We start from the raw sequence: 60948 nt of genomic DNA on the forward strand, positions 1-60948 counted from the left end.
TCGGGGGATTAGAGCCCCGAGAGCGGACCACGCTGGAGGGGAGCGTGGGGTGTGGGAGGGGCTGGCAAGTGCAGGGTAAGGGGTCAAGACTCTGACCGAGGGGGTGGGGACGCAGCCACCACTGACCTTGATGAGAGGGATTTCAGGGATGGAAGCTGGGAAGGTGTGAGAAGCGGGTGGAGTAGAGGTGAGAGAAAGAGGTGGGGACGGCCAGTGTAGACGACTCTTTCAAGGAGTTATGCGCGGTAGTGTGAGGGGCCCCGCCCCGCAGAGTCAGAGGAGTCAGAGGCACTGTGGGACCCGGCGCTGTTTCTGGAATCCCATCCTTGAGTGGCGCCTGGTGACCCCGATGCCGCGTCCATCCCGCCTCTGCAGTCCTGTCTGCAAAATGGGCAGGAGAGTAGCGCCTCTGCCCGGGCGCCGGTCCCAGCACTGGCCGGCCCGGCCACGTGCCCCTGTCCCCAAAGTGCAACCGGGAGGTGAGGGCCCCTGCTTTGGCTGGGGGGGGAGGGGGGTACAGCTCCCCCACCCCCACCCCTGGGGGAAGCAGCAGCCTGTCCCGAGGAAAAGGAAAAACGCGGTGAGATACCCGGTGAGAAAGGGTCCCACAAGTCAAAGTGCTTTTTCAAAAATAAATCGCCTGATTAGCATAAGGTATGCAAATGTATGCTAATGTGACAACTATTAAAAGATTCCAAATGTCATCGAGGGAAAAACACACCGGTCTGGGGCGGGGAGGGCGGGGGGGGGGGGGGGGGGGGGGACGGGAGGAGGGGACGCAGCCGGGACTCAGGAGAAAGGTCGAGGCTCCGGGCCCTAGTTATCAGATGGGTTATTCCAAGTCCCATCCCGGCCAGACCCCTCCCCCCCCAGCTCTCTAAGTGCGTCCCCAGGTACGCGGTGCCCAGCAGGTAGACACTTTGTCCAGGGCGCGAAGCCAACCTACCGTCCGGGAGCGGAAAACCAGCACAGGTGACAAGCCACACCAGCTTTCCCGAGAAGACTTTAAAAACAGAGTATCCCCCACAACCAAAGACACCCCCAAGTCTCCCAAGGGCCTGGACGTGTATGTGAGACTCTTCTGCTATCCACCCATACCCTCTTTCACTTAGGAGAAAATGTCCTTCCCCCGCTTTTATTCTGAGGCGGGCAGACAACACTATCCCCTGACATGAGGACTGAAAGCATTTTCAGGTGAGAAAACAGCATCAGAGAGGTGCAGCGATTGTCTCCAGGCCACACAGCCACTGTGAGACTATCCAAGCCTCCGATCACCCCACCTTTCTGCCACCTCTGCTAAGGTTTCCCGCATATTTTCTCTCAAATGGACCCGCTTCTCCAAATCTGGAATCTAGGTAAAAAGAAATGGTTTATCATGACTGTAAATGAAAAACCAGCATCGATGGCCGTAAGTAGAAGCTAACTCAATAAAAACAAAATCATATTATTAGCTTCTGACGGAGAGATGGCTGTCTCTGAGGTTCCGAGCTGGGCTTTGCGCTCTCTTTGTCCAAAAAGGGAGAGAACCAGGTGTCGGAGAGGTGTTAAAGACTGATTAGCACCCAATGAGGACATTCTTCTTCCCCGTGGGAGTCAGGGCATTTAAAGTGGTTTTACTGTCACCTAAAACCATCTCACGGTCACCAGGCTGGTGTCCACCTCCAAGACAGACAATGGTCCTGATACCTGAGAATTCTAGAATAATGGCCAGGATCCTATTTGGAGGTTCACACTATTAGCATGCACATCCCCGCACTCATCCATTTTTCTTTTTCTTTCTTTAATTTTTTTAATGCTTATTTGTTCTCGAGAGAGAGAGCAAGGAGAGGAGAGGCAGAGAACGAGGGAAAACACAGAATCGCAAGCAGGCTCCAGGCTCCCAGCTGTCAGCACAGAGCCCGACGTGGGGCTCAAACCCACAAACCGTGAAAATGATGACCTGGGCTGAAGTCCAACGCTCAACCGCCTGAGCCACCCAGGAGCCCCCACTCATCCATTTTTCCATCCACCCACCCATCCACCTTCCACCCACCCATCCACCTTCCACCCACCCATCCACCTTCCACCCACCCACCCATTCGGTACCCATTCGCCCTCTATCCACCCATTTATCTACCCATCCTCCCGCTCGGCCCCTCGGGAAGTATTTATCCAGCACCTACTGCATACCAGGCACTGTTCTAGGCTATGGAGCCACAATCGTGACCAAGACAAATCACATTCTTACCCAACAGGCGCTTCTCAACTCGTGACGACGTTTTCTACCCCTTGAGTAACTCCAGGAGGTGGGTTAGGGCATTTCGCTAGACAGTCCCGTGGCCAGGGTCATCCCGGTGGCCATATGTGGCCCTTCCCCACCTGCCGCCTTCTCCCCACGTTCAGGGAGGCAGCAGCGCCTCGGTTTTGCTGCCGCCTGGGGGCGCCACCCCGTGTTACGGGCCGCGAGAGCCTCTGCCGAACCCGCGGGCAGCCAAGAGCGCCTTCCCAGCACCCCTTGCAGTTGGGGCAGACACGTGACTGAGCTGAGCCAATGGGACGCGGCGGGGGGGCGGGGAGTGAGGAGTCAGCCACTTCCGGTCCCGGGGTGGGGGTGGGGGGGACAGCTTGCTAAGCAGGAACACCTGTTTGCGCCTCACGTGCGCAGCACACGTCTGCGGGGTCACGTGGCTGGGGTCCGCCGCCTTGTCCTAGTGTCACAGCCGGGAGTCTTACCGCAGCCAAGCGGCGTCTTTCCCGCTCTCCAAGCCTGGGGTCTCGTGGGCCCCACCCCCAGCTAGAGGTGGGGCTTCCGTGACTTCGGCCAATCACCGACTCCTGTTCCTACTGGCCTCGTCATTGGGTGAGCCGTGGTCACGTGGCCGAAGGCGCGCTTGGATGGTTTCCAGGGAGCCCCACGTTGGGGCTCGCGGGCTGCTGGGGTCAGTGCGCGAAGCCAGAGAACGGGGGGCCTCCGATCTTTGCTACTGGGAAAGAAAGAACTTCATTTATTATTATTATTATTATTATTATTACTATTATTATTAATGATGGGTTACTATTTTTTAGTGCTCTGGCCTTCTTTCTGACTGGTCCAAATTGAGAAACTTGTTTCTGCAGCTCTAACCGCCCCGACGATGCCCTGCCCTCCGTCTCCGGCCAGATACGGCCACAGAGCCAGCCTTCTCTTGGGTGGGCCAGACACCTTCTCTTGGCCGTCCACCAGGTACAACCTACCCGATCGGCAATGCATCCACCCCTCTTCCTGCCCCTTCCCCTCTTCTCCTCCATAGCTCTCCATGGCTCCCCTGTGTCCTCAAGAACAAATCTGGGTCATTTTGTAAAATGCCTCCTAGCCTAGCTACTCCGCTCTTGCTTGCCCCGCCCCTCCTTCTTACTCATCTTTCAAAGTCATCCCTCCAGAAGGCGTCCCCTGACCCCCTACCAGTGCTGGGGGGCCTGCCGCAGCAGCATGAGCTTTTCCCATCCCGGGCCCTCCACTGCCTGGGTGTGTGTGTGTGTGTCCTTGAGTTCCAGGAGACAAGGGCTGTCCCGTTCACCACTGTCGCCGGGCCCCAGCACAGCCCCTGGCACCCAGTAGAGGCTTGATAAATCTTCCGGAAGGAATGACTGGCGATTGGAAAGAAAGAATGCCACCGCGCGCAGCAGATGCTGTGGGTGCGCCCACAGCACTCACACTGGGGTCCCTGCAGACGGCATCTTCCTGCGGCTACTGCCATGGAGGCTTTCTCAACCGGGGTGCCTGGCAGGCAGGGAGCATCCGCCTCAAGAGGCAGCCCCAGGCCAGTGACGGACAGGTGCTGGGGGATAAACACCCCCCGGGGGTGGGGGGACAGCTCGAGCACACGCTTCACTGTCTCCCAGGGGCACTGAGTCCCAGTTGAGCCCCGGTTATCTCCTTCCCTGCCTTCTCTGCCTGCTCGAGGCCCCTCCTGGCGCCTCCTGGGACCACCTCCCGCGTGTCCTCTCTGCCCCCAGACACTCCTCTCGGGACCTGCTTTCAGGCAGCCCAGCCTCGTGGTGCAGAGAAAACCTCTCAGCTCCAACCCACTTGCCAGCACTTGCCGGGAGAACTTTGACGTGCTTTGCGGGGGGGGGGGGGAGCACAGAACAACAAAAACACTGCTTCCTGCTCCCTGTCAGCCGTGGACTTTGCTGTCTGCACACAGACTGCGACATTTGTAGTTGTGTATTAATTGCGGGTTGTTTTTTTTTTTTTCCCCCGAGAATGAGATGCTCTCCTGCAACGTGTGTGTGTGTGTGCGCGCGCGCGTGTGCTTAATGACTTTCTCATTTTGAGATCGGGCCAGATAGCTTTTTGAAGAAAATCTGCCCAGAGCCTGGAACATATAGAAAATTCTCGCAGCTTAATAGCACTCCCACCCATCCCGCCCATCCATCACAGACGCACCGCGGAATGAAAAACAAGCACATTGATTGGATCTATTTCTAATCGACAGCCTAAGATACTGTTTGAAATCTGCTGTTAGTTGGAAGAAGTTGGAAGGGGCTGTGTCTCATTTCTCAAGGGCGTGGGGGCTGCGGGAGAAGAGAAGGAATCGTGGCAACATTCAGCGAGCATGACCTGGCACCTACTGGGTGTTGCATCCCCGGCTGGGTGCTGGGGACACAGAGGTGACCACCCCGCCCTCCTAATGGGGGAGGCGGACAGGTCACCTGTGACCCGCGATCAGAGCCATGATGGAGAGTACTGGTCAGGCAGCTCTGGAGGGCACAGAGTGGGTGCCTGATCCAGCCTGGGAGATCAGGGAGGGCTTCCTAGAGTCCAAAAAAAAAAAGAGAGAGAGAGAGAGCGCACGAAAGGCAGAGGAGGAGTTAGATGTCAAATCAAAATATGAGAAGGGACGAGGGCTTCGGGGAGGGCCAACAGCGTGTGCAAAGGCCCCGGGGCAAGTGAGGGTCATTTGGTGTGGCTGGAGGGCGGGGCAAGTAGTGAGAAATGAGGAGTGAGATATTGGCAGCCCCTTGAAGGCCATGGGAGGGCGTCTGGATTTCCCCCGGAAACAGTAGGGAGCCGTGGAAGAATCTAGAACAGGGGAGTGAGTGACATTTGTTAAAAATCATCTTGGCATAGAATTATCCTAGGACTTAGCAATTCTGCTCTTAGGCATATCCCCAAAAGAATTGAAAGCAAGGACTCGAATGAACAGAGTGTCTGTTTGGGGCGATAATTTTTTTTTGGAACTAGTGGGGATGGTTATACAACATTGTAAATGTACTTAATGCCACCGAATTGTACACTTAGAGATGGTGAAGGCGGCTGAGTTTTATGTTATGTATATATTACCACATTTTTTTTTTTTAAAAGAGCTACAATTAAAAAAGAAGAAGAAGAAGAAGCAGGGGGGGAGGCATTTTGGCTGCCGCGGGAGATCCGGGATGGGTCTGCAGGGGTTACAAGCCAGAGCAGAGTGGAGACCCGGGAGAGGGTGAGAAGTGGGCGGCTGGGGGCGTGTTCTGGTAGTTGAGGCTGACAGGAGGCCAGGAGGAGGTGCGATGCCGGCTTCCTTGTGGCCCCACCTCCAAAGGTGGCCTTTGCAGGCAGTGGGGCCCCCGGTTCCCATTCTCTGGGGGCCCAGGCACCCACCTTCCCTGCAAGTGCCCTGGCCTCTCCCCTCCAAAGTCCACCACCCTCTGTGGCCCAGCCCGGGGAGCCCCCATGCAAGGAACCCCAGACGAGGATGAACGCCACTGCTTGGGTGCCCAAACCAGAGATGCCGGGTAGAAACTCAATCTCTCTCCACCCACCTTCACTTACAAGGTACAGATGTAATACCTGCTTTTAAATTCAATTAAGTCAGATTCAGTTCTGCTCTTGGAATACATTACCCAGCTGGAGACAGCAGGGGGAAAAAAAAAGACAGGAAAACACACACACACACACACAAAACACAACACAGACCTATTTAGAGATTTCCCTCTAAATGGATTTTAATTCTCTCGATTTATCAGAGGCCAGAGTTGCTGCTGACAGGCGGCGTTCATTGTCTGCGAACCCAGTTTCAGCGGCAAGGAGGGGTGTGGAGAAGTTGGGTTAGACTCTGACGTTCGCTTCCGGTGGGGGCGGGGTGGGGCGCGGGACCTGGGGTCACCCAGACCAGGGTCCCAGTCCCAGCTTTGCCACTCGCTGGTGATGTGACCTCGAGCCAAGAGTATCACACGCTCTCCGTGCCTCGGTGTCCGCGTCTGTGAAATGGGGACAGTGGTCGTGCTGGCCTCCGAGGGCAGCGGGTGAATAATGGACCATCACAGAAGATTCAGGTCAGGCCCTGCGCGCAAAGCCTGGAACATTCTGAATGTTCAGTACGTGCAAGGGCGATGATGATGACGATGTGGCAGAAGACGGTTGTCAGTGACGTTACTTTCCGACTAGAGGCGCGGGCCTGTGCGAGGACTGTCAGGCTTGAGCCCTGATTTCAAAGGCTGGGCGGCTTTGGGTGGGGGCGGGGAAGGACAGGGAGGATGGGAGGGCGGGGGTGGGGTGGCCCGGCTTAAGCAAAGGCGTGGAAGGTCAACCAAAATCGGAAGGTACTGGGGACAGGACGCTGAACAGCTTTGGGGCCAGACAGGTCGGGGAGAAGGGTGGATACAGACAGGATCGGACAGCATTAGATGCCTTTCCAGAAGCCCCATCCCCGTCTCTATCAAGAGTCACCATCCTGTGTTCTGTGGCCAAGCACAGACACGGCCATGATGCCAGCGCGCCAATGGGAGGCAGTGCCATGACCTGTCCTCTGTCCTGGGACGCCCACCTCTGGCCTTGGGCCTCACGAGCGGAAAGAAAGCTCCTTCTGCCGCTCCCATAGTATTGCGCACCTGAGTGGGGGGCAGGGCCTTGACATCCACAGCCTGCAGGCCAGCCTGGCTAGCTCAGCCCTCAGCCTCCCATTTCACAGATGGGCAAACAGAAATCGGGGAAAAGAAAGGGCCATCCTGAGGCCTCAGAACTGACAGCTTCCCCAGGAGACCTGGGTCCTAGATAGGCTGCACTTTCTGATCTAGAGGAGGCTTCCAGGCTGGGCCTCGGGTTTTGCCATTTGTCCAGCAGGAGGAATAAGCAAAGGCCTCTCAAGGGTCCTTCAAGGTGCCCTGTGCCGAGAGGCTCATCTGGAGGTCTGGTCCGGGGGCCTGTGTCTTCATAAGAGCCTGGTGAGCAAGAATGGGGGATTGTTGGACCAGAATCGGAGAGTTTTAGGACAAAAGGTGTCCTGACTACATAGGGACCTCCGCTCTCCTGGGTCCACGTCCCTCAAGGGGGCCACGTTCGGTGGGCCGTACGTGGCTTCTCGGAAGGGTTGCTTCATCCACAGGGGGCCTCTTCGGATCCCGGGCCCATAGCCCCTTGCCTGGCCCTTCGTGGGACGGCCACCTGGGGAGGGGAGGGGGCATGCAAAGCTACTCGGTAACCAGGATCGGGGTAGGAAAAGCAAAAGGAAAAAACAAAATACAATTACCCTCAAGGGCGCCGCCTGGGAGGGGCACAAAGTGGATTCAGAAGGCTAGAATATTCCACATCTTGATCTAGTGGTGTCTACGCAAGTCTCTACCTGAGGAATGATGCCTCAGGCCGCACACTTAAGACTCCAGGTACGTTGGGCACGGATAAAAAGGAGAGAAAAGGACTCAGAGAGATCGGCTAAGACAGCGAAAGAAAGCAAACGGCTGAGAGACCCAGAGACAGACACAGCGAGACAGGTGAAGACGCTAAGAGATGGAAACAAATCGAGAGAGACAGAAAGTCTGAGGGAATTGAGAAACAGAGACAGACGGGAGAGAGACAGAACCAGGAAGTGAGAGAGACCTCCACGAAGAAAAAGGGCGGGGGGGGGGGAGAGGAGAATCAAGGTTTCAGGGCAGAAAGGTGGGAAGAAGGAGGAAGTGGGGAAGAAAACAGAGAGAGAAGGGCCAAAGCCAAGGACAAAAAGAGAAGGAAACAGGCAAAAGGCCTGAGAGAGGGGGAGGGTGGCCCGGGAAGCCAGGAGCCGTCAGACACACACACCAACATGTCCTTAATTGTAATTACACGGGAACATTCAGTTTGTAGATGCAGCAGAAATGAAAACGCGCCTAGCCCATTAATCTAATGGCTGTTAGTCAATCACTCTTCAAAAGGGGCTCCGAGGTGGCTGCAGGGGGCGGGGGGGGGGGGTGGCAGAACGGAGGAGGGAGAGCCTGAGGGGCAGGTCGGGGGAGAACCAGTTTCTTGGCTGGGGAGATTCAGAGCCTTGCAAGGAGCTCCCAGCCTGGAGGTCTGGTCGGCCTGGGCGAGCGAGCAGGAAGTCTCATCCGCGAGGCCGGGTTGGGGGAGATCCACTGTACCCCCCCCCCACCGGAGGGATTGAATTAAGTCTTTAACTTCCCCGCCCCCCCCGGGGGTGGGGAAGGCTTCCTGGAGCAGGGCTGCCTAAACTGTGCTAAAATGAGGCAGGCAAGGGAAAAAGGAAGGGAGAAGGGCCTTCCAAGTAGAGCGAACAGCTTGTGTAAAGGTTGAGAAGGAAACACACAGACAACGTTCAGCGTGAGCTGCAGAAGCCACACCACACAAGGCCTTTCCTGGCATCAAGAAAAGACCTTGTTGTTCCCACCGTGATGGGGTCAAGTGCAGGTCGATATTTTTAGATGTCTCTGCGGATGGAGGCAGATTGGGGGGGGGGTCCTAAGATCTTTGACTTACTCAAAGAGAGCGAGCTCGGGGCGCCTGAGTGGCTCAGTCGGTTAAGCGTCCGACTCTTGATTTTGGCTCGGTCACGATCTCCCGGGTTTGTTTGTGAGATTGAGCCCTGCATCGGGCTCTGCGCTGACGGCCTACGTGGGATTCTCTCTCTCTCTCTCTCTCTCTCTCTCTGCCCCTCCCCCATTCTCTCTCTCGCTGTCTCTCACAATAAATAAACTTAAAAAAAAAAAAAAAGAGTGAGCTTCTCAGTCCCAAAGGCGTGCAAGAAAAAGCCAGGTAACCCCCCAGGGGCACATGGTGGGGTTCATGGAGGCTGAAATTTGCCGCATTCGGATTCTCAGCCAGGAAGGTGGGAGGACCCTGCAGGCAGGGGTGCGATGTGTTACTCGTCTCCCTTGGGGGGGCACACCAGTGAGGAGTGGGGGGTGTGAATGAGTCAAAGACACCTGGGCGGGAGGCTTGAGTCAGTGCCCAGTGTATACCTCTCCCCGCCACTCTCAGCCAGGGGTGACTCACTCATTCATTTGGTCTGGGCTGTGGAGGCCTAGGGGAAGTGGGGGGGGGGGAGGCCACCCCATCATCCAGCCACTACTCACTGCTCCTGCTCACTGAGTACCTACTGTGGGCCGAGTCGCGTGCAGGAACCAAATTTCTGCCTCCCTGCAACCCAACAGCTCTGGAATGAAATCTCCTGGGTTCACTTGTCCCTGGGACAGGCGCAGTCCCCTCCACCCTGGTTCCAACCTGGCCCCCCTCCCAGGATGCCCTCCCCGCAGCGGCCACCAGAGGGCCGCTGTGAACACCTGGGTCAGGTCCCGCCCTCCTCTGTCCACAGCCCTCCAGGGCTCCCACCTCCCGCAAGAGAAAGTCCAAGCGCTGCCTGGGGCTCCCAAGGCCCTGAATGACCTGCGACGGTCCCCTCCCCACCATCCCCTCCTCCCCCTCTCCCCTCCGCTCGCTCTGCTCCAGCCACACGGGCCCCTTCGCTGTTCTGGCAACATGCCAGGCTCCGTCCTGCCTCAGGGCCTTTGCACATGCTGGTTCTCGTCTGCCTGGAACGCTATTCCTCCAGATCTTCCCGCAGCTTCTTTTTATTCAGCCTGAGCATCACCTCTTCAGGTGAGCCCTTCTTGACTGTTGGGCTAACGTAGCATCCCAGTCTCTCCTTCCATTTCTCCCTTGCTTTTATGTCCCTCGCAGCGCTACAGTTCTCGGAAATGAAGGCGTACCTGTTGACCTTTGTTTCCGTCACTTAAGGTCCAGGGAACTGAACTGAGGACCGCTGTGGTCTCGGCACACAGTAAGTAGCCAATACGTGTTTGGTGGCCGACTGGATGAATCTCTACAGCACCTCCCTAGGTTGTGGGGACTTTTGTCAACCCCACTTCACACAGTGGGGACCTGAGGTTCCGAGAGGGGCAGCCTGCGACCTGCGGGTGCTCCCAGGCTGCCCAGGGCTGGAGGCTACGCCGGGAATTCATGGGAACAGGGGTGGTGTCTCCGGCACAGATGAGCAAGCCGAGGTTCTGTTTGACCGGGGGTGGGGGCGCAGCGCACGCCGCCATGGGGACAATGTGGGTGCGTACGGAGGAGGGGGCTCCTAATTTAGTAGAGAGGACCCTGTCGTCCCCCCTTCCTGCTTTCTCCCTAAAAACCGGCCTTGGGATGGCCAGGCGAGGGGCGACACCGAGTAAATGGCAAAGCGCTTGTCATAAAGACGCACTCACAGCCCGGTGGATACGGCAAATTCCTCACCCCCGCGCTCCCGCCCCTCTCCTCCCCTCGCCTCTCCCCTCCTCGGTCCCTCCCCGAGGGCCCCAGCAACCTCCCGCAGGTCGCTGCGAGCTGAGCCCGGAGCCCGCCCACCGGGAGCCCGCAGCCAATGGCCGTGCTGCCTGATGAAGTAATGCGCCCCCTCCGCCTTCCCATTGGCTGGGCTGGAGGCCGAGCTCCCCGCGCCGCGTGCGGGGCGCGGGAAGGGGTCCCTGCAGCCACGCGCACCTCCCGGGGGTACCTGGGCACCTGCACCCTCTCCTGTGGGACACCTGCCTGCCCCTGCCCTTCTCAAGGCTCATGCTGGGCCTAGAGACCCCTGCGCGCCAGCTCCTGGCCACAGGGGCGCCCCAGTCCTCCCGTCTGAGCGGGAAGGCTGGGCGCACGGAAGGACCCCACCCCAGCCTCCGGCGATCAAAGGACCCCAGAAGTTTTGACCGACCTTTCTGGATAATTGCACATGAGTTCAGTGTCCACCGTATGCCAGCCCGGGGCCCCCTGGGGGATAGAGTGCTGACGAAGTCGCACCCGGGTCCCCGTCCTCCGGGGCTTCACAGAACCCTGGGGAAGAGGGACACGACACCACAGTCGCCGGTGCGGCTGCGGACCGAGGGTGGGAAGGGTAGGCAGCGGCCGCGATGTCCCCGCGGCTGGGCCGCGCGGTCCGCGGCGGCCGAGGCAGGGAGGGCGGAGGCGGGCGGAGGGGGAGGCAGGAGGGGCTCTCCTCTTAATTATCTCGTTCACTCGTTTATTCACTGGGAGCTCCGGCGCGTTGGGGGGGGGGGGCTGCGCCTTTTTGTTCCCTGCAAACATTCAACAAACATTTTTTAATCTGGCTCCCCACCCCCCACAGCACATACACACACGCACACATATACACACGCGCGCGCACACACAGCCCACTGGTTCTTTTGTATACTTTTCTTCCTCCTTTCTCCCCCTGCCTTCTGAACCCGGCTAATGGCTTTTTTTTTTTTTAATTGTAGGCGTGTAGATTTTTATTTTTTTAACCTTTATTTATTTTTTGAGAGACAGAGAGAGAGTGTGTGCGCAGGGGAGGGGCAGAGAGAGAGAGAGGGAGTCACAGAATCCGAAGCAGGCTCCAGGCTCCGAGCTGTCAGCACAGAGCCCAACTGGGGCTGGAACGCGCGCGAACTGCGAGATCTTGACCTGACCCGAAGTCGGAGGCTTAACCCACTGAGCCACCCAGCGCCCCATAGGCGGGTAGATTTTCAGGTGTAGATTTCAGCTGCCTTTTTTCTTAACTTTCTTACTGAGGTGTAACCCCTCCATGCCACAAACACACACATCGTTAAGTGTACAGATGCATGCCTTTTTATCTAAGCGGGGGACCCGAGGCCAGCGCCCGGGTGGGGGAGGTGAGTTTTGCAAGTGCCAGGTCGACCCCTGTTACTATTTGGAATTATGACATTTTGTTCATCCTGGATTTTTTTTTTGCATTAATTTTTATTTTCAAAAATATCTGCAGTCTTAAAAAAAAAAAAAGGAGGGGACGCCTGGGTAGTTCAGTTAAGCGTCTGACTTTGGCTCAGGTCATGATCTCGCGGTTTGTGAGTTCCAGCCCCGCGTCGGGCTCTGTGCTGACAGCCTGGGGCCTGGAGCCTGCTTCGGATTCTGTGTCTCCTATTCTCTCTGCCCTTACCCCGCTCACACGCTGTCTCTCTCTCTCTCCTCTAAAAATAAATAACATTAAAAAAAATTTTTAAAGATATTTGCAGTGAAATATTACTTACCTTGACTGCTGAGTTCTATGGTGCTTCCTTGAATTTGGTCACTGAGAACCGTGCCTCCCCCCACCATACCCTAGTTCTGACCCTGTATAGAACATTCCAGAAGACTTGGCGTGGGAGGTGGGGGCTACCCCACCCCACCCCCCTGCCCTGCCCCCCCACCCCACCCCCCTGCCCTGCCCACCCCCCCCCCACTCCTGCCAGGTAGCTCTGGCTTCGTCATCACAGATTATTCTGGAAATGCATCTAAACAGAATCACACAGGGCACAGTCTTTGGAACCCGGTTCCTTTCGCTCCATGTCATGCTCTGGAGGTGCCTGTAAAGTTGCCACACGTCTGAGTAGCTCATTCCCTTCCGGGGCTGTCACTGCAGTGTGTGGACAGAGCTGGTGTGTTGATCTAGCCACCGGCTCCTGGGCATTTGGGTTGTTTCCTGTGTTTGGCTGTTCCGAATAAAGCTGCTACGAACATTGTCACACACGTCTCCGTGGGGACATATGTTTTCATTTCTCTTGGGCAAACACGCAGGAGTAGGATGGCTGGGTCATATGGTAGGTGTGTGTTTAACTTTGGAAGAAACTGCCACCCGGTCTTTCCGAGCGGCTGTAGCATTTCGCCTTCCCACCGGCGGCCGGAGGGGGTGGGGGGGGGCACCTGCAAGCCTGGGTTTGGGGCATTTGTTTGTTTTTTTTTTTTTTACTTTTTCTTAACGTTTATTTATTTATTTGGAGAGAGAGAGCGGGAGAGCGGGGGGAGAGCAGACAGAAGGGAGAGAATCCCAAGCTGGCTCCCTGCTGTTGGCACAGAGCCGGATGCAGGGCTCGAACTCAGGAACCGCGAGATCGTGACCTGAGCGGGAATCAGGAGTCGCACGCTTAGCCGACTGAGCCACCCCGGCGCCCCCGGGGGGGCTTCATGCTTTTGAGCCTTTCCTGAGGGGTAATCTGACAGCTCTGTGAGTTTTGACAAATCAACACACTGTGCAACCACTCCCTCTGTGGATGGACAGCGTCTGAAGCGCCCCAGAAAGCTCCCTGAGACTTGTGTTTGTAATCTGCAAGGCGAGGGCCAGAGAAGAATAGAGACCTGGCTTCGTCTCTTGTTTTCCCACGCTTCGTGCTTCGTTTTGAAGTTCCCTCCACGTGTCTCCAAATGAACCTCTTTGCCCGGCTTTCTCAGAGAGTGGGGGGCAGGGGGGGGCCCTAGTGTGAATTCTCGTGAGTGGTCTCCGGTCTATTTAATGCTTACTTTTAAGATTTGACAAATAGTGAGTGGGTACTTCCTGTGGCCAGGTGATAGGCCGAGCACTTTATATACATTAAACATCAACGAAGTTATGCTTTATCATCCCCATTTCACAGACGGGAAGACTGAGGTACTCAAAGGCCATGTCTCCGGCCCTCGGCCAAAGTCCCAAAGCGGGCAGGGCTGGGATGTGAACCAGGCCCCGTGCTCCCCGTGCTCTGGACCTCTGCAGGCATCTCCTCCTGGCTCCCAGGCCCGTGACAGCACTCCATAGACATTGGCCACAGGCCCACGATCCCTCACCCACCATCCCAACATCGAAAAAGCTCCAGAAATAGGACTGCCTGGGTGGCTCGGTCGGTTGAGCGTCCGACTTCGGCTCAGGTCATGATCTCACGGTTTGTGAGTTCGAGCCCCGCGTTGGGCTCTGTGCTGACAGCTCAGAGCCTGGAGCCTGTTTCAGATTCTGTGTCTCCCTCTCTCTCTGCCCCTGTCCCGCTCACGCTCTGTCTCTCTCTCTCTCTCTCAAATAAATAAACATTTTTTAAAAAGTTAATAGCCTTAGCTATTAATCAGCTTTCCTTATCTCATTTATTGTGAATATTCCCATTATGTTGCCACGTGTTTCACGGGGACGGCGAGTGGACCCCCCAGGCCCAACCGGGGGTCTTAGGGTCTCACACAAGATGTCTTACGTGTCTGGTGTCACTGTCCTAAAATCTAGGACATTCTGTATTCCAAAACATATCTGGTCCCAAGGGTTTCCGATAAGCTCTATGATTAGTTACTATTAAATACTTGCATGCCGACCGTCCCAGGCAGTGGGGACACCGCAGGGACCAAAGCGGACCCCGCCCCCGCTGGGTTCACAGGCCAGTGGGGGAAGAAGGCAGACACCATATCAGGCAGTTACGACATGGGTAACTAGGTCCGCAGTGGAGGCAACACAGGCCTGGCGAGGGCTCTGGGGACTCGGGCCGAGGTATCGGGGAGGCTTCGTGGAGGAGGTGTTACCCGAGCAAAGACCTGAAGGTGAAGAAAGGGGTAGTGAACGGGCGGGAGGGGGCACCTGGGTGGTGAAGTATCCTAATTAGAATTCGGCTCAGGTCGTGATCTCACGTCCGGCGGACAGCTCGGAGCCTGCTTGGGCTTCTCTCTCTCTGCCCCTCCCCTGCTCACTCTGTCTCTCTCTCTCTCAAAATAAACATTAAAAAAGAGGCAGGGGGTGGGGGGGGGACTGGTGAGGGATGTAGTTCAGGGAATCCCAGCTATAGCCCGTATTTAAGGGCCTGAAAGCTGTCCTTTGGGGATGCAAACTATCCCGGGAAAGGCAAGAACACCGAGGCCCAGCTCTCTGGGCTCAGAGGAGGGTTTGGGGGGCTTCGCCTGGTGGCCAGACGCCTGTGGGGTCTCCTCGGGGCTCAGCTCTAAGCTGTTCGGACCTCATTATGTTCCAAGAGGTGTGGGCAGTGTTCGCCCCATCCTCGATGCCAGGGAGACCCCCCACCAGGGGAGGCTGGGGCTGGGGGCCTCACCCCATCCAACCACTCTCCCCTGGCCTTGACGTTTGACCTGAGGCTGAAGACTTTTCTTTGGGGAAAAGCCTTCGCCCTGGAAATGTAGCAACTCTGTGGATCATCTATTCATTTCTTCTGCTTCCTGGGCTGGAGATCTGAATCCCCCCTTTTTTCCTTTTCTCTTACCCTCCCCCTCCTCCACACGTCAGCCAATCCTGTTGCCTCTGCCCGCAAAATTTATCCTAAATCTGCCTTCTTATCCGCCCCCCCTGCCTCCGTCCCCACCTGGTCCAGCCTCCATCGTGACTAGTCCTGCCTCAGGGCCTTTGCACTGGTCCTTCCCGCTCCCTGCGTATCCTTCCCCCTGCTCTCATATCTCCATTTCTTTCCTTTGCTTTAAAAAATGTACGTCAAGGACGTCAGCTTCGAGACGGCAGTGACTTGGGTTTATCTCTGTGACCGTTGGGTCCCCAGCTACTAGCACAGTGCCGGGCACACAGCAAGGGCTCAGTAAAAATTCCTTCCGCGACGGAAGGCATGAATTCCCGGAAGCTCAGAACACAGCCTGGTTGTGTTCCCAAGTCCTGGATGGGAGCATTTAGCTGTGGACACAGCTAGAGATATTAGGGGGAAAAAAGGCTCCAAATTTTGGTTGCCTCCCTCTGCCTTTAATTATTTTGTCGACAAGGCTCACAATTCAGCAAGTCAAGGTGGCATTTGAGAGGGACGGTTCCCTTTAGCGTAGCTGACAGCTAATTTGTGGGAAGTTTAATTACAGGCGGCGTTAATTAACTGACAGAATGCTGGGCGAGGAAGGCAGCCATCTGTTCCTAAAAACGTCCTCCCCTCCTGGGCCCCGGCTGGGAGGCAGGGAAGAGGACAGGGCGTGGAGAAGAGGCGGGGACAGAGGAAGAGGAAGGAAGGAGGGCCAGGTGATGAATCACAGGCTTCTCACCCCTCTTCCAGATGCCGCTGGGGTGAGGTCTTGGCACTCCGCCTCCTCGCGGCCTCCACCATTTCGCAGTTGCCTCCGGGAGCCGCGGGGAGGGGGCAGTCAGTTCCTTGGAATCTGCTTCTTGCTGGTTGCATCACGAGGAGCAGAGGGTGTGGAGTAGTGGAGGTGAAACAGCACGCGGTCCTCAGCTCACACTGGAGCGGATGGGCACCCGCCAACGGAGGTGGGGAGGAGACGCTGGGCCAGAGGCCCGGGGTGCAGGATGCCCTGAGAAACCTGGCCTGGGAGAAATGGGTCAGTCTGCCCCGCCTGCCACCGTTCACTCCTTCATTTCACCCGCTCTCCGCGAGGACGGCAGAGAGGCGACGCACACGGCCTCCAAAGACGGGCTTCCGCGGTCCGAAACCAAACCCAGCTTTGTCCCTCTCTGAGCCTCAGTTTCCCCATTTGGCCACACTCCACCCCCCCGTCGCCCCGGACAACACAGATGGAACCCTGTCCGCGCGAGCAGGAGGAGGCCTCGCCTGGTGCCTACTCAGAGCAGCAGCCAAGGCGGGGCCGATGGGGCTGGCGCAGGCTGGCCTCGCTAAGCTGGCGGTCCTTGGCAGTCCTCGGCCCCCCTGAAGGCGGCTGGAGAAGGGCCCAGGCCCGGCTGTTGGGGGAAGTGAAGAGGCTCGGACGAAGCCGAGGCCGCTTCTCAGAGGAGGCAGGTTCCGATTTGGGGCAGGGGCTCCAGGTCCCCTTATTAGGCACCTGCTGGATGCCAGACCAGGCCTTTGCCCCCATTGTTCTGGCTGCCGGGGTCACTTGCCCTTCGCACGGCGCCGAGTCCTGCTTTCTGCTCTCAGTCTAGAAGACGCCACCGCCAGGAAGCCCCCCGCGTTCTCTGGGTCGGGCCGAGCACCTCCCTTTGGGCTAACACAGCGCCCGAGTTTCCCCAGCACCACACACAGATGGAACGCGCGGGGCCGGGTACTGTGCTTAGCATCGTCCACACCCGGGGAGCCCCGCGGGGCCGTTGCTACCGCTGGCCCCACTTTACGGATGGGGAGACTGAGGCTCAGAGAGAGTTCACAGTGGAGGCCAGTAGTGTAGCCTCTGCTTGTGGCCTTAGGGCCGGGAGCAAGGCGGGTGTGAGGTCCTGGTCACAGAGCTGTGGCCCCCCAGGGACCCCGTGCAAGGGCCTCAGCCCACCTCTGTGCACGCACGCGCACGCCACGGCCAACACCCCGTTTTTTGCCCTCCTCGATCCAGGAAGGGAGACCCTTTCCCTCAAACCGCCTCGGAGGCCCCCAGCTTCGTCGTGCAGGGCGGACGGCGAGGCACGAGCGGAAAACACTTAAGTGCCCATCGCGCGGGAAACCTCTGACTCCGCTCACACACATTCGCCTGTGGGGGCCAGACCGCCGGGTCCAGACCCCACCATCACCCCTATACCGCATGACCCCAAGCAAGCCACTCGGCCTCTCCGGCCCACGGCTGCCTCGTCTGGAAGATGGGGACCTAGCAGTGGCGCCCAGGATTTTCTCGGAGCTACTTAAAACCCGTCCAGCGGTCTTACTCAGCGCCTCAGAGTCAAACCGAATTCTCTCCCCAAATTTACAAGATCCTGCGCAAGCCGCCCCCTCCCTCCCACCCCTCCTCCCTGTCTCCCCCTCGCCCCTCCTGCTCCAGCCACACGGGCCTCCTTGCTACAGCTCCTCCAACACGCCAGGTCTGGCCCTGCCCCAGGGCCTTTGCATGGGCCGTGCCCTCCGCCTGGACTACTCTTCCTGCACACGCACCTCCTCCCCACCATTCGTGTCAGCAGCGTCAGATCCAATGGTCCCTCCCTGACCTTCCTGATCGTGCTTGGCACGGGGCCATACAACTGTCATTGCCCCGAAGGCCCCTTAATATGGCCCAGCCCTTCTCAAGGGGTGTGGGAGCCCCTTATCTGCTCGCCAGAAAATTAAACCACATCTGAGCTGATCTCTGAATCCAGCTGCAAAGTCCCGGGAGACGGGGGACAGAGAAACATGCTAAATGGCACCCCAGGGACAGGCTTGGCGAAACCCCGGCTGGAGACGTCACCACATATGACCCATAGGGCTTCAACGAATACATCGCAAAGCAAAAGTAAGGGGGGGGGGTGAGGATGGGAGGAGCTGTCCGTTAAGACTTAGGACAGCACCGAGGCTCTGTTGGTGGAGCTGGGGACTCAATCTCGGGATTGTGAGTTCGAGCCCCACGTGGGAGGTAGAGACCGCTTAAAAATAAAATCTTCAAAAAAGAAAAAAAAAAAAAAAGACCTAGGAGACCGCCGCCGACTCTAGATTTTACGTAGATTCTGAGCCAGACAGCCCAAAGAAACACACATCACGGGGTCCGCATTTCCGTGTGTCTCCTGGATGGATGTCTGAGGCTGTTAGGGAATCATTATTTTGAACACGATACTGAAGTCCGTGGGGTTTATTATTATTATTATTAGTTTAGAGGGAGAGTGTGCGCGAGCAGGAGACAGGGGCAGAGGGAGAGGGAGAGAGAGAGAACCTTAAGCCCAGAGCTGGACACGGGGCTCGATCCCATGACCCTGGGGTCAATCCAATCCCCACCCCCGCTGAGAGCCGCTGCTTTTGAGACACCCCATGCTTCCAGATGAAACCCATCTGGCATTGGCATCAAAATGACAAGGGAGGGGGTGAGTGGAAGGGCGCAGGAGTTGAGAGCGGCCCTAGAGAGACACTGGCTGAATCTGAGTAATGGGTTTGTGGCAGGACGGTGGGGGGGGGTCATTATTCCATCCTCTCTACGTGGGTGCGTTTGACATTCTCCACCATGAAATTTTGCAAATGGTGGGGAAATTCGGATAAAAGCTGGACGTGAGTTCACCATAACGTGCCCACGGTGCTTTCTCGGGCCACGTGAGAGGTGTGAGGGGTACGTGGGAACCCTCTGGAGTATCTCTGCCACTCTTCCGGAAACCTAAAATCAGTGCGAAGTAAAACATTTTGAAAACACACACACACACACACACACACACACACACACACAGAACGTTGAAATGCGTAACGAATAAGCCAACCGGGGGTCAGCAGCCTGCGTGCCCGGGATTGGACCGGAGCCGCGGGGCGTCCCAGGGCCACCGTCGGTGACCGCACGGCGACTCCCCCCACCCCGCCCCCAGGATCCAGCCTCAGGCTCCGCTGGGGTCCGCCACACGGGCGGCAGGAGGGGCCGGAAGCCCGTGGTCTCACAGCAGCCAGGGCGAGAATCCGCTTTCAGACACACTTTATTCTCTCTAGATTAGAAACACTCCGCATTTCCACCCTCCCTGCCCCAATCTGGGTCGGCCAGGGGCCGCGGGGCCTCACGGCGGCTCTGGGGGCCTCTCCGGGGACGCAGTGGCCTGGGCGCGGCCGTGCGAGCTGGCTCGGGCCAGCAGCCGCAGCCTCCGCGAGCGCAGCCGGGCCTGGACGGCCCAGAGCGGGGGCCGGTGGCCGGGCAGCGAGGCGTCCTCGTCGCCCAAGCTCTCGACGGTGGAGTCGGAGCCGTCCTCCGTGCCGGCCAGCGACTGCTGGCACACGGGGCAGGAGCGGCGGGCGGCCTGGGCGAACCAGGGGTCGATGCACTTGCAGTGATAGGTGTGGGAGCAGGGCAGGATCTTGAGCCGGTCGCCCTCCTCGTAGTCGTCCAGGCAGATGGCACACAGGTCGTTCCTCCGCGTGAAGGTGCGGACCCGGGCCTTCCGGCGGGCCTGCGTCTGGGCCGCCGGCCCCCGGGGCCCCGGGGCCCCCAGCCAGGCCCACAGCCGTCGCAGGACGAAGAAGGCGGACGTGAGCAGGGCCAGGGCGCGGCCCAGCACCCAGGACGCGGCCGGCACGGGGTGGCGGTCCGGCTTGGGGCACTGCGGGTAGTCGGGCAGCCGGAGGACGTGGCCCGCCCTGTCGCAACGCACGATGAGCCGCAGGTCCCGCGAGGCGGCCTCGCCCACGAACACCGAGGGGATGGCGATCTGGCGTCGCGGCTCCTCGAACCCGGGCGCCGTGCGCACCGGCTCGTCGGAGCGCGCGTTGCGCACGACGGCCGCCTCGAAGCCGGCCCGCTGCGCGTGCAGCGCCTTGAGGTCGAACGTGCAGTCGTTTGGGCGGATCAGCACGATGGCGCCCAGCGAGCCGTTGCCCGGCCGCGGGCCCGCGATGGGGCGGCACGCGTCGGCCGGCTCGGCCTCCGTCAGGCAGCCCCGCGCGCCCTCGGGGGCCAGGGGCACCCCGAACAGGGCCGGCAGGTCCGCGAAGTCCAGGGTGCTGGCGTTGCCGGCCCGCACGGCCCGCACCGCCGCCCCCGAGGGCGCCAGCAGGGCCAGCAGGATCAGGGCGACCGCCACCCCACGGCCGCCCCCCCTCCGCCTCCTCCGGCCGCTGTGCGCAGCTAGGTCCCGCCGGGGACCGCAGACGGGAGGCCTGCGGGCATCTCCGGGGCCTCCCAGGGCGCCCGTGGCCCGGGTGGAAGGGAGGCGAGCTCGGAGGGGGTGCTCAGAGGCGGGTGAGCGGGGGCAGCCGGGCCCCGGGCGGCCCCAGGCGGAAACTGCTCCCGGTGGCACCCAGCGTGCATCGGGCGTGTCTGTGAAGGCCGGTCTCAGGAGCAGTCGACCCGCCCGGGAGGCCTTGCTGGAGGATGGCACCGAGGCCAGGGGCCCCCAGGGTTCCAGGTGCCGCTGGCCTCTGTGACATCGTCCTGTTACATCCTGTCCCCAGGAGCCCCCGGTTGCCTAGGGCTGTGGCCGGGACAGAACTCCTGGGTCTCAGAGCCAGCGGCCCGAGCAGCCTCAGAGGAAACCTGTGGGAGGTTCAGAGCATGCTCAGTTCCTGGAGCCCGTAAGGCTCAGGGGTGCCACAGAGCGGCCCCCGGTGGCCCGGACCCGGCACTCACACTCGTCCTGTACAGCATCATCTCTCCAGCCTCCCAGAGACCCACCCAGGAAGGCGCCCCCTTTTCAGATACCCAGAAGGACCCAGACTTGTTCACGACACCCTCCCCCCACGAGGTCGGTTCTTAAAACCCAAATTCCCAACTTCCTCCCTCTCTCCCGCTCTATTCCCTCTGCTCCAGCCACAGGCGCCCCCTCACTGTCGCCACAACACGCCAGGCCTGGTCCTGCCCCAGGGCCTTTGCACAGGCTGTGCTCTCTGCCTAGAGGGCCCTTTCTCCGGGGCTGGCTCTTTCTCAGGACTTAGGTCTGAGTTCATAGGTCCTTAGAGTTTAACTAGATTTGATTGAGGGGGTGGGGGGGCGCTGGTGGGAAAGGGGGGGGGTCCCTGACCCACTGCCTGGTATGCCTTCAGTCCTGCACCAGCTTTACTCTCCCACCTCGGTGCCTCTTCCCCAGCCTGGTCCCCAGCTGTGTCCCCATCCTCCGCCAGAGCCCTGGGTGACAGCTTCCCGGCCTCCCCTCCCCTTCTCCCCCAAAGCCCCCACCCCGAGTCTGCCTCCTCCTGGGCTAGGCTAGCCTGCTCAGGTCTGGATGGCCGGTTCTGCCGTTCACAAGCTGTATGGCACCAGGTAAATCACTCGACCTCTCTGGGCCCCCGGTTCCAGGTCTGGAAACTGAGCACAATGATGAGGAACCCATCCTGTTAAGACGGACGGTGTGAGCGGTGAAGGAGACGAAGCACGATCAGCGCTCGGCTCTGGGTCTCACGTCCTCCCTCTCCCTGACCTGCTTCTGCTTTGAAATCCTTCTAGTCAGGGATCTGTCTAAAATCCCAGCCTCTGGTCTCCCCGTGGCCCCCCCAGTGCCCTCCAGATGAAGTCCAGGCTCCTCTGTGTGGCCCACAAGTCCCCCCACCCCACCCCCGCCGCCCCCCGGCCACTCACGGTGGTCAGGACCCTGCCAATCTCTTAAGCCCGATGCTTTTCAACGCTCCGACTGCATCGTGATTCCTCGACCTCTGGGGCCTTGCAAATGCTGCTTGTGGTGCCCGGAAGGGCATTCTGTCCCCTCGTGGCACTTTGCCAGCCTGGCTACCTGCTCTGTGGGGTTTCTCGGCGGCCCCATGCCTCCCAGGACGGCCCTCAGCCGGCAATGGAGGAGACAGGGACACACGGGCAGAAGGCCATGTGGCAACAGAAGCAGACACCGGAGTGACGTGGTGGCCACGGCAGAAGCCGGGTGGGTGGGTGGGTGGGTGGGTGAGGACAGGGGACAGAGTCTCCCTGTGAGCCCTGGGAAGGAGCCCGCCCTGCCGACACCGACGTGGGGAGAGGACGGGTTTCTGCTGCTGGAGGACCTTCCCCCAGCCCCGCCCCAGGGGGTGGCACAGGTTACAGCGGCCCTAGGACAGGAATAGCCCCTGGAATCCTTGTCCCCGACAAGGCGAGGTGTCACCACGTGGAGAATGGAGGGTGAGTAAGGATGAACTTGGTGTCAGAGGGCAGGGAACAGCACGCTGGGAATGCGAAGAGAGTAAGAAGGTCTTGAGAGGAGGGAGAGAGTGGGGGAGAGGGAGGGAGGGAAGGAGAGGGAGGGAGGGACCGGGGGGCGGGGGGAGGGAAGGGGGGCTGAGTGTCTGGAAAGAGGGTCTGACCCAAGGACAGGAGAGGGTGGGCAAGGCCACGGAGGACGATGGGAGCCACAGAAAGGCTGAGAGGGAGGGCAGGACCACACTGCCTTTTCCATTTCCACTCTCTAGATTTCTGCACTGCTTGGCTCTTGTGCGATGGGAACGAATTCACTGATTGCTCCTGAAATAAAAAGCAATTTGTGTTTCTGCAAGAGGCCTCTGGCTGCTGGCTGGAGAGAGACAGGGAGGCTGGGAAGCCACGGAGGGGACGGACACTCAGGGAAGGGACTCAGAGGGGACAGTAGCCCTGAGTGAGGAAGAGGACAGCAGGTGCTTGGGGCTGAGTGACGTTACCCCTGCCGAAGCCCTCCCCCCTGGGATTCCTCCCCGAAGTCCCTTGGTGCCCCCGCCTTTCACGTCATTCGAGCAACTGATTTCCCTAAGGGACAGGTCCTTGTCCCCGCTGGGATTTTAAAACCTCATCTGGTTTTCTGAGTCTTTGTATTTTGCAAACCCCATCTCTCCGTGGCAAGATATTTGCGCTTTCTGTGACTCTCACGAAGTTTGGAGAGAAAGACGACAGGAGAGCCGATATTTAGGGAACGTTTTGGTACATAAAGGAACGGACGGACGAGGATGGGGGGGAGACGGAGAAAGCGGTTCGCCAAAGACCGCGGTGGGTGGCGACGGGGCATCTCGGCTCCCTCGGGCCTGCCATGACAGAGTACCACAAACTGGGCGGCCGAGGACATCGGGGATTAATGTTTTCGAAGTTCTGGCGACCCGAAGTCCAAGATCAAAGGCTCGGCCGCGTGGCCCTCCTTCTGGAGGCTGCTCTGGCTTCTGGAACCTTCTTGGCTCACGTGCAGGTGGCCTGGAACGTGCCAGCAAATGAACACCCCTGGGCGCGGCCGGGGACCCAGGACCGAACACCCCGTCTCTCTCCCTTCTCAGATGCCAGGGCTCTGGGGTGCGCATCCCGCATCACCTCCTGGAGGACCCAGTTGGGCTGAACTCCCAGCTGCCCCCCGACAACGTGCTTGCCAAGGGTGCTTCCTTTATCAGATGCCCTCCCTTTCCTGTCCCCCTCCCTCCCTTTCCATCTTTCCGTTTCTGCGCGAGCCAGGGGGCGGCTCTTTTTGTCTCACCCCTCTTCCTCCTCCTCTGTCTCTGTGTCGGTACCTCCGCTGTCCGACTCTGCCCTCTGTCTCTGTCTCTGCCCTCTGTCTCTGCCTGTGTCTCTGTCTCTGTGTGGGTCTCCCTTTGTGCCGCTGCGTCCCTGGCTCCTTTCGACGCGCTGGGTGCTGGATATACAGCCGTGACGGAGACAAAACCCCCGACCTTACGGAGATTCTGTTCCAGCCGAGAAGAGGGAAGTCAGCCGGACAATGAATTAACTCCATGAATAAACCAGCCGTCAGGTGAAGCAATTTCAGGGTGTGAAACGCAGCGAAGGAAACGAAAGCGGGGGCAGCATGAGGTGGGGCGGTTCGAGGAAGGTCTCCCCAAGGCAGGCGCATTCGAATGGGAGCCCGAAGAGAGGAACGACCTTTGCTTCTAGAACATTCTTGGGGTGCCACCAAATCACACTCCCGCAAGTCGACCCGGGATGTGCTGGCTGGCGTCATTTCGTTTGGTGCATTTGTTCATCAGATATGTGCTGGGCACCCACCGTGTGCGAGACCCTGGGCTGGGCGCTGGGGACACGGAAGTGACTGGCACCAACCCAGTCCCCACCGTCCAGGGGCTCTGTCCAGTGGAGGAGGAAAGTGACCCACAAGGGAACGGGCATATCTCACGTGGCGATCGGTCCCGTGACGGGAGTCAGACAACAAAGAGACAAGCCCAAGTGTCTGAGGAGTCAAGGTCAACCCCGACGAGCTGGGCGGAACTCGTGGGCCCAAGTGTGGGGACCAGCGGGGTAGCTCTCCCAAGAGACTTCGCTAACTTGAAAAGTAAAATGATAACTTTCCAGTGGGGGGATCCTGGCAGACACCGCGGTAACCACGGGATCAAGGTTAACATCACCGGGGATGAGACGCGTCGGCTTCGGGCGACTCCTGGCCTCCCGCCCTGAGGAGGACGCAGCGTCCCCTCCGTGGGACCCGGGCCACACTGCCCAGCCCAGGCTCGTCCTGAGCCGATATCAGACAGACCCGAACGGAGGGGCGGTCCCCCAAACTCTTCCAAAGGTCAAGGTCGTGGAAGATGAGAGACCGCGGGCACGTGACAACGAAACACAGTGAGCGGCTCTGGCCGGGGTCCTGGGCCGGTCAAACCCCGGATGAGGTAAGTTTGTTAGCAACGTTGTCCCCGCGTTAATTTCCGGGTTTTGCCCAACCTACCGGGTTGATGTAAAATGTCATCACTCGGGACAGCTGGGTGGAGGGTGTCCAGGAACCTGTACTTTCTGCGGCGTGTGGTGACCCCGTTCTTCTGTGAGTCTATGATTATTTCAAAGCAGAACATTCAAAAAACCCAAACAGCCTTAAGGAAAAGAAGAAGAAGGAAGGAGGGGCGCCCGGGGGGCTCAGTCGCTTAAGCATCTGACTTCGGCTCAGGTCATCTCGCGGTTTGTGAGTTCGAGCCCCGCGTCGGGCTCTGTGCTGACGGCTCAGAGCCTGGAGCCTGCTTCGGATCCTGTGTCTCCCTCTCTCCCTTCCCCTCCCCCGCTCATGCTCTGTCTCTCTCACTCTCAAAAATAAATAAACATTAAAAAAAATTTTTTTAAGGAAGAAGGGAGGAGGAAGAGGCGGGCGGAGGAGAGGAGGAGAAAGTCTCAGAAGGAGATGATGGCTGGCATAGAAGGTGGTCAGGGAAGTCCTCTCCGAGTGGGTTGTCACGTAAACCAAGACCTGAAGGGTGAGGAGGAGTTGGCAGAAGGAGACGGGGTGGGGAAGACCAGAGCTCCAAGGAGCAGGAACAGCACACGGGCAAAGGTCCTGTGGCAGGAGGGGTCGGTGTGTCTGAAGAAACGTGAAGAACAGTGTGGCTGGCGTGGGTAACTGCCTTGATCCCGGAGGGTCTTGCGGATAGAAATGGGCATTTTGTCTTTTACTGTAAGCACAACGCAAAGCCTGTGTATCTGGGTTCCCCTGAGACAAGGATTCGGGTACAAGTAGTTGACGGGGTAAGTGATTCCAGGAAGCCCAGGAGGGCCGCGGGATAGTGAGAGAGGGAGGGGAAGGAGCCAGAAATGGGGGGGGGAGGGCGGCACTCATGAGCAGGTGACCGTGGTAGGCAGAGGGGGTCAGTCCCATCCGGGACTTCTGGGAGACAGCGCAGAGGGAGGAGGGAGCTGGGGTATTTATGTTCCAGCCACCGGCCGGAGGCTACGAGAGGGAGTGACAGGATTCTGCAACACTTGTAGCCTGCACGGGCATGAGCAAAGCAGGTTCAGGCGGAGGGTCAGAGCTGGGATGCCAGCCAGCAGCACGGGGAGCTGGTGGGGGACCAGGGGACCCGGGAAGGCCATCGACGGCATCGGCCACAGGGCCTTTACCCTCGCACTGACCGATACAGCAGCCGCTAGCTACGCGTGGCTATTTCAGTCCATTTCCGGTGAAGCAAAATTGAACTCAGTTCCTCGTTCACACACGCCACGATCCAAGTGCTCCACAGGGAGCACACAGGGGCGGTGACGGTATTGGGCAGCACAGGTCTAGAACATTCCATCCTCAACGAAACGTTCTACTGGGCAGTCCTGCGCTGAAGCATTTTAAGCGAGGGAGGGACGCAGCCCGATAGAGGGTCGAGGAAAACCCTGCTGGCTGCTGAGGAAAAGCAGCCGGTCGAGGTTAAAAACGGAAACCGGGAGCCTAGGGAGGAAGCAATCGGGGTGGATGTAACAGAGGCTCGGACCAGTGCAGTAGCAGGCAGGGGTGGGGCAAAGCTTGTCGGAAGCAGCATCACCGGTGGGGGCGGGGGGGGGGGAGCCGCGTGACCATCTGAAGGTAAGAGGAGGAAGGGGAGGTGAGTCTGGCCCCGGCTGTGAGCCCCAGGCGGAAACAGGATGGCCGTCCCCAGGACGGGGACCCGGGAGAGGAAGCCACTTCAGAGACGGACACGGAGTTCCGTCTGGGCCCTGCTGGGCCTGAAGGTCAGGGGAAAACCCAGGGGGCGGCCGGGCTCCGATGGCAGAGGCCGGGGTAGACACAGGAATCTGGGCCCGCGGGGCCCGCTGGCCACGGGCCCAGCTGGCAACCACTGGGCCGTGATGTAACTCGTCAGGCAGAAGCAAAGCCTCGTCCCCAGGCTCGAAGGCACAGCTTGCCTAAATGCTAACAAGTTTTGCCTCCAAATGGTGGCGGGGTGTGTGCGTGTGTATGTGTGTATTTAATTCTGGAATGAATTTAATTCTAATTCCGCCGACTTTGGGGATGGGAAACAGCTGTCTTAATGAGTTAAACAGTGGGTTTAAAATAGCGAGCATCTGTTCGCCGTCTGAGCCAGCACCCGCCGAGGCCACTCGGAGGCTCCGAGCTTCCAGTTCGGGGGCCCTGGCTGCGGCTCCGGGGACGGGAGGGAACACGGCCCAGGATGTGGATTCAAATCCAGCCCCGCCACTGGGGAGGTCGCCGCCCCCGACCCCGGGGGGTTTCTGCTGCCGTACCTGTACCAAGGGGGCTGTGTGCCCACCACACTGAGCGGGACCCTGTGCTGGGACCACAGCCGTCAGACGGGTCCCGCCGGGCGGCAGACCGTGAGCACAGACCCCTGGCTGTGCGGCCCGAATCCCTCTGTGCCTCAGTGTCCTCGTCTGGAAGTGGAGGTAACGACAGTTCCTAACTAACGCAGGGAGTTGTGGGGGGGAGAAAAAAAGTTGAAAGGAGCTACCACAGGTTAAATGCGCGCCTGGAACAGTGCCTGACAGACAGTAAATAAATATATAACAGAATTTCAAGGAGCAAAGAGGCCTAGGGAGAGGAAATAACGCCACAGAGAGGCCTGGGTGGGGCTGACTTGGATGGGGAAGTCAGGGAGGTGAGCGGTCCAAGCAGCGGGCACAGCAGGTGCGAAGGCCCTGAGGCAGGCCCATGTTTGGAGACAGCGTGAATAAGGAGGAGGCCAGTGTGGCTGGAACAGAAGGAGCAGGGCCAGAATTCAGACCCGGCTTCGGTTGCATTAGAGGGGTTTCAGTTTTCTCCCAAAGGCACTAGGGAGCCACTGAGCGTTTCAGGCAGAGGGGGAGTGAATCTGATTTGCAGCCAGACTTCTGGCTCTCCTCTGGGCTTCTGTGTACATTTACTGAGCACCTACCAGAAACCAGGGCCTCAGGGGACAACACCGTGCGGAATGAGACTTGCTCGCGGCCAAGTTGAGAGAAAGGGAGATACTGGGTACGCCCACGAGCTTCCATTCACAGCTTGGCGTGGGGGTTTGAGTCCCAGCTCTGCCACCGTCCTGAGGCCCCCCCTTCTTGTCACGGAGTTGCCTCACGGATGGAACCAGACCTACGCCTAGACTTTCACATGCACGGCCATCAAATTTCAAACGCATAGCCCGAATCTTAAAAAGTGGACCACGCCCCAACCATATGACCCAGGAATCCCACTGCTGGGGTTTACCCAGGAGAGACGGGAGCCCCCATGCACACACAGACATGCACCCTCCTGTTCAGGGCGGTAGTATTCCCAGTTTTTTGTTGTTGTTTTAAAGTAGGGGTTTCTTTTCTTTTTTTTTTTTTTTTTTTTTGAGAGCGAGAGAGAGAGAGACGCCGAGCGAGAAAGCGCGCCTAAGCGGGTGAGAGGCAGAGAGTGAGGGAGACAGAGAGTCCAAAGCAGGCTATGGGTGCAAAGCCTGATCGATGCGGGGCTCGAACCTACGAACTGTGAGATCATGACCCGAGCGGAAGCCCGGCGCTCAACCCACTGAGCCCCCCACCCCCCACCCAGGCGCCCCAAGCGCGGCAGTATCCCCAACAGCCCAACCCGGAAGCCACCCAAACGTCCACCGACAGGTGAGTGGATGAGGAAGCAGCGATTCATGCCAACCATGGAACATTCCTCAGCCAGAAAAAGAAACAGAGCCCGGAGACACACAACAACCCAGAGGAACCTCAAAGCCATGAAGCTGGGCCACAGGCGCCGCGCTCAAAAGGTGCTCTCTATAGAACAGCTAGAAAATGCAAACTAACTTATAAGGACTTCAAGCAGATCGGTGGTTGCCTAGGAAGGGGTGGGGGCGGGGGGGTGGGACAGCACGGAGGATATTGGGGGGGGGACGCAGGGATGGAGGACCTTTGGGGTGAAGGCGTGAAGGACGCGCGCGCTCACCGTCCCGCTGGTTTTACGCGCGGCGGGGAGCCGTGCACACGCGCGCATGCGCGCGCCCGCGAGTGCTCACGTGCGAGAGAATACGTCCAACTGCGCCCGTCCAATATTTGCAGGTTTTTGCCTGCCAGCCCCGCCCCCCCCCCAAAGCTGTAAAAACAAAGTGAGACAACTACGAAACATTCACTTAGCTCAGCACCCAGGGTGCAGGGGGTTCCGGCCGGGTTGCAGACTCCGTGGCCCTAATGGTGAAGGGCCCTGGGGGTGGGGGGCGGGGCATCCCAGGGGAAGCTCGTCCAGGGTCACGAGCTTGCCCGCAGTCCTCCCCCTCTGCACGCCCTCCGCCCGGAGAAGGAGCCTGGGCCTCGCCAGCCTTCGCTTCCCCCGCCCGGGGCCGCCGCCGAAAGTAATTTCTTAACGCGCTGCTCTCTGCCGACGAGACGCAAGATTAATTACAGCCACAAACACACTGGGCACCACCTAAATATTTCATAGATCTGCGTGTGCGCGCGCACACGCACACGCTCACACGCAGCCAGCGGGCTGGCCCTTGGTTTTTTTCTCTTCTGTTTTTCTTTCGCTTTTCTTTAAAGGGGGCTGCAGGTAGACACGTGGGGAGACTCCCCTCCCCTCCGCTCTTCTCTCCTGTGTCTTTCCTCCCTTCCTCCCCCCAGAGGGGTCTCCACGGGGTGGGAGCCTTCCTAGGGTTCAAGGAAGGGATCAGTTCCCCTGGCCGTCTCTGTGCGAGGCGCCAGCTGTGCTCGTAGACTGAAGAGGTGGCAGGGCCTCTTGGCCATGACCTTGCTCTTGGGGAAAACCGGAGGCCCCTGGGTCATGAGGGGGAATGGCCAAGAGTCCCCTCCCCCTTCCCGAAGAGCCAGTCAACGTGCGTTTCTTCGCGTGGCAGGCAATCACTGGGGCACCGAGTGCGGACAGGATCAGAGAGACCCCTCGACTCCTCGGCTGTGTAACCTTGAGTCAGTGCCTTCCCCTCTCTGAGGCTTGGTTTCCCCATCTGCAAAATGGGGGGATGACAGTTCCCTATGTCGCAGGGCTGCTGTGAGGCCCAAATTAGATCTTAAATCCCTATAAAGTCTGCAGCCTGCCACAAAATACACACATCTGAGGTTCGATCGATGCGGCTCTCACGAGGGAGGCACGATTACTGTTTGTTGAGCTCCGGGCCCTGTCCCGGGGGTGGAGATGGAACAGCAAAGGAGACGGCCCCAGCTCTTACACCCCTCCCCATGTCCAGACTTCACCTCTTCTTTTTTCACCCTTGCACTTTATATATGGAGGCTCGCGGGGACTCCGTGCGGGACGTGGACAAAGGAACTCAAAGATGCCTCAGCAATCTCAAGGCCTCTTCTTTTTGCTGATGGGGAGACTGAGGCCCAGGGAGGGGGAGGGAGGGCTCCCAGGCCTCCACCCCCGAGCCCAGCCCTCAGTCTCAAGTGGGGCTCCGCTTAGGCCCGGTCGAGTCCTCGCCCGTCCCCAGCCCTGCAGCCGCAGGAGCTGCCTGCCTGCAATTTACCAAATGTGACAGGATCTTGGCCCCGATGGTACAGCTTGAGCCAGTGGCACCTGCAGGGCGGCCGTCACCTCCCGCTCCCGGGTCTGAGCGATGGACCGAGGGAGCGAGAGTCGGGCAGGTACCGTTTGTCAGGGGACAGCTGGGGACTCTCACCGACCCCAAGGATGGGCAGATTGGGACCTCGCTAGCCAGCTATGGAAACTGAGGCTCCGAGGACAGAAAGTAAGTCATCCTGGATCATATGGGTATTCGTCGGAGTCCCCCTGGTTGCTGGGCCGGGGGGCTGCAGAAGAGCCTTCCTGGGGCTCACGCCCAGTGGGGAGGATGCACAACAAACAATAAACACTACAAATAATCGTGTGGTGTGTTGGTGCTACGGGGAAAGGGAGCAGGGAGAGGGGGATGGGATGGGGACCGGGCCTCACTGAAGGGGTGACATCGGAGCAGACAGCCCAGGGAGGTCGGAAAAGTAAAGTAGCCAGGTAGCTGGAGGAAGGGCATTGCAGGCGGAAGGTCCGCCCACGCAAAGGTCCTGGGGCAGGAGTGGGTCTGGTGTTCTCCAGAAACAGCAAGGAGACCAGTGTGGCTGAAGCAGCGTGAGTAAAGGGGAGAGAGTGGGGAGGGGAGGACAGGAAGGGGACAGGAGCAGGTCCTGTAGGGCCTCAGGGACCGCAGGGAAAACTCGGTCTTTCCCCCCAGGAAGGTGGGAGCCCTGGAGGGCTGCTGGCAGAGGAGGGGGGACCTGACTCGAGTGCTCGTGGGCACCCTCTGGTGGCCGCTATGGGGCGGGAGGGGGCAAATTTAGCACAGGTGGTCTGGGAAGACCTGTGGGCCCCAGGGAGGAGTTTTGGTTTTAGTGGAAGGCAACGGGGAGCCATGGGAGGGCTTTGAGCAAGGGGGGGACACAATATGACGGATGATGTGGTAGACAGGATAATATCCCCGAAAGGATGTCTCCACCCTAATCCTTCGAACCCACGAGTACGGCACCTTACGTGGTGCAGTGGGGTAAACAGTGTCCCCCCAAAGTTCAGACCCACCCAGAAGCCCAGAATATCACCTTATTCGCAAATAGCGTCTGCAGACGTAATCAGTTGCGGATCTCGGCATGGAATCATCTAGATCCAGGGTGAGCCTTAAATCCAATGACCGGTGGGTGTCCAGGCAAGAAGAGGAGAGGACACAGAGACCAGGAGGGAAGCTGGAGGCAGAGGTGGCGGGTGGCGGCCACAAGCCCAGGAACACCTGGGGCCACCAGGAGCCGGAAGAGGCAGGAAGGACCCTCCCCTAGAGCCTTGGGAGCGAGCACGGCCCTGGCCACACCTGGATCTCCGACTTCCGCCTCCAGAATCTCCAGAGAATAAATCTTTGCTGTTTTAAGCCATCCATTTGTGGTACTTTGTTACGGCAGCCCCCAGGAGAAAGGAAATTTGCGAGTGTGACTAGAGGAAGGATGTCGACATGAGGAAGTTTCGATCAGCCATTGGGCCCCATGCGGTCACCTCGGGCAGAGACATGGGCAGACCCAGTGCTGCTGGCCCTGAGGCTGGAGCAGGGGCCACCGGCCAGGGATGCGGCGCCTAAAGAGGGGGGACGGCCCCCCTCCCTGGATCTCCCGGGAGGAACCAGCCCTGCCCACGCCTGGGTTTTTAGCCCACGGAATCCCTCGTGGACTTCTGGCCTCCAGGAGCGTAAGATAATAGATGTGTATTGTTAAGCCCCTAAATCTGTGGTCATGTTACAGCAGCCACAGGGAGCGCGTACGGGCGGTTTCAGTGGCCTCCATTTGGAAGGAGCGCCATCAGGGGCGTCTGGGTGGCTCAGTCGGTTAAGCGTCCGACTTCAGCCAGGTCACGATCTCGCGGTCCGTGAGTTCGAGCCCCGCGTCAGGCTCTGGGCTGATGGCTCAGAGCCTGGAGCCTGCTTCCGATTCTGTGTCTCCCTCTCTCTCTGCCCCTCCCCCACTCATGTTCTGTCTCTCTCTCTCTCTCTCTCTCTCTCTCAAAAAAAAAAAAAAAAGATGAAATCTGGCCACGCTGGGCTTATGTTTTCTTGTGGCAACAGGCTGATGCCAAGAGGTACCACCCCTTTAATTGAGGCAGGGGCCTCGGTCCCCCAGGAAGGCCACTCATCTGGGTGACAGTCACCACCACCCGCTGACCCGGGAACCTTCCTCTGGTTTAAAAGTGTTAATAATAGTTTGGTGTCTCCTTGATAAGTTACCCATAAAACTACCCTACGACCCAGCAATTCCGCTCCTGGGGATACGCCCAACCTCGCACGCAGGTGCTCACGGCAGCATTATTTATAACAGCCGACAGATGGAAACAACCGGAACGTCCATCTACTGACGAGCACACGCAGAAAACATGGCCCCTCACACACTGGAATATTCTTTAGCCACGAGCAGGAGCGAGGCGCCCACCCCCACCGCCCCGCGGCCGGACCCTGGACACACGACGCTCAGGGAGGGAACCAGACATGAGAGGCCACGCCTCTGTGAGTCCACGTGTGTGAAACGTCAGGAACAGGCTCATCGGCGGTCAGGAAGGAGGCTCGTGGGGGGCGGGGCTGGGGGAAGGATGGGAGGTGACTGCTGATGGGGCCAGGGTTTACCCTGGGGTGATGGAGACTTCTAGAACTAGATAGAGGTGGCAGTTGCCCAACGTGTGAATGTGCTCAATGCCATTAATGGTACATTTCATGGTATGTGTATTTCACACAATAAAAACTTATTTGAAAGTGTGAAAAGGGGGGCGCCTGGGTGGTTCAGTGGGTTGAGTGTCCAACTCTTGGTTTCGGCTCAGGTCACGATCTCGTGGTTCGTGGGTTCGAGCCCCGCATTGGGCTCTGTGCTGACAGCACTCTGCTTAGGAGTCTCTCTCTGCCCCCATTTCGCTCACGTGTGCTCTCTCTAAACAAACAAACAAACTTTTAAAAATAAAAATAAAAAATGTAAAAAAGTGGGGCACCTGGATGGCTCCGTCGGTTAAGCATCCAAGTCTTGGTCTCAGGGTTGTGAGTTCAAACCCCGTATTGGGTTCCACACTGGCGTGGAGCCTACTTAAAAAATAAAAAATAAAAACACGCAAAGAAGTAATATTTTGGGGTGCCGAGTCTTCTTTTGGGGTGACGGACGTGTTTTGGAACTAGAGAGAAGCAGGGCGGGGTTGGGACGCGCTCCACTGGGCTGGTGAATTTCGCCTTACGTTTGTGAATTTCACTTGGATTAAAACAAAGTAACAGTAAAACAAAACAAAATAAAACCCTGGGCAAAAACGCCCTTGCCTTGGGCGAACCCCGTTGGTAGTCTGGTGCAAAGGCTTCCAGAACTTTCTCCTCCCCCGTCATTGTTCTGCAGCTTCCTCTTGCCCCGCCCACGTATCCCAGAGGTCAGTCCAGTGGGCTCACAGAGCCGACCCCAACCTTTACCATGTATCCTGCCTGCGTCGTGTTCCCTCATATACGGGCGGCAGGGGCCGCCCACCCCTGGTGGTGAGCTTTTTTCTGGTGGTTTCCACATATTTGCACTTCAATGCTGAAGCAAAGGTGAACAGGTCTGTAGAAGGTGGGTAGAGACGGAGTTTGGTTTATTGTGAGTGTCACTGAATGCCACTGACATCTCCCCTTGTCCCCATATACGTGAGGGTGCTCCTTCCATGTGCTCCTCCCCTGCTCCAAATCCTCCCAGGGCTCCCTAGTGCCCCTGGAGTAAAACCTGAAATCCTCCCTGCGGCCCCAAAGATCCCTGCACGACCTGCCCCGTCTCCTCCCCTCTCCCCTGCTGCCTCACTCTGCTCCAGCCACATGGGCCTCGAGGTTTCTCCTTCACGCCAGGCACGGTCCTGCCCCAGGGCATTTGCACAAGCTGTACTCGCTGCCTGGATTTCTCTTGCCGCTCACCCCCTTCTCCAGGCAAACTCCTCATTCTGCAAACCACAGCTCCAATGACATTTGCTCATTCCACACGCATCGAGGGGAGAGAGAAAGGGGAGGGTGTCGGGGTGAGAATGTGGGACTGTCCGAGGGGAGAGGCCAGGTAGAGACTGGCGAGGAGGGGGGTGAGGAGCCGGGCCTGGGCCCTGGTGAAGGGAGGGAGGGGGCTGGAGGCCGAAAAGTCTGCTGGGCCGGGTGGGGCCAGCTGGCCCCCGTCGTGTGGAGCCCCCTCCCCGGCCCCCCACCAACGTGCCAGCTCTCGCACATCAACACTCGCCAGAGATGTGGGAAGTATTTTCTCTCCGGCTGACACTTTTGGCAAAATACAATCGCTCCAGCTTTTTTCCTGTGCAAAAAACATGTCCATCAAAACCGTCCCCGCGGTGCCTGCAGGAAAAGGAAGCCGCTGAATCTGGTCCGGGGAGTGCAAGAGGGGCTCTGGGGAGGGGGAGACGCAGCCGCCTCGTCTCGCTCTGCGGTTGGAGGGCGACAGAAGAACAGTGAGAACGATAGTGAAAATGGTGGCTGCTCGCTGGGCGCTCGGTCAGAGCCAGATGCGCCCCTGTCTGCCCGCACAGCTCCACGGGTATCGTGAGCCCCGTTTTTCAGATGAGGAAGCTGAGCCCAGAGAGGGGAAGACACATCCCCGCGGCCACACAGCAGAGCCAAGATTTGAGGCCAGACCGTACTTCACTTCCCCAAAGATGCCTGGAACAGCTCCTGCCCAGACGAGAGGGGGGGAGGAAAGACAAGGGAGGTTGAGGGATCAGCATACGCAAGGGCTTCAGGCGGGCGCCATTCACCAGCTTCAGGTGTGTCCAGCAGCCCTCAATTAAATCAGTCTGTGGCCATGTGGCGCCTGGGAGATGGAACGCTCTTGGCGTCCCCTCGCTGGCCAGTCATACCTTCTTCGACTGCCTCCATCGTCCCCGTCACATCCGAGTCCCCACAGACCCCTAAGTCAGGGGTGCGTGTGAGCTGTGCAACCTGAAGCAAGTTGCCTAACCTCTCTGGGCCGCAGTTTCCCTGTTGGTTAAAATAGAAAACAAATCCGTGCCTCCCCATTAAAACAGCTAACGTTCCAAAACCACTTTGGACGCGGCCGGGCACGCCCGTAGGTGCTTAGCGATGTGGAATATAATTAGATAAGTGACTCCTGACCAAGGACTGGGCCGCCCCGGGGGCATCTTCCTTTCTGCCCGCCCACCCACCCAACCCGGGGAAAGTTCCGACCTCTAGAAAGGCAACAGGAAGATGGCTCTGCTCCTGGAGTCCCAGCTGCTGCCTGTTCTCATGGCAAGGGACTGACTTTTCTAGAACGGTGCCCCTCCTCCCAGTTTCCATCCGGAGCCAGCACCGCCGCATAAATCCCGCTTTACGGCTGTTATTGACGGGGAGCGGGGAGAGCAGCCCTAGCGAGGCCCAATTAATTTTCCCGTCTGGCATCTGTGTGCCGGGTGAATTTCTGAGCTCCTGGAGGGAGGGGACAGAGCGAGCTGGGGACAGGCCAGGCTGAGGACAAGGTCGTGGGCAGGCGGGGGCATTCTAGACCCCCGTCCTAGGAGCACTGTTCGGGGAGTCCCAGACTCGGAACCCCACGCTCTCGTCTGGAGCGTAGAACAGAACGTGGCACTAAATCCTGAGTATAGGGCAGGGCTGGCGATTTTTAATTAGGATAAAAGCGAGAGTTTCACTGCAGAGATGTTTGAGCAACAAAACACAAAGGAAGTGAAAGGGAGGAAGAGCTTGCCAGCAGCGGGAACAGCCAGTGCAAAGGTCCTGGGGCAGGACACTGCTAACATGTGGGGGGGACCAGGGAGGAGGCACGTGTGTGGCTGGAGCAGAGAGATGGAGGGGGAGAGAGGGAGGAGGGGAGGGGAGAGAGGGAATGGGGGCAGGTCACACAAGGGCTTCTGGGCCTCAGAGTGGACTTGGGCCTTCCCCTCCCCCCTCCCCCCAGGAAGGTGGGAGCCCTGGAGGGCTGTGGGCGGAGGAGGGCGGGACCGCACTCACAGGCGCCCTCTGGCGGCTGTGAGGAGAACAATTCGGAGATCCACAGTGAAAACAAAACCCAGTGACTAAATCCTCCTGCTTCGGGGCCCCAAGCTGTGAGCCAACGGCCTCCTCTCTCTTTAAAAGGAAAATCAGGGGCGCCTGGGTGGCTCAGTCGGTTAAGCGTCCGACTTCGGCTGAGGTCATGATCTCGCGGTTTGTGGGTTCGAGCCCCGCGTCGGGCTCTGTGCTGACGGCTCGGAGTCCGGAACCTGCTTTGGATTCTGCGTCTCCCTCTTTCTCTGCCCCTCCCCCACTTGCACTCTCTCTCTCTCAGAATAATAAATAAGCGTTACAAGGCATTTTTCAAAAAGTTTTAGAAGGATGGAAAGGGAATTGAAGAGAATCTATGTTCCCTTTCTTTGGTGTAATGAGAGAATGGTTAAGCGGTGGTATGTATCAGTTAGCAACTGCTGCGTGACAAATTCTCCGAAACAGCAACTTCAATTTTTTTTTTATGTTTATTTTTGAGAGAGAGACAGACAAGAGCGTATGCAGGGGAGGGGCAGATGGAGAGGGAGACACAGAAGCCGAGGCAGGCTCCAGGCCGTGAGCTGTCAGCACAGAGCCCGACGCGGGGCTCGAACCCACAAACCGTGAGATCGTGACCCGAGCCGAAGTCGGACGCTCCACCGCCTGAGCCCCCCAGGCGCCCCTCAGCTACTTCTCTGCTCTCATCCCCTAACTCTGAGCCCCCCTTTATGACCTCAAGACTAAGCACAACAACTACAATAATAGTAATCATGACATTTGTTGAGCACTTTCTGTGTGCCAAGCCTTACTGTCAATGCTATAAATACATCAGGGTCGGCCCAAGGTCAAATACAGCCTCCCCCCTGGTTTGTTTTTTTTTTTTTTTACATTTTTAACTGGTGGGGGAAGAAAAATCAAAGAATAATATCCTGGGCCACCCAAAAATGATGAAATTCAAACTTCAGGGTCCGTGAGTCAAATTCTATTGGCACATAGCCACTCATGGCACCTGTTGCTCGATGGCCGAGTGGACCGTAGGGCCTGCAAAGCCTAAAATTGGGACTTTCTGGCCCTTTCCAGAAGGCTGGTGGTCCCTGCTGTCCGTGTATTAACTCTTTATAACAACTCTGTAAGTTAGACGCCGTTGCTGTCTTTGGTTTATACAGATAGGGAAACTGAGGCACGGAGGGTTAAGTGGCTTGGCTACAGTCTCAGTGGATAAGTGGCCAAGCGCGGGTTTGACCCCAGGTCTGCCGGACTGTCCACACAGTGTTCTCAGCTCTACACCATACCTGGCCATGCCCTCTGGGCCCCCCCTCAGCACTTAGGGCTGAGAGTGCCTGGTTCCAGCTCTTTCTCCCCACCAACCTGGGGAGGAAGTGGGTGGTCAGCCGGTGCCCGAGACGAGCTTCCTCCGGGCCATCCGGGAAGACAGCCAATTAAGAGCGAGTCAATTAAACAAACTCCATGCTGACCGTTGCCCCGTTTCTCTGACCTCGGCCAAGGGGCTCGCGTTCTGGACTCAGCCAGAACTTGGGTTCGAGCAAACGCATTTGTGGGCAGATCTGAGAAGGGGCTGCGGGATCAGGAATCCATCCGGAGAACTCAGACCCGGCCCCCTGGGAGCCTTGATATTGGATCGTATGATCTGACCCCCCCCCCCGCTTAGGGAAGGGGGTGCTGCGTGAGTACACACTGGGAGGGGAGAACCTCTTTTGCAGAAGGTGAACTGCTCGGTGGGACTGGCAAGTGTGAGCGGAGCAGTGAGGAAAGGAGGCTGTAATCTGCTCATTTTGCCTGTCAATCAAGTAATGAAGTTGGCTGTTTCTTTGTCGCGTGTCATTGGAGAGATGTGACCCCTGGAAATGGAAAAAGTGTTTCCATGCGGACCCTTCCTGGGGCGCCTTGAGGTGGGTGGGGGGCTCCGTCGGTTGAGCGTCCGACTTCGGCTCAGGTCATGATCTCACAGTTGGTGGGTTCGAGCCCCGCGTCGGGCTCTGTGATGGCAGCTCGGCGCCTGGAGCCCGCTTCGGATTCTCCGTCTCCCTCTCTCTCTCTGCCCCTCCCCTGCTGTCTACATGGCGCCTGAGAACAGAGCAACGCAGAGATAGCAGAGCAGAGAGACAGAGAGAAATGAGCTCCTGGATCCAGCCACGCCTGAAACTCACATACACCCGGACTTGTCACTTACAACCTGGGTTTTTCTTCACGTGGCTTATGCGTGGTGACAAATAACGCCCTCACCAAGCACTTCCCGATCTCCCACCTTCTGGGGGCTGGAAGATGACCTCATCGTTTGACAAACTTCATTCAACGTCTTCCCAAACTCCGCGGGGGAGACTATACTTCCCTGCCCCACTGATGTCAGGCCCAGCCGTGTGCCTTGCTTTGGCCAAGGCAATATGAGCCAAAGTGGCAGTGTGAACACTTCTGAGCCCGGGCCCTAAGAGGCACTGCGTGTTTCCGAGTGCTGTCTCCGTTCCTGCCTTTAGCCATGAGACAAACAGACCCCGAGGAGCCACCCGTCCAAGGAAGATCGGCAACACACGAACCGGATCTGGACCCGATTCCCAGGTTAGAACGCAGTCCAGCTGGCCCGAGGGCGTGAGAATGAAACAAGTGTTTGCTGTTGTGCCACAGAGTCTTGGTGAATGCTTGTCACACAGCCATAGCTGACTGTTACATGAGCATACAGGTGGGAAACGATCTGTGTCATTTCAGAACCTTTACGGCCACCGAGAGACCTTCCGGAGTTCATTCTGTGTGCCGCGGAGACCACAATTTTCTTTTTTTTATATATAAAAAAAATTTTAGAGCTTATTTATTTTGAGAGAGAGTGTGTGTATGGGTGGTGAAAGGGAAGAGAGAGAGGGAGAGAGAGAGAGAGAGAGAGAGAGAGAGAGAGAGAGAATCCCAAGAAGGCTCCACGCTGTGAGCACAGAGCCCAACACGGGGCTCGAACCCGCAAACCACGGGATCGTGACCTGAGGGACGCCTAACCGACTGAGCCACCCAGGCGCCCCGTCTACCTGTTGGAATTTAAATCAACCCGGCTTCCCTGGGGTGGCCTCGTGGAATCACCACCCGGTGCCTCCATTCTTTCCACGAGCTCACCAGGGTCACGTGGGAGGGGCCTTCCGGCCCCCAGACACCCAGAACTCGGTCCTCAGAGAGTCTGAACGTCCCCCCCATCGCTCTGCTCGCCTTTGGGACACACCCTCCCACGTACCTGCTGGTGGCTATCCCCCACGAACTCTGGGATGCCACCACGCAGAAGATCCGCCTCCGTTCTGCATCCCGCGAAGGAAGACATCAGCCCCGCCGGCAAAATCACGCCCCCGGCCAAGAAGACCCATCCGATCGCAGAGATGTTAAAACGTGAGAATCGCACGCCTCCAAATCGGCAAAACGTGGTGTGGTCGTTGCTGCGTGGCTGTCTCTTCTGCTGGACCCGGCAGGCAGGACGTGGCTTATCTTGGTCACCGCAGAGCGCCCAGTGCCCAAGACAGGTGTGGTTGAATGAGCGAATGGACCGTCCGGCCCGAAGCGAAGAAGTTTCAGGCACTGTCTCCCGGTATCCTCACCACGCGGGCACCAGCACTCTCTGCGTTTTTAAAGGGGCAACTGAGGCTTCTAGAGGGATAGTGACTTGGCCAAGGCCGCGCCATCACGCCTGAGGCTGACCTCCGAGCCTGAGGCCTGCCTCCGGCCCCGGCCCCCTGCCTGCCCGTCCCAACGTCCCCCCGACACCCTTCTCCGCCAGCCACGCTTCCCCAGAACCTGTCTCGTGAAAACCAAATCACGCCTGCCTGAAAGTCGACATCGAAATTACTGCCGAGCCCTTGACTCTGGGTAATTAAGAGCATTTTGGGACGCCTTGCTTGATTAAAAGCAGATCATCCGTTCAGAATGAAAATTCAGAAGGCAAATTGCTTTTGTTGCCTTCACGATGCTATTTTAAACCCACGAGGCTCTCCAGCTAATAAAGGCCCGTCACTCGGGCTGTCGGCCTGCTCGGGGCCCATTTGCATGGCTCCCCGACACGACACACAGACCTGGAGGGACTCCTGTCGGGGCATCAGACCTCAGCGTGGCCCCAAACCTGCTCCCATCTCAGGGACACCCTGATGTTTGCCTGGGCCCCCACCTGGCCCCACTGCCCTACTTACAGACCCCGCCCTCTGCTCCGGGTCCCAGCCCCTGCCTCCTCCCGCGGCCTTCTTGCCCCCCATTGTGGCTCTCAGCACCCAGGTTGTAACTGCCCAGTCACGTGTCCCTCCACCCCCCTCCCCAGACCGTGAGCTGGTGTCCCCAGTGCCCAGAATAGATCATGTCACTGAAGAGGTAAAGAATGAATGAATGAGTGAGTGAATGAGTGAGTGAACGAATGAGTGAATGAATGAGTGAGTGAGTGAGTGAACGAATGAGTGAATGAATGAGTCAGTGAGTGAGTAAATGAATGAGCAAATGAATGAATGAGCAAATGAGTGAGTGAATGAGTGAGTGAACGAGTGAATGAGTGAGTGAACGAGTGAATGAGTGAGTGAACGAGTGAATGAGTGAGTGAATGAGTGAATGAGTGAGTGGGTGAATGAATGAGTGAGTGAGTGAATGAGTGAGTGAATGAATGAATGAGCAAATGAATGAATGAGTGAATGAGTGAGTGAATGAGGGAATGAATGAATGAGTGAGTGAGTAAATGAATGAGTGAGTGAGTAAATGAATGAGTGAGTGAGTAAATGAATGAGTGAATGAGTGAGTGAATGAATGAGTGAGTGAACGAGTGAATGAATGAGTGAATGAGTGAGTGAATGAGTGAATGAATGAATGAATGAGTGAGTAAATGAGTGAGTGAATGAGTGAATGAATGAGCGAAGGAATGAGTGAGTGAATGAATGAATGAGTGTGAGTGAGTAAATGAATGAGTGAGTAAATGAATGAGTGAATGAGTGAGTGAATGAATGAGTGAGTGAACGAGTGAATGAATGAGTGAATGAGTGAGTGAATGAGTGAATGAATGAGTGAGTGAGTGAGTGAATGAATGAGTGAGTGAATGAGTGAGTGAGTGAGTGAATGAGTGAATGCGCGAATGAATGAATGAATTCATGTGTTGGAGTGGGAGGAGCGAGGGGCGGATCTCAGACATCAGGCTCTCAAACAGCCCCACCCCTCTCTAAAGCTCGCCATCTGCAGGACGAGACCCCCCCCACTCCTACTACTTTGTCCCCTCCCGTCCCCAGCCTGTGACAGGGACCCCCATGGGAGCCCGGGCCACCCCCCCAGTCCCCCCCCCCCAGGCGGGGGTGTGGGGGCAGAAACCGCAAAGGGGCCGCGGGCGAGCCTCTGGGGGTGGGGAGGCTCCTCCTTACAACAGACAGTGTTGCCGTTTGGGGTGAAAATGCCACGAGCACCGACAGCATCTGGAAGTATTTAAGCCAGGGGCACATGCTTTGGCCCGAGGAGCCTTTACTAAGAAAGAGTAACAATGTAAAGCAGCAGGGGCAGGGCGGGGTGGGAGCAGTCTGTCCACCCCCTCGCCCCCAGGGGACAGCAGGAGCTATCTGGAGACATTTGTCGCTGTCACAGCTGGGTTGAGGGAGCTCCCAGCATCACGTGGGTGGGGGGCCGGAGATGCTGCTCAATCACCCCAGGACGACGCCCCCCCCCCACAGAGTGACCTGGCCCCAGGTCGATGTCAGCAGGGCTGAGGTGGGGTGGGGGGCCCCTGACGCCAGCTACTATTTAGGGACACTGACTGCACCAGGCTTTTCCGGGGGCTTTTCTGTTTTAACTCCCCGGGCGGTGGGCACAAACAGCAAGCAGCCCATCTTCCAGAGACGGAAAACCAAGGCCCAGAGCCGCACAGTCACGAAGGCCACACACCCTGTTAGGAGGTCAGCCATGCAAGGGCCAGGCAGGTGGCCTGTGTCCTGTTGGCTGCTGGGTCCCCGGGGCCTAGCGCAGGAGCCGGTGCCGTAGCAGGTGCTTCGGAAACGCCGCGGGAGAGCAGAGCCGGGATCCCAACCCAAGCCAGGCGACCCTTCGGTGTCGGATCCGGGTTCTTCTGACTGCAAGCCTCCCTCTCAGCTGAGAGACCCTCCTGCTGCCCCCCCCCCCCACCTCGTGTCCCTGCAACTCCCGGGACAGCTGAGCCCCCTGGGTTCCAGGAGGCCGGGGGCGGGAGCTTAACTACCCTTATTGTGGCCTCTGAAAAGGGAGCAGGTGCCCGCGGCTTTGCCAGGAGGCCCCGGGCGTCGCTGCCTTTGTGCCCGAAGCTGGTGGAATCCTCCGCCCGAACGGGCTTCCTTTCAGTCCGAGGATTCCACGTTCCACTTCTGCTGCCACATCCTCGCCTGAAAATCCCTCATTCTGCTCCGGCTCCGGCCCCGAATGCGGGCGCCTTTGTTCCTCTTTTCTTGGCCTTGTCTGCGTTAATCGCTTCCTCCCGGAGCTGTGGGAGGAGGGGGGGGGGGGTGGCGAGAATAAATAAATATGGAAGGTAAAATAAAAGAGCTTCTCCCAGCTTTGGGCGGCGGTTTCGCAGAAGGGGATTTTCACCTGGCCCTTGGAGATGTTGACAAAGGCGGACGAGGGGTGCAGGGCGGGCAGGGGTGGGGGGTCGGGGCGCGGCCTTGGGCGGGCGCACTTGGCCCCTGCCGCAGCGCGCTGAGATATTCACAGAAACACACTCATCGGGCCTGTCTTCACGAAGATCTCGCTGCCAGACCTTCATTAACCCGTGCCCGGGAGACCGCCATCAACGCTCCCCAGGCCTGGAGAAGGAAGGGAGGTGGCGGGGGAGGGGGGGCAGGGGGGATGGGCATTGGCCCAAAGTTGGATGGGGGTTTGGGAAGCAGAGACCCCCCCCCCCCGGGCGCCAGCCTCCTCTCTCTCTCTCTCTCTCTCTCTCTCTCTCTGTGACTTGCTGTGTGACTTTGAGGAATCCACCTGCCCTCTCTGTGCCTTGCCAATAATCAGCCCTTTCTGTTCCCAGCCTGGAGGGCTGTACTCTCTAGGAGTGCTTAGAGAGTGGAAGGTACTTGCTCAAAGCCACCCAGCCATGGAGACGTAAGCCCTCAGTTCAGGGGCTCCTTACCAGAGGCTGGTCAGGGCGTCCAGATGGAGAACAAAAGCCACCGCGGCAACATCGTCCCAAGGCTCGGTCCCACATGGCCTCCGGAGCCCCTCCTCCCCCTCTGGACCTTTTCTATAACAATAATTCATCCAGTGTATGTTGACTCATGCAGTTATTCAAGCCAGAAGATTGGTTGAGCTCCGTGTGCCAGGCTGTGTGCTGGGCACTGGGGACAGAGCAGCGACCAAGGCAGAAGGTCCCAGCCTTTCGGGGGGCGGGGGGGGGGCTCACAGATGGTCACATGACTAGGCAGTTCCAGCCCCCAATGGGATGAAGTCTTCACTGGGGACACACAGGCGCTGTACCGCGCCCGTTTCTCAGATGGGAGCACAGAGGCTGCTCGGTGGCTGGCGGGTATGGCCCGGCCAGGGTCACAGGGCAGGGGGGAGCAGGGCGGGGATCAGGGCAGACCAGGCCACCCCGGGCACCCACCACCCTTCCGCACAAATACCCTTTACCCCGGGACGGGTTAGAGCGAATGAAGCCTGTCCTCACCGGTATTTCGAGGAGGAAAGGCTGTCAGAGCCGCCCCGTGAAAAGTGAAAGCTTCCCGGATGCTGTAGCCGAGGACCACGGCTCAGTGAAACACCGAAAGTTTGTTGCCTCCTGGTTCTTTTTTTTTCTTTTAAGTTTTATTTATTTACTTATTTTGAGAGAGAGAGAGAGAGAGAGCGCGCAAGTACAAGGAGGGGAGGGGAAGAGAAAAAGAGAGAGAGAGAGAGAGAGAGAGAGAGAGAGAGAGAATCCCAAGCAGGCTCCACGGTGTCGGCACGGAGCCCGAGGTGGGGCTCGAACTCACCAACCGCCGAGATCATGACCTGAGCTGAAGTCTGACGCGCAACGGACGGAGCCACCCAGGCGCCCCTGTCATTGCCCAGTTCTTGAAAGTAAGAAGGCCAAGAATCTCCTGGAGCTGACCCCTGGCGTGGGCAGGGCTGGTTCATCCCGGGAGGGGGCGGGAGTGGGGGTGGGGGGGGTAGGGCTGGTTCATGGGGGGGTGCAGCAGTGGGGGGGGCAGGGGCGGCCTTCCCCCCCCCCCCCGCTTCCAGAGGCCACGCCCCCTTCGTCCTTAACACCTATCCCTCCGGCCTCTGCTTCTGGCCGCGCATCCTCTCTGACCCTGACCCTCCTGACTCCCTCCTGGGAGGGCTCTGGTGATGCCTTTGGCCCCTGGGTAACCCGGGATAACCCCCATTTGAAAATGCTTACCTTGATCCCGTCTGCAAAGTCCCTTTTGCCGTGTAAGGGACATAATCAGAGGTCCTGCCCGCCACGCCCACCCTCTGAGGGATCGTGGCCCCGAGGGAGTCAGAATAGAGGGTCTGGGCAAAGCCTTGGCATCAGGGGGCCTCAGTGTCCCCATCTGTAAAATGGGGATCAATCGTCCACCTCGGCTCTTAGGGCCCTGGAGAAGTGTTGCTCAACCATTTAACGCCAAATATTCAGAGGGACCAAGACTCACGTGGGCCCTGTACCCATGGGCAGGATGACGGACACCAAGCATGGGGGGATATCCGTGACCCTGGTTCGATGCAGTGAAACGGGGTCAGGGAGGCCCTCCCTGAAGGGGGGAACCTGTGAGCAAACCCAGCTGAAAAATGGGGAGAACGGTAAGAACCGTTCACAGACTTGGGTGAGGAGGAAGCGACTCCATTCGTGACCCACTCTGGGCTGGAAGCACAGGAAGGCAGATACCACAGGCTCAAAACTCGCCCCTAATGACTCTGCACCCCTCCCCTCCCCCCCACCCCCACCCCCGGCTCTGCCGCCTTCCTGGCTGGGGAGTCTCGTGTTGTCAAGAAACGAACGGGCTTGATCTCGCAGCCTCGCCCCAGGATCCGCTCACGACGGGGGGGGGGGTGCAGGAGGGGGCACCGAAGCCCCAATGACAAGGGCAGAATTAATCCCGACTCTGTTTGCAGGTCTATTCGATAACGCACACTTGTTCAGTCCCTTGAGGCAACGGAAGGAGGCTGTTGCATGAGGATTGCCTTTCTTCTGCTGCTGAAGAAAGTGCGGATTCAAATCCTGCTGGTGGGGGGCCCCGGTTCTGGGTTCAAGCCGGAGAGAAGCAGTCTGTGGAAAGGCGGCGGGGGAGGGGGAGGCCCTGCGGGATCTGCAACCCAAATCCTGGACCTCTGCTCCCTGCTCTTCTGTTCTGCCCACGGGCTCCGGTCCTTCCAAACGTCCCCTCCAGCCCCGTCCGGTGTCCGTCCTGTAGGGACACAGACGCCCCGCTCCCGTGGAACTGAGCGCTGCAAGGGGCCAGGGAGAGGTGGGAGGCAGGGATTTGACCCCGTGCTGTCGCTCCAGTGGGTATCTCTTCCTTCAGTAGATATTTATTGAGCGTCTGCTGTGTGCTTGAGCCCATGCAGAGTATAGGGGACACAGAAGAGACCGGGACGGATTTTTGTTCTTTTTTAATGCTCGCCCTTGTGTAAGGACACGGACAGGCTGAAAAATAGGGCGATGGGGCTAATTTGGGAGGCAGGTGCACAGGACAAGGGGGCCTGACCCGGTGAGGGGAGGCATCACAGAAGGCTTCCTGGAGGAGGTGACTCTGAGCAAAGATCTGAAGGACGTGTCGGAAGGAGCCAAGAGAGGGCATTTTAGGGGCTGCAACAAATTCCCAGGGGGGGGCCGGGGAGACCGTCACTCCCTCGGGTAATTGGAGGGGGCATGAGGGATGCTGGGGGACCAGGGAGGAGGCGGAGGTGGGGGCCCCGGTGGAGGCAGAAAGGAGGAGACTGATGGAAGAGAGGCTTTGGAAGGAGGACAGGCAGAACCCGGGGGGCGGACAGGCGTGGATGGAGTGAAAGGCTGACATCCAGGTCTCCAACTCAGGGACGGGGCGATGGGGCCACCTCGGGCCACCAGAGGAGGAGCGGGTCTGAGGGGAGACACGGAAGCCAGCTTGGGTCCTGAGGATAGAGCCACCGGGGTGCCCAGGGGAGAAGCCCAGGGTAGCGGCTGGGCCTGCAGGCAGGGGGCTGGGCTGGTTGAACCCTGGCTTCTGTATCCACCCAGAACACGCTTCCCCCCAAACCTCCACCCAACTGACACACTCTTCTCCCTCCAGGTCTCGGCCTAGAAGACACCTCCACCGGGAAGCCCCACGGGGTTCCCACCGTGCCTAAGCTTCCCCCGTTACCGCGTGGAGGGTGCTCTGCCGTCACCGCCTGCTCGTGGTGAGGCCTTAAGGGTGGGGGCCGCGCCCATCTGAGTCCCGCTGTGTCCCCTGGCACCCAGTCAGCACCCTAGACAACCGTGTCTCTGGCTTTGTCACCGTTACACCCCCGGCACCCCGTGGAGCCCCTGGGGTAACTCCCCGCCAGGCGTCCAGTCCCGGGCGCTTGGAGCATCTCAGGTGCAAGCGAGACCCCGGTCATTTGCAGCCCAGCGAGGCCCCAGGAGAAAGCGAAACCTGAGGACACATCAGAAGCACCGAAAGAGACCATTTCACAGGTGAGGGCTCCCGCTACCCACCACATGTGATCCCGTGCAAGCGAGTGCGCTCTTCCCAAGGTCATTACCTGGTTCATTCTGAATTATCGATTCAAGGTGCCCCGAAGGCAGGGCCCATCCTTCCACCGACAGGTATGAATTGAGCACCGACTGTGTGCCAGGTGGTAAACCCTAGGCACTGTGGATGGGGTGGCGGCCAAGAGTCTCACCGCCAGCCCTCGTGCAGTCATTGGACTACAACGGGAGAGACGGCTAAGGGCCGCGTCAGCAAATACACAAACAAGGAAATGTCAGACGACGATAAGCTCAGGGCTAAAAGAGATAGAACGACGAAGTCGAGAAACTCAGGAATGCCGGATGAGTCAGGGACATCACGGAGGGCCTCCTAGAGGAGGTGATATTTGAGCTAAGAGAGCTGAAAGTTGAGATCGGAGCCAGCCATATGGCTATCTGGGCAGAGGGCATAGCACGTGCAAAGGTCCGGGGCCAACACCATGCCCGGTATGTTGGAAGAACGCAGAGAAGGTCCATGTGGCTGGAGCAGAGTGAGCTACGGGGAGGTGGGGGGAGGGAAGGGCAGGGAGGTTAGGGGAGCAGCTCATACAGGACCTTGTGAGCTGCTGGGAGGATGTGGGCTTTTATCTGGAAGGAAGGAAGGAAGGAAGGAAGGAAGGAAGGAAGGAAGGAAGGAAGGAAAAGAAAGAAAGAAAGAAAGAAAGAAAGAAAGAAAGAAAGAAAGAAAGAAAGAGGAAGGAAGGGAAAGAAAGAAAAAGAAAGAAAGAAAGAAGAGAAAGAAAGAAAGAAAGAGGAAGGAAGGAAGAGAAAAAAGAAAGGAAGGAAGAAAGAAGGAAGGAAGGAAGAGAAAGAAAGAGAAAGAAAAAAAGAAAAGGAAGAAAGAAAGAAAGAAAGAAAAGAAAGAAGAGAAAGGAAGGAAGAGAAAGAAAGAAAGAAAGAAAGAGGAAGGAAGGAAGGGAAAGAAAGAAAAAGAAAGAAAGAAAGAAAGAGGAAGGAAGGAAGAGAAAAAAGAAAGGAAGGAAGGAAGAGAAAGAAAGAGAAAGAAAAAAAGAAAAGAAAGAATGAAAGAAGAAAGAAAGAAAGAAAGAAAGAAAGAAAAGAAAGAAGAGAAAGGAAGGAAGAGAAAGAAAGAAAGAAAGAAAGAAAGAAAGAAAGAAAGAAAGAAAGAAACTTGAAGTTGACCTTTGAGGGTTTGGGGAGGATAAAATGATCCTCACCTCCCACACGGCCCTGGGCAGACCCCGGAGTCCCCTCTTGACCAAGCCCCTGCCCCGCCCGAGACCTCACCTTGGCTACCCCACCCCCCACAGGATGACCCCGCTGGGCCCCCCACACCGTCCCCACCCTTGTCCTGGCTCCCGCCTCACACACGGAGTGCCCCACAGAATCACTCACGTAGCTCCCCTCCCCCTTCTGTCCCCACACCTGCCCGGCCTGGGGCGGGGGGCTGGGAGAGAAGCCACCTATCCCCAGTGCCCCCACCTAGTTTCTGGAGGGACAAGGTCATGACCACAAAGAGAACCACAGTGACTGTCACAGTGTCTGGACTCCACCCGTGCGCGCCAGGGAGGAATTCCTTTATTCCTTCCACAAACGCTGCCCTGGTGCCCACTTGGGGTCCGTCGGAACCAGGCCGAGCCCCGACTCCAGGCGGCCCCACGCTGGGTCTCAGTTTCCACATCCATCCCCGAAAGAGGCCGGGCCCCTCCCAGGCCCACCACCTCGAGATCCTAGACCCCGAACAACCTAAGTCCCGCTATGGGGCCTGGGGCGACAGACCCATGCTGGCTCGGCAGGGTCCCAAAGAACAGGGGTCCTGCCCCGCCCTCGCCCCTCAAAGCTCCCAGGACTGGAGGTTTCCAGGGGCCCCGGGGGGGCAGCGAGTGAGGTCCTGGAGGTTTCCAGGGGCCCCGGGCAGCGAGTGAGCTGGTTAGGGTTAAGGCCTCGGCAGAGGAGGAACCTGCAGCTCTAGTCTGGGAGGCCCTGCCGGGAGCTCTATCTCCTGCCCAGCGGGGGCCGCATTAGCCGCTCAAAACCCATTCTGGGAAATTAGAGCAGAGACCTCCGCGACAATCACGGGTCATTCTCGTCTCCGGTTCCCAGGCTCTCCCGCAGGGATGATAGCCCAGCAGCCAGTCTTAGGGGGGATGTGGGGGGACTGGGGGGTCCCAGCCGGCCGGCTCTGGGCCTGAGGCCTTCTGCAAGCGAGACAGAGAAAGAAAAGTGGAATCATTGAAGGATCTAAGGGCGTCAGGTCTGTGCTCCAACACCTTCCGTGGCTCTCAGCTGCCCAAGACTTCAGTCCAAATGGATCGACCTGACACACAGCCCAGGGGACAAGCTTGCTCCGCCACCCCTCTCCATCTCTCTTCCCCCTGAGTTTGTGGGTTTTCTGAATGTCCCCCGACCCCAGCAGCCCACGAGGCAAAGCGGGGCCAGGTCTGAATTTATTGCAGGAGGGTGGACTTCAAGAGTGGCCTGATCCAGCATTCCAGCTGGGCCTCAAGAGTCAAAGTCCACTCTCTCTTCTGAGATCGAATCCCAGCCTCTTCCCCAAATTCCCCAAGTCTTTCCGCCCCCAGGTTTTTGCCCACACCTGGCAGGCCTGTTCCACCACCACCCCCCCCAACCACCCTCTCCCCCTAATTCCTTGGCAGAAATGTCCTGTCCAAAGACAGCACAGCCGTGGGGTCAGAGCAAAGAGAGGTCAGGAAGTTGTCTGCTGCCCAAGCCCACTCTTGTCTGCCCTTCTCCAGGCCTCAGCGTCCCAGGCTGGAAAATTATTGGAGGGGACTCCGGGATCCTTAGGACCCCAGCCGACATTAGCACTGCTTCCTGTGAGCCCGGCCAGGAAGGAAGGAGCAAAGTAGGTCCTCTGGTCTGTGATGAGGTGGGATTTCAATCCTCAGCTCCCGCGTGAAGTAGGTACCGCTGTTAGCACCCTTTCACGACTTGACTCAGAGACGTCCCTCCTCTGGCAGAAGGTCACACAGCCGGTGGGTGATAGAGCTGGGACTTGACTGTGGACCTCATTCCAGACCCTACGAACTTAGCCCCCAGGTACAGCACCTTTGGGTCTCCTGGCCAAGATTTCTGGGTTCAAATCTTTAATTCAGGCAACCAGGAGAGGGGTAGAAGGAGGCCTTTTCTCCCAGGAATGCGTCTCCAGTTGTGAAAAGGAGTCAGTGGACTCAGTTTACCTCGTGGGGAGTCCCCCTTCCCCTGCAGGCTCCCCCACGTTGCCTACGACGATGCCCCGTCATCTCACAGATGGGAAAACTCAGGTTCACCAGGCAGAAGCCATCTTCCCAAGCTCACCGGCCAGCCAGTGCTGCGGTGGCTTTTGTCAGGCAGGGCGAGCCGGTGGCACAGTCCCAAGTGACCTTATGGAGACAGGCCCTGGCCTTCATGACCTTGTGAGTCTCCTGCACCGATTCAGGCTGACTCCTGTGGTAGCCGTGGAAAACAGCGGAAGCATCAGTGCGTCATAAAAGACACTGCAACTTCTTCGCTGCTCTCTCTTGCATCAACCGCGCTGGGGGGTGGTAGCCGCCATATTGAGGGGGACGTAGCCGCCGTATTGAGGGGGACGTAGCCGCCATATTGAGGGGCATGTAGCCGCCATATTGAGGGGAATGTAGCAGCCATATTGAGAGGAAGCTGAAGCAGAGCTAAGGCGCTGCGCGCATGTCGAGGAACTGAGGCCCTCTGCCTGCAGCCGTGTGGGAAAGCCTGCTTCCAGCCAGCTATTCCAGCCCCGGTCGGGCCTTCAGATGAGACAGCCCCAACCAACAGCTTGACTGTGACCTTGTGAGAGATCGCAAGCCAGAGCTACCCGGCTACATGGCCTCCAAATTCCTGACCCACAAAACTAAAGGCAGCAATATATTATTATTTTCAGCCGCTACGTCTTCAAGGGGTCTACACAACGGTCGTAACGAGAGCAAATCCCGAATTCTTCGTGGCTTTAAGACAGCGAAGGTTTAGGGGCCTGGGTGGCTCAGTCGGGTAAGCGTCTGACTCCTGACTTCGGCTCAGGTCCTGATCTCAGGGTTCATGAGATCAAGCCCCACATGGGGCTCTGTGCTGGCAGCAGGGAGCCTGCTTGGGATTCTCTCTCTGCCCCCCTCTCTCTGCCCCTCCCCTGCTCGCACTCTCTTCCTCTCTGTCAAAATGAATAAATAAGACTTAAAAAATAATATCTTTAAAAACAAACAAAAGGCGGGTGTAGGAGTTTGCGAGGGCTGCGGTAATAAGGTACCACCAGCCCGGTGGCTCAGACAACAGGAAGTTCGTGCCTCGCAGTTCTGGAGGCCAGAGGCCCAAGCTGACCGTGTTGGCAGGCCCCTACTCTCTCTGAAGGCCTAGGGAAGGATCTGTTCCTCCCTCCCAGCTTCTGGTAGCTTCTTGGCTCGTGGCAGCAGAACTCCAAACGTCACATAGCCTTTCCCTTGTGTGCACGTCTCTGTGTCCAAATTCCCCCTTTTTTATAAAGGCATCGGTCACAGCGCATTAAGGGTCCACCCTGCTCCCGTATGACCTCATCTTAATTAATCACATCCGCAATGACCCTGTTTCCAAATAAAGGTGCCTTCTCTGGTGTTGGGGCTTAGGGCTTCAACATACGAATTGAAGAAGACACAGTCCAACCCATAATAGCAGCAGCATACAATCATACCCCGTTCCTCGCAAGACGAGAACTGGAATCCTACAAACAGCCTTTGTAACCACAACACATGCATGTACTGAGTGCCTGCTGTATGCTAACCTCCTTATGAGGCACCCCACACATGCTTGCTCACCCACCTCGCAAGACAACCCTGCCGAATAGGGACTCTGATCCCATTTTTATGGTTGAGGAAACTGGAGCCCAGAGATAGCAAAGCACTTACCTTATGCTGCACAGCAAGTCAGAGGTAGTGCCAGAGAAACACCCATTCCACAGTTTGCCATCCTTTGTCCCGCCGAGTCTGTGGGTTCCCTGAATTTCCTCCAACCTCAGTAGCCTACAAGGCAAAGCTGGGCCAGGTTTGTGTTTAATTGAGAAGTAGGGTGGACTTCAGGGAGGGTTTGATCCAGTGTTCCAACAGGTCGGCAAGAATCCAGGTTCCTTCTCTCTCTTCCCTCTGTCACATTCATCCTAAATCTGCTTCCCTAAGGGTTGAAGGGGGAGCTGCTGACAGCTAAGGGGATGGGGGGGGGGAGGAGAGAAAGAAGATTCACGAACTGGCTGCACTTGTATCTGCCCTGTTCTACTTATTTTCATCAACCTTAGCATCTATATGCATCTATAACAATTCTGTCTCCCTCTCTTTCTGCCCCTCCTCCACTCACCCTCGGTCTCTCTCTCAAAAATAAATATTTTTTAATGTTTATTTATTATTTTTGAGAGTGAGAGAGAGAGAGTATGTGGGCACGAGCAGGGGAGAGGCAGAGAGAGAGGGAGACACAGAATCCAAAGCGGCTCCAGGCTCCACGCTGTCAGCACACAGCCCCACGTGGGGCTCAAACCCATAAACTGTGAGATCATGACCTGAGGTGAAGTCAGACGCTCAACCAACTGAGACACCCAGGTGCCCCCCCAGATAAATAGATATTTTAAAAACCAGAAATAGTACCTTTATTCAACTCACCACAAATTATTCAAATTCCAGTGGGCCAGCTCTGCCCTCCTGGGACCATCCACCTCTCCCTCTCCCTCCTTATTGCCCCTAGACTCTCTCCAAACTCCTCCCTCCTCTCTCAAATTACAGAAGAGCCTAGTGAACTGGGGTGGGGCGGGGGGAATGTCTCTGTGAGTAGAAGTTCGGGCAACTTGCGCCAGGCTCCGCGCTCTCTGTTTTCGCCGTGTTGCTGCCATTTAAGCACCATGGTGCTCTTATCAACCCCATTTTACAGATGAGTAAACTGAGGCTCAGCGAGGTCAAAGTAGCTTGCCCACAGAAGGAGGAAGTCCCAAAGCCAGGCGTTATAGGTTGAATCGTGTCCCCCCCAAAAAGTTATGCTGAAGTCCTAACACCCAATGCCCGTGAACATGACCTTATTTGCAAATCGAGTCTTGGCCACCATAATTGAGTTAAATGAAGTCATTAGGGGTGGGCCCAAGTCCAGGGTGAGTGGTGTCCTTGCGAGAAGGGGGAGGCGGAGAGCTGGGCCCACACCCAAGAGGATAGTGTCACATGAAGACTCTCAGGGAAGACGCCCGTGGGAGGGTGGGGGCAGGGACGGGAGGTCTGCCCCCAGACGCCAAGGATGCCCCGGGGCCACCGGAAGCTGGAAGAGGCCGGAAGGCTCTTCCTCTGGAGACTTTGGAGGGAGCAGGGCCCTGCCAACACCCTGATTCCAGACCTGTAGCTTCCAGAACTGTGAGAGAATACACGTGTGCCCGTCTGTGATACTTTGTCACAACGGTCACAGGAATAATCGAAAGCAACAGCCTTCCCAGACTGAAGGATTCGTGCCTGTTACAGAGCATTCCCCTAACTCTGCCCCCCACCCCCGGAGCCACGCGAAGCCCGACCCGTTTTTGGCTCTGTCCTCCTCCGCGGGGCCACTAGAGCAAGGTTGCGATGCCGCCTCTCGCCAGCAGAGGCCGCTCACACACGGCCCTTAAAGCCGCACCCCTGCCTTGGTTCTCGGACTGCCCTGGTCCCCCAGATCCTGTCCTCCCCGCGACCGTCCCCCCCCCCCCCCCCGCCAGGGCTCCTGCTGCAACATCACGTCCTCAGAGTAGCCTCCTGTGATGGTTCATTCACAAGAAGAGAATTCTCCCTCCTTTCCCATCCCCCTCCCTCCCTCCCCTTTTCCCTCCCTCCCTCCCTCTTTCCCTGACTGGTTGAGCTGGGACATCCCTCTTCTCCTGCCCTCCCTGGGGCTTACTGGGGCTTACACCACCTGCTTTCCTGGGGCTCCAGCGTGCAGGCAGCAGACAGGACGACTCGTCAGCCTCGGTGATCGTGCGAGCCAATTCCTTACGACAAATCTCCTTCTAGACACGTATACGTCCTATTGGTTTTGCTTCTCTGCAGAACCCTGACTGATACACAGCCCTGCGACTTCCCTGTCCTAGCTGCTCACGACCACCGGCCCCCTCCCGCCCAGCCCCGTCCTTTCCCATTTTATTTCCTCCACTGAGCTCTGAAATCACCATCTTCCCTTTCTTATTTACACTCTGACTCTCCCTCCCCTGACTAGAATTTCAACCACACGAGGACAGGCATTTTCTCCATCATCTCCGGGGCTGGATTCCCAGCACTTAGCACGGTGCTTGGTATACCGTAAGTGCTCAATGCATAGCAGCTGGATTGAACCACTGACTCCAGGATCCGAGGACCCAGAGGGCACGCGTGATGGTGGAAGAAATAAATGGCCCACTTTCTCTGGATTACAACCGTCGGCCACAGACACAGGACTCGAGCCCGGGTCTCCCCACCACCACAGCATGCCCGGTCCCTCCCAGCTTTGGAATAATCAGGACACAGGGCTCAGAAGAGAAGATGGGGTACCCCCAACTGCCCTCCATGAGAGGCCCCCAAAGGCAGGGTTTCTCCACCTCCGGGGCTGCTGACACTCATTCTCTGGGGCCAGCATCCTTGGCCCCCACCCACTCGGTGCCAGGCGCTCCCCCCATGTGACACCCACAGATGTCCCCAGACGTCACTCAGCGTCCCCTGGGGTGGCGGGGGCAGAACTGTCCCTGGGTGAGAACCCTGTCCACCTCCCCGCTTCCCGCACTGTCCTATGTACCCGCGGCACTCGGGGGGGGGGCCGGGCCGGGAAGGCCCGGGGAGCCCATGCATCTCGGGCTGGGCCATGCTGGCAGGCCCCATAGCCGCCAGACCCAGGGAAATTGGATTAACTCGGAGAAGCTAGCCAAGATGATCCGTCATGCCATCTGAAGGACAGCGTATTGATCTCCACGTGGCGAAAAAATGAAATGATATCCCTTTTTGTTATTTAAAACGCTGCTTAAGCAATTTCGTAATGGAACAGCCCGGCCCGGGTCCAGGAGCTCCCTGGCTGGCCGGCTGCGCCCCCGGATCGGGTGGAGGACGGGGGAGCGTGGACGCGGCCCTGTCTTCCCCTGGGTAATTGATGACCCCCAGGGAACAGCTCCATTTTTGCCGGCGACGGGCGCAGCTTTGATTTATTAAAGACATAACAATTATGAAAATAGCTGATTTATAATCAACTTGCCCGGGGCCCTAATTGATTTCTGGGGCAAAATTTAGAACGGGAGGTATTGACACCTGGAGAAAGGAGGCACCAGGCTTGGGGATGGGCCACGATGGGGTGGCTGGCGGGGCCGCCCCGGGGGCAGGAGGGACGGGGACGGGACTGGGCCTGCATTTTTCAGGGACACACTTACGCTTAATGGAGAATTCTTTGTGATTTATCCGGGCATTTTGTATTTTATCTGACAGTCCTACCACGATGGTCAGGATCCCAGTTCCCAACAGACCCACCCAAGAGGCCCCATTCACCTGATGAGGAAGTAGAGGCAAGAGGATGTTCAAGGCCTGCCCAAGGTCACATAGGGGCTGACTTCAGACTCAAACCCAACCCTGGGGTCTGAGCCTTCCAAAGCCTTCAAGACTCCTAAGCTCCTTTCAGAGGGAAGGGATTACGGGCTTTCCTTCCTATGCAGAGACAGGTTAGACCGGCGGCAGGGACCAGGTCTGGTGACAAATGGACATAGCTTCAAATTTCCCCAGTTCAGCCTTGTTATTATTGCTGTGCACCCTTGAAAAAAGAGCCTTGCCTCTCTGTGCATCGGTCTCCAGAACTGTAAATGGGTATGACTGCACTATCTCCGTTACAGGGTGTTGAAAACAGAGACAAAAAGAGAGACAGCCATAGAGGGAGTCAGAAAGACAGGGTCAGAGAGACTGAGTCAAGGCAGAAAGGGAGAGAACGTGCACAATAGGGAGGCATGTGCCCCATTTGGAGATGGGGTGGCCCCAGAGCGGGGAGAATTATTAAGTCTACAAATAGGAAGGTTCAAGCAGTTTCTGGAAGGCAGGCAGAGAGCAAATCATAAGCCCCTGGGACACAGAGCTCACGGCCCAGCGGCCGCCCGTGCCCACTCCCCGTGATGGCCCTGCTGAGCAGTTTTAAGTATCGTTAAAGATAAAATAATTTTCCCCCCTCTGAGCCGTGTGATTGACGAGGTAATGGGCCCCGCCGACGGGGGAGAAGGTCAGGCTGGAATGTAATCAGGTTTTTCCAGAGCGATGCATAAACATGATGGCACAGAGGCTGGGGAAGGAGGAGGGACTTGTCCCCAGACACTCTGAGCTTTCAGCCGCAGGGCATGATGAGCCAGTGGTAGTGGGGGACCAGGAGGGCTTCCCGGAGGAGGTGTGGTTGCTGCTGGGATTGCAAGAAGGCATCACGGGCAGGGGAGACTGCAGAGGCAAAGGTGTGGCGGTAGGACACGTCTCTTCACGCACCTTCCGGCCCTCACCTGATCTCGCCACCAGAACACACAGCTCACTGCATTACACCCAGCCCTCCATAAACCTTCTGTGGCCCCCAGCCACCTACTACAGGGTTCAAATCCTGGCTCCCCCCTCTTATTACCTGTGTGATCTCGAACGTGTCAGCGCGCCCTCCCAGCCTCAGTCTCCTGATCCGTAAAACAGGATGGGTATAGTCCTTCCCCCCCCCGGGGACGTGGTAGGAGAACGCAAAGAAAGGCACACTCATAGCAGCGCCTTTGGCCGCGAGTTCTAGAAAAATCCAAGTTATTCTGTTTCAACGTTAAAGAAAAAAATTTTTTTTTTCATTTTATACAACAAAACACTAAGGTCTTTATTCAAAAAGCGCTTCTGCCAAGAACCAAGCTGATCGGTCCTTCTGTAGTCTCTCTTTTACCCTTTTTCTTTTTTCTCTCCCCAGCTCGTACCATTTCCTGACACTGTATTTGTTCATTACCCCCTCCAAGCGTCAGCTCCCCGAAGGCAGAAATTTGTGTCTGTTTTGTTCACGTGTTCTCAGTGGCATATGGAAGATGTTCATTAGGTGTTTCCTAAATAAATGGATGGCTTGCTTCTTCATCCAGGGATGATATACTCAGCTCTTCAAGAACATAGACCCGTGTCTTCCTCAGTACGTCTACCATGTTGCTCCTCATGGATCTAAAGTGATTGCCAAAGCTGACCATCACACCCTCGTGCCGGCCCCAGGAAGGCAGAAGGGTGGCAGGACAAAGGCTTTCTCCAAAGGACTGTCTCCTTTAAGGAATCTTCCCAGAAGCCACTCCCAACATCTCATTGGCCAGAACTCAGTCACATGGCCATGCCCGGCTAGCTAGCTGCAAAGGAGTCTGGGAAATGTAGTCTTTAACAGAGTGCCAGCCCTCCACCCCCTCCAGCCAGCCGTGATTGGCAGGTGAGGAAGAAGGTGAGTATGGGAGTTGGGGAAGGGAGGGTGGAGGGAAAGAACGAGGGACGTCCCTGGATCCTCGCGACGTCCCCGGATCCTCGCGACGTCCCCGAACCCTCGCGTCTGACAATACCTGTATTCATTTCCTAAGGCTGCTGTAACAAATTAGCACATGTTATGAAGTTTTTAGTAAAATAACAGGAAAATGCATGATCCTGCGCTTCTGGACGTCAGCTCTCGCGGGGCTAGAACCAAGGTGCAGTCAGGGCGGGTTCCTTCTGGAGTCTCCGGGGGAGAACCGCTTCCTGCCCGTCTTCCAGCTTCCAGGGGCGCCCGCAACCCTTGGCTCCCGGCCCCTCCTCCCATCTTCACAGCCAGCCAAGGCTGGTCGAGTCTTCACCCCGTCCTCTCTCTGCTCCCCCCTCCCCGGCCCCCCTCTTCCACGTTTTAGGACCCTGGGGACTACACCGAGCACCCCGCACCCCTGACACCCCAGCATGTTCTCTCTCTGGAAGCCAGCTGGCTGGCTGGCCGTGCCCCCTGCGGATTGCAGCCTTTGCCCTCTCGGGCCTCCCCAAGGGGAAAAATACCACCGCACCCGTGGCCCAGGTCAGAACATCGAGGCCCCCAGACGCCAAACCGCTAGCCCCAGGGTGGTCCCCCCACCCCCCCCTCCCCACCCCGAGTCCCATAAATTCCAAAAGCTGGGATTTAGACCCACGGACGGACGGACGGGCGATCGCAAAGCCTGTGCCTCCTCCGCCACCATGCTGTGCCGGCCACTCTGGTGATTTGTATCATTGCTATTATCGGGGATGGTCCCTTACTACGTGGGCACCAGCCTCCGGGGTTCACGTCTGAGCTGAGCCGCTGGAGGAGGGTGTTACAAAGGGGAGCGCGCAGGCGCAGGGAGGTGGAAGGGCACTCCAAGGTCGTCCAGTGCGTGCTAGAGCCAGGACTTGAACCCCAGTCCACCTGGCTGCGGACCACTGCCCTCCCCACCACGGAGGAGAGAGCCGCTGCCTGACAGAGGCCGCAGAGGCCCCTGCTGGGTTATCGGGCGGCACCAGGGGGCTCGGTGGGCCCTTTTCCTGGCAGAGGCTGGGGAAACGGCGGTCACAGGAAGCCGGCCAAGTGCTGAGTCTGCAAAGCGACATATCTCCACAAAAGCCACTGGCCACGTGGCCACGTGGGCCCAGGGCTCTGCAGATGATCAATGTCGCCCCCTCCCTCCCTCGCTGCCTGCCACCCTCCTGCCTCCACCCCGGGCGCCCTTCATCCCTCCATCCCCCGCTCTCCGCCCAGCTTCCCGCATCCTGGAGGGGGCATCGTGCCAGGGCCACCCAGGCAAGGACAGCCAGCCCGCCCATGACAGAAACACTCAGCAGCAGGATGCACCAGCCAGAGAGCAGGGCGTAGAAGCAGCAGCCGTGGGGGCCACGGGCCGGGTCCTCATCTCCGCTCCTCCCGTAGTGCTGGGCTGGGAGTTGATATTGCGGCGTCTCCGTGTTTGTCTGCAAGGTGGGTTTTGCAAAAAAGAACCTGCCCCGTAGGGCCGTGAACTGTTGCCACCACTTCAGATGGTGACAGTGGATGCATCCTGCATCAGGCCCTGGGAGCTTTCAGGGCAGCCCCGGAAGGCTTCCTGGAAGAGGCAATGTTTGATCTGGGCCTTACGATCCTGGAGAAACTGAGGGGAGGGGGAAGTCTTGGTGGGCGAATGGCGGGAGCAAAGGGGTAGAGGCTGGAAGTTACACAGGGCGTTAGAGCATCAAGGGGAGAGGGGGGAACAAACCGCCAGGCCTCCAACACCAGGTGAAAAAGGTCGGGGCTCTGCTGTAGGTCATGAGAAGCTGTGCAAAATTCTGGGGTGCCCGGGGCTGAGCCGTGACTCAGTGAGGAGGAATAAGATAAGCGTACGGGTGCCGGGAGGCACAGCGGGGTGAACTGACTTTCCCGGGGCCACAGAACAGCCAAGTTCCAGGGCCGGGATTTGAACCCGGGAAGTCTGACGCTGAGGTAGGAGGGCTTCTACCGCTGGTTCCGGCTCCAGCCCTGAAGCTGCTTACGCAGCCGCTCTTGTGTAATGCCTCCCAGATGTCCTTCTAAGAAGAAGAGATCTGGACAGAGACACACACAGAGGAGAGACCATGTGGGGACACAGAGAGAAGGCGCCTTCTCTAAGTCAAAGAGAGAGGCCTCGGGGGAAAAAAAAAAAAACAAAAACCAAACCCAATCCTGCCAACACCTGCGCTCAGACTTCTGGCCTCCAGAGTTGTGAGAAAATAAATGTCTGTTGTTTAAGCCGCCTAGTCTATAGTACTTGGTGACGGCAGCCCCAGCAAGCTCATATGGTGCCTGTGAGAACAGCTTCGCCAGCTCTGGAACTTCAGCAGTCAGGACTGTTTGGTCTGCAAGTGACACACACACACACACACACACACACACACAATGACTGGAGCCAGATTCTTCTTAAGCCAGAAGACAGCTATTCTAACAAAATAGACAGCTGCAGGCATGGTGCGATCAAGGGGCTCAAATCACGGCCGGGTCATCTGTTTCCCTTTCCAGGAACTCCCATTCTCAGGGGAGCGTTTCCCTCGTGGTGATCAGACCAGGCTGCCACCGGCTCCGCAAACTCTGAGGCAGAGGGGAAAGTGTCTTCGCCCCCATAGCAGAACTTTCCCCCCACCCCCCAGGAGCTCACTCTGATGGTGGGTGGCCCTGAGCCAATCACTGAAGCCAGAGGTTTAGCATCCCCTGACTGGCCTGCACTGGGTGTCTTTGATGGGGCATCCCCCAAAAAGGGACACTGAGGCAAGGATTTGGGGGGGTGGGGCAGGAGGGGACAGGTAGTTTATGGGTTGATCCCAGGAAGCATCAAGGAAGAGGGGAAAGTGAGATGGGAAGGGAAGTGGCCAATACAGGGCCACTGGCGAGCTGGTGGCTGTGGAGGGGTCTCTAGGATACGGTAGAGGCCGTGCCTTGGAGTTACCCCAACAGTAGGGTCAGGTGGCTGCACTATTTACCCACCGACTCCCCGAGGGCTGCGTTAACTCTCCCGCCTTCTGGCCTGGCCTGCCCAGGGCCGAGTGAGCTCCGGCAGCCGGGAAAAGATCTCCAGAGAGCAGGTTGCCTGTTTCGGCCGTAAGCAGGCTGGCGTGCAAAGGCGAGTCCAAGGGCATATGGGTGGGGCTGCTGCACTTGGTCATCGCTTCCGTACCTGGTGCCCAGGCTGAAGCCAACCCTGCCTGAACCTCATGAAGTAAAACCAAGTCCAGGGAGGTCTCTTTCCCAGGGAAATCCAAGGCTCTGTTCCAAGGAAGGATGTGGGCCAGGTCAGTTCTCCTTCATTCTTCCCGCGGATCTCGCACATTCCCACTGGCTGCCCTCTTGACATTTCCCTCAAATTGCCCAAGACCCCCGAGACCCTTCTCAGTCCCCAGCTCGGTCACGCTTTCGAACGTCAGACGGGGGGAGGGCCAGATGGTGGGATAGATGGGCCATTCCTGCTGTAACTTCTGTGGCTGCCCCAAGGTGACGGTGTTGAACACGTGTTTGTGCAGTCCTGCTTCCTTCTCCCTGCTTGTCCTAAGCCAGATCCTTGCACGCACCCCAGTGGGGCCCCAATCGCCAAGCTACACACCACGACAGAAGTGAGTGACGTAGGACTTCCATCCCCACCATGCCCTGCATTGGAACCC

The 60948-nt window shown here is 57.9% G+C and overlaps 1 protein-coding gene across 1 annotated transcript; it reads right to left on the minus strand.

The window, feature by feature from the left end:
- Positions 1–19283: 19283 nt before the first annotated feature.
- On the minus strand, positions 19284–60456 carry ZNRF4 (zinc and ring finger 4). Its single transcript, XM_047097711.1, is given in 5 exon segments — positions 19284–20303; positions 20305–20447; positions 58611–58758; positions 58922–58988; positions 60278–60456. Coding segments are annotated over 5 exon segments (1557 nt in total).
- Positions 60457–60948: the final 492 nt, after the last annotated feature.

The sequence above is a fragment of the Lynx rufus genome, unplaced genomic scaffold (genome assembly GCF_022079265.1).
Source record: "Lynx rufus isolate CCGP_SWC_20201006 ecotype Redwood Valley unplaced genomic scaffold, mLynRuf1.p SCAF_4, whole genome shotgun sequence".
NCBI classification, from domain to species: domain Eukaryota; kingdom Metazoa; phylum Chordata; class Mammalia; order Carnivora; family Felidae; genus Lynx; species Lynx rufus.